At 40.0% G+C, this 72,089-nt stretch overlaps 2 protein-coding genes across 2 annotated transcripts; one reads left to right on the top strand and one right to left on the bottom strand.

The window, feature by feature from the left end:
* Positions 1–41,914: 41,914 nt before the first annotated feature.
* LOC138885509 (uncharacterized) lies at positions 41,915–42,289 on the bottom strand. The gene has a single exon (XM_070166462.1). It carries the CDS (start codon positions 42,287–42,289, stop codon positions 41,915–41,917), a length of 375 nt encoding a protein of 124 aa, XP_070022563.1.
* A 12,728-nt stretch (positions 42,290–55,017) lies between these two features.
* LOC104230945 (cytochrome P450 89A2-like) lies at positions 55,018–56,816 on the top strand. Its single transcript, XM_009783863.2, has one exon. It carries the CDS (start codon positions 55,101–55,103, stop codon positions 56,652–56,654), a length of 1,554 nt encoding a protein of 517 aa, XP_009782165.1. The 5' UTR covers positions 55,018–55,100; the 3' UTR covers positions 56,655–56,816.
* The last annotated feature ends 15,273 nt before the right edge of the window (positions 56,817–72,089 follow it).

Below are 72,089 nucleotides of genomic sequence, written 5' to 3'. Positions count from 1 at the left end.
CACTTCAAAATCAGAGCAGTCAAAGAGAATCAGCCTAGGATTTGAATCATAGAACCCATGTTCTTAGCCAAGAAGAAAGTTTTACAAAACCCTTTTTGTATTCTGAAATTTTAGGTGCAAATATGCTGATTAATATGTGTGAGAATGAGTGAATGGATTTCTTTTTATAGTGTGCACAAAGATGGCATAAAAAATGGAATATTCTAACCTAAATTCTGAAATGTCAGGATAGTACAGCATCTTTGATAGTTGTATGTCTTTTTTTCAGCCCAATTCCAACATTTTCATGCTAAGAATGGGGACAGCTGCGCAAGACCTAGAACCTTATGATTTTTACCTAATTTTAACCCTTTAATTACTGATTATTTCAATTCTAACCTATATTCTGACCTCATTTTTATTCCATAAATCCTTTTAGGACCTTCTAGAAATAGCTAAATGATTAGTTATTTTCTAAACTTGCTTCAACTTATAGCCTTGGGGTATTTACCTTTCATTTTTGAGATTAACTTAAGGTCTAAGGTACTAAGGATCTAATTTTAACCAATTAAACCTAAATGACAAATTCATCTAATTAAACTTGAATAAATACTGAGTTTTAAGCTTAGAGCCAAATAGTAGCTAAACAAATAAATGCCAATGCAAAGAAACCCAGAAATTAAACTAATTAAATGCAATCAGACAGAGTAATCAACTTAGAGCTAAGGTTTTCTAATGACTAGTCAGAGATTTGCCTAATAAATTGAATTCCTAAAACCATTTTGATCAATGAACATCCATCAAATGGATACAAGAAGGAAACAAAACACAAAAGAGAAAACAAAACAGTCAAGTTTTACCAAAACCCTAAAAATTAACTTAACTATCCTAACTTTAGGAAGTTGAAATTAAACTTCAAACAACTATGAAATTCATCATGCTTTAATTAACCTACTAAACAAAAATAACTAAACAGCTAAATAGTCGTGAACAAAGAAAAGAAAACCTAAAATTGTAAATCTAAAACATGCGGCTAGAAGAAACAATTAAACATGAAGAAAGACAACAACAAAAAGATAAAAATAAACAGATGGTGAAAGAAATTACCTAAGTTTGTTTTAAAACTGGACCAACTATGAATTTTACCAAACTTCAAAAGAGTAAAATAAACTTGAACTACCATTAATCGACTGTTCTCAACAAGAACAGTCGACTAATGGAAGTTTTGGGTTCAAACAACCAACAATTGATCGAAAAATCAAAAGAGGGGGAAAAAGTTAGGGTTTAGTGGATCTTAGATTTAAGATTCGAAGAATTTGGCGGGGATTTTTGGGGAATCAAGGGTAGGGTAGTGGTGAGGCAAGGTTGAGGGTCCTATGGTGTGAGTTCGATGTTTGGGAGATTTAGGGTTTTTAGGTTCAGATTTCATATCTGAAATTGGCGTATTTGGGTGGTGATTTTGGGGAAATTAGTAGTGGGATAGTGTTGGGAAGGGGCTCAGGATTACAAGGTGTTAATTTGGTGGAGTTTGGAGAAGCTCCGCCGCCGTGAGGCGATTTTCGAGTGACAGAGCAAAGCGAAGCCGATGTGAGATTTTTAAGGCGGCTAGGGTTTCCAGAGAGAGACAGAGATGAATGAGAGACGGGTCTATGGGGGTCTCTGATTTTCGGACACTTTTATATTAAACAAATGATCAATTCCCAGTCGTTAGATTTATGATGATCAATGTCTAGGATAAAAGGGGACAATACGGGGTCGTTTTGGGGCTGGGACATTGGACCGGGTATGGAAGGGTTTTGGACTTGGGTTTGGACCGATTTGGGTATAAGATATAGCCCAATTCCAAATTAATTCTTTCTTCCAATTTCTATTTCTTATTTTTCTTTTTTCCTTTGTTTCCTTTTTCTTTTCTTAAATTAAATCCTAAATTAATCTAATTTATAAAATTAAACTAATTACCTATTATAATCTTTACAAAAATTAGTTAATCCTAAAGTAACGAAGAGAAAAATACTATTCTAGCATTTATAGCTACAAATGTAAATGAATGATATTTTTTTATGATTTTCATTTTAATAAAGAAATTAATTAACTAATTAATCCTAAAATATTAACACAAAGTCTAATATGCAATGCATGATGTTTTTGACATTTTTGGAGCATTTTCATGATTTTAATAAAAATTAAACATGCACAAAAATGCAAACAATTAATAAAATCCTACAAAAATCCTATAAATTGGCAAATAATTGGGAAAATCTATTTCTTTAATTTTATAGGAGTAATTTGAATAGGAAAAAAATCACATGCTCACAGCTGGTGACATCGGGTGCTGATTCAGAAGATGTTCGTCCGTTTTGGATATAGCTGCCACTTGTCCTTGGTAGCTTAGGTTGTTGCTAATTTGTTTATGTAACCTTCAAATAGAACGTGTATTTACATGTCAATGTTGGAGTATGCAAGAAATGGCTTCGGGTTCCCAGGAAGTTCCCTCAGGGCGGTCACATCAGATTGAGTTACTTTTGGGTTGGCAGTCTGCGTGACTCTGTTGAGTTAGAGGCGATTGATTCTGATTACTCGATTATGTGTTACTGAGTTCTGAAGAACTTATCATGGTTATGACCACGATTGGAATTGATGTTTTCTATAGGTATAGGAGCTATATTGTTGATGGTTAAGAGTTGACTATGAGACGATCGTAGTGTTGCGAGTTAGTATGTTAGAGGAGATGCGCCGTGTGGGGTTGAAAAGTTTCATGTACAAGGTTGCAGTTAGTTTTGGAGGGAAGGATATGAGTTTTTGATGGCACGGACAATTTTAGGTGTTTAAGGTTTTGCTGGCACTATGTGTTTTCACCGGAGTGCCGGTTGGCAGGTATATTGTGTTTTGACTTGTGGTTGCATTTTTGTGAGATGGTGTAGTATGAGTTACGTGGCAGCCATCTGAGTAGCGGTGTTGAAAATAGGGATGAAGATTCTGATATTCGTGAGGTTCAGAGATTGGATGCTCTCATTGGCAGACTATTCCTTGATTGCCAACTGTGAAGAAATGTTACGGATTGGATGATTAATAGTAGGTATTATGGAAAGATTGATACGGACCTTTGGAGGGTTAATTACATGTTGGGGGATGATCAGAAATTGGTTTGGGGGTTGCTTTTGAGCGTAATGAGAATGTGTATTCTGTATTAGATCAGACTTGTTTATTTTTGCGCAGTTGTTATCGCATGTATATCATCGGGCAGAATGGATGTTATTCGTGCCTTGGTTTATGTTATATGTTTCTCTCTTATACTATGACGGGTTGTGAGGGTTACATGATTCTTCGCGCACATATTGTGATTTAGTTTAGGCCTCATGGCATTATGGGCGAGATAGCCTTTGTGATGTTGATTTGCTTATTACACCATAGTTAAGCTTGTCTTTCTCAGTATTGTTTGTTCATAATGATTTTCCCCACAGTTATATTTTGTGCATTCTGTTGTGCTTGATGTTGACGCACATATGATCATTGAGCCCGAGTATTATGGCTCGATGGGTACCCTATGTAGATCGATATGATGGGATCGGGTTGCACGCCGCAATGGTACCGTAATGAAATGTGACTCCTTATTCCTGTTTCGTGTATTTTGCTTTCACCTTGTTAGAACTAGTTCATAGTAAAGTGCAAAAAAAATCCCTACCTGTTTAGCTTATTTTGTTGTTTTCTTATTTAGTTTTCTTACTATTAACTGTCATGTCTAGATTATTACTTGTTACTGTACGGAACCAGGTTGTGAGGGACTCCATATGATTATTGTTCATATTTGTCAGTATGGCTGCTTGTGTTAGCTGAGATGAGGTTTCTAGACCTGAGATTTGTGCTATTGTATTGGGATGAGGAAGGTTTGGAAGAATAACACTATAGTTTGTTGAGGATTTGGACAATGGCCCTGGTCGAGCGAGTGAGTTTCTTGGCTTATTGATCAAATGAGTGGTTAAGCGGTTATATGTGTTTCTTTCATAATCAGTAGGGTATGAAGTTTTTGAACGAGGTAATCGATATGAGGTTTGCTACCAGCACCGAATTTGTTTTGGATTTGGTTTGGGTAGTAATAGTGGCCAACAGTTCCTACTGTGAGTGTCAAAGGGATGGGGTATATCATATGATTACAAAATTCCTTACTCGCGAGGGTGACACTTAGTGTAACTGGAACTTACTTTAGGAAGTGTCTTCTTGAATGACCATTCTCTGAATTTCTCATAAATCTTCTGTTGTCCATTCTATTATCGTCGGAACGCAATCTCTGAATTTCTCAGGATGCCGACTATTATCAAATCACTCAGTCCCTAGTTCATGTTTAGTTTATCTTATTCACCGGTCCATACTGATTTTTAGTATTCTGGGTCCAACGTTTCCTTCCGGTAGTTGCGTTGGAGTCACGAACTTATTTTTTGAAGTGAGGATATGACTTTATGGCATATACTCTTTTGTTGTCTCAAGGCATGTCACCTCTCGTTTTTCCTTTCACTTGATTATAGACTCTGTAATACTATCATTTTTTGATTTACCGTTGTCATCCATGTACCACATTTTACTCATATTTCTTTATTAACTCTCTTCTTATTTTCCTTCTAACATTTATGTCTATCACTTTATTCTAAAAACTCGAACAAAATATTCTTTTGCTTTTAGCCCCTCTTGCTCCATCCATTGGCTCATCAAATTGCCCAACTTCTCTTTCTATAGGGATGTGAGCTACACTAAGGTAATATTTATCCCTTCCAGGCTTCCAGTGCTTATCTTTGTAGTACTCATATCTAGCTGTACTATTTTATGGTGCATCATCGAGGTGTTTCACAAGGAGATCCATCACCACATTTGCACTATCCTTCGGAAATGTCAACTAATTCTACCAATCCATCCACTATTTTAGGTTACTCTATCCCCAGCCGGATCTTGATAACTCGTCCTTCTCTTAAACTATGTTTGTTAGCTCCCATAAGGCACAACTGTGATCGGTGTGGCCGATTGTACATACATCTGTCACTGTTGAAGGTAACTCAAAATTCTTATATCTCCCTTCCTGAATGGTAATTAATGATAATCTTTATTAATTGTGTACCTCGTACCCTTCTTCATCTTGCTTCTTTTACTTCTTGAAACTTGTATTTATCTTCTGAGTCTCTCATTGTCTTTCACCATAAAGGTGGATAAATATTCTTGCATTAAGTTTCCTTATCAAGAGGCTTACACGTATTGGTATACACATGATCTGTTGAATACCTCATATTTATCCATCATAAGCATGATGCAAAAATTGAGTTCCTCTGACTCAACTCTTTCACAACTATATCTCTTACCAACTGTCTTTCTGGATGTAGGCATCATTGTATTACGAATAAGATAGAGTTTAGGAAATTAAGTTCTTACAATTGAGCTCTACCACATGTCACACATACTTTTTACCTACTCCCGCAAGGGCATAAAGGGAGTTTTTCCAATTAAAGGACAATCAAAATGGGATTTTATTTAAAGATTCAGAGTCACCACTTGGGAGATTTATGGTGTCCCAAGTCACCGGTTGAATCCCGAATCGAGGAAAAAATTGACTCTGTATTACAGTCCGCGAACTAGAAATCCGGATAAAGAATTATGTTAACCCGAGAGAAGGTGTTAGGCATTCCCAAGTTCTGTGGTTCTAGCACGGTCGCTCAACTATCACATTCGGCTTATTTATCTGATTTTAACAATTATGAGCTTATATGCAAGTTTTAACTCTTTACCGATTTTATTATTATTATTATTATAATAACAGAGAATTGCAACGTTGTGAGAACGTATCTCGAACCACGTCACATCAATGTACTCGTGGTTATCGACACATTTCGACTCCGTTGAGATTTGGATTTGGGTCACATAAATGTGCACCCGAGTTCAAGAAAAGTAAATTATTAAAGGCGCGCCTAAAGCGACTAGCGTATTATTATTTTGGGTAAGGCCGTGAAATTTTGCTAAACGGCCCATCCCGAAGTCTAAGTAATTTTACCAACACGTATAGAGGGCCCCGCAGCTTGTGTATTTTTGTTTGTCGAGGCTCGTCTCATTCATTATTTTTAAAAGGAATTATTGCAACATCGTGGAAATGCATCTCGAACCACGTCACAATCAATGTACCCGTGGTCCTTGACACATTTTAGCATCGTTGAGATTTGAATTTGGGTCACATAAATGTGCACCCAAGCTTAAGGAAATTAATTTATCACAACTACGTCACGGGAACCGTACTCGCAGCTATGATAATTTTATTATAGTGTACCTAAAGCAAACTACGAAGGTTCATGAATTATTTTTTTAAACTACTTTGAGATTACGCGTGAAAGGCCTGTGATTATGGAGCACTTTTGCTAAAAAGAGATTTCATGCTCATATCTTTTTAACTTCCTCTTTTATTAGGCCGAGCCTGATACCTAAAGCATGTCGACAAATCAATTGCTAATGCGCTTCGGTTTCTCCCCACTCCCACGACCCAACAATCGGACAAAAATGTCAAACAAAAGCATCAAGAACACAAAAGAATGTAAGAAGGATGAAACTATTCTGCCGACTTTCGTAATTAACTTCCACCTTCCTGATTGCAACTTTAGCATAACCATTCAATTTTTCCTCAAACTAATTGGAATCTTGCCTGCGCACCCTAGAAGTAAAGATTAAACAGAAAGGTGAGGATTTCAGTAATGAAGTAGAATTCAGCAGTAACAGGTGACCAGCAAACCAATTTCAAACTCAGGAAATAGCATACAGTGGCCCAGAAATCAGTTTCCATCGGACAGCAAACCAGATTTAATCGACTCTCGATGAAATTGACTCAAAATCAAGGAGGCAATGAATAAAATGCAGAATATCTCTGTGTATATGAATTCAGTCTCTATATCTTACTCCTTATTCCTCTCCGTATTCTCTCTTGCAATCTCTTAGGATCCCCCCCCCCCTCTGCGTATGCATGTCCTGCCGTTTTAAACTTCAAAAAACTTTCCCTCTCCAGCCTTTCTCTTCTTTTTTTATCCCCTCCCATGTGCACTCCTTTAAACTTTTATCATTAGCCCATGTTGTTCCTGATTTCCATATCCTAAAAGCACTTAACTATTAAGAAAATATTTCTTCCCATCACCCCCTCTGATTTTCCCACCCAAAAAACCAAGACAGAAGTGTTAGTTACCCTATTACATCCCAATTTCATTATTTTATTCCCCTAGTTATGGGCAACATGGTTTTCTAAATTAAAAAGTGCCCTGACAGCCCATGCTGTCATGTTACCCTCAGTTCAACTTTTCAAATTAAAGCTCCCTTGAATCTCTACCTTAAGTTTCGATTGATTGTAACTCAATTCAAAAACGAATATGAATTAAAAACCTACTGATTCAGGTAGCAAAACTCAAAACTAACGATGAATCCCTAAAACTGAGAATATACGGATCACAAAATGATTCAATCGACATCAAATATCTTGACGAGGACTATTAAACTACAAACATGAACGGATTAATCGACGAAACTATTTATACCATATGTTAATCAACAGAAGAAAACTGGACCAAGAAAAAGGTCCGAAAGAGGAGGAAGAACTTCTTGACAAAAATGACGAATTAATCAGTCAAAATAAAACAACAACAAAAGAAAAAGGAAAACAAAAGAAATACCTCGAAATTTCAGACCAAACCCAATCCGTTTCAGTCGGCACTTCATCTTGAAATTTTAAAGCCAAAACGGACCTTAATCAAGTGTTCTCGACTGAGAACACTCGACTAAGGTCGATTAACAGCCTCAAAATTCTCCTAATTGTGGACAGGTTTCAGTCTTGGTCCTTTTAGGGTTTGTTAGTCGATTTAAGATCCGACTAGTTCTAATGGGATTCGAACAAAAGTAAGGGTGGTTTGGGAACGAGGGAGGTAAGGTGGGGCTGGGATGTGAACTTGGGACTGGTTGGGTAGGTTTAGGGTTTTGCTTGAATCTTCGATTGAAGATTCGAAACAAACCAGAATGATTCGAGGTTAAAGGGGTAAAGATTTGTGTTGAGGGTGGTTAGAAGGTTCAGGGGTATGAATTTCATGGTCACCGGAGCCGGAGCCGGCGCCGCCGAGTTTTCAGGCGAAGGGAATGAGGGCGGCTAGGGTTTGGGGGGTTGTCTCTGAAGGGTATGAGAGAGACGATAGGGCGAGGGGGGTTTGGTTTGGGGGTGGGGGTATGGTTTGAAGTATATATATGAAAGGGTGGGATGAATCCAGGTCGTTCGATCTGATGAGATCAATGGCTTGGATCCACTCATAAACGGAAACGACGTCGCTTCGTTTACCCTTGAGACCGGATCGGTCTTGGATGGGGATGGGTCGGGTATTGGAGGAGTTGATCTGGACCGTTGATCAGCTGAGATCAATGGCCCAGATTGAGCATTACTAAATGACGTCGTTTGGTTTGTCTCTGAGACGGACTGGATTGGGGCGGGTATTGGGCTGGTTTTTGGTATGGGGCTGGTCCGATTTCTTTTCCTTTTTTTTCATTTGTCCTCTTTTCTTTTATTTCCCCTTTTTTTTAATTTATTTTTCAAAACTAAAATCCTAACTTAAATTATAAACCAGATTAAACATACCAATTAAAATAAAACCACACAATTTGACATTAAACGCCAAAAAATGCAAAGTACATATTTTTGTGATTTTCATTCTCGCAAATCCAAATATTGTTTAATTAATTCCTAATTGTAAAATTAAATCTTAAATGCACATGCAACACATATTTTTGTATTTTTCTTAATTAAAGTAGAAATAAACATGCACAGACAAAAAATACAAATAAATCACAAACAACACAAAACCATTTTATTTTGAATTTTTGGGAGTAGTTCCCGTAGGGTAAAAATCACGTGCTCACACCACACGATCTAGAGTAAGAAGAAAGAGTGACAGTCCTAAATGCTCTATATCCTCCTGCTTATAAGTGTGGTGCACGACACACCCATAAACAAGACTCTACTAGATACGGCTTGTAGACTCCCTAGGACAAAACTACTCTGATACCACTTTTGTCACGACCCAAACCTATGGGCCGCAACGAGCTCCCGGTACCTTACTCAACCAAGTACCAACATAACATGTCTTTCTTATTGTACTTTCATTGGCAAATGGGCCAAACAGGCCGTCATGGACTAACCAGAATAAACATAGGGGAATACTCAATATAGGATGACCTAATTTGATAAAAAAACTTATACATGTGATATACGGGCTTATAAGGCCAACATGATTATTTGTAAACTCAAAACATATGCCGGCAAGGCCATATAAGCATTCGTATATATGACATCTGTCTACAAGCCTCTAAGAGTACACACTTAACATAAAGGTCTGGACAGGGCCCCGCCATACCAAACAATACGTGTCTAAATCATATTGACCAAACAAGCAACTCCGGAGTAAATGGAGCCCACCAACATCTTTCGCTGAGCTGATAGCCTACTTGGAGGACTCTCGACCTGTCTATCGGGACATGTGGGCATCATAGGCAGCGTTCCCATGCAAAAGGGACGTCAGTACGAATAATGTACCGAGTATGTAAGGCACATAATAAGTACATAATAGACATGGAAGAAATATAGAGTAAATGACTTAACCTATAAGTCTGGATAACTCTGTAAATCATGGAATAATTATAGTGTCATGCATATGCGTATGAATGTCATGATGTGCATAGGTACATATTTCATGACATCATCAGGCCTCTGAGGGCATCCCATCATATCATCTCGGCCACTATGGGCAAAATCATCAATGTATACCGGCAGATCAGGTGGTGGTGCGTATATAACATCATAAACTTTCGCATATCCCATATACATATATATACATATATATATATATATATATATATATATATATATATGTGTGTGTGTGTGTGTGTGTGTATAACGCCATCTGGTTATAGGTCAATGTGCATGTATAAATGCATGAAATGCATATGAAATACGTTAATAAAATCTCTCGATACGTCATAAGATCATTATGCCTCGGATTAATATCATGAAATAAACTTTACCAACTTACGTATTTTGAGACCCATGAACAGATGATAGAATAATATGACACATGGGAAATCAAGATGTGACTTGTTTTAAAACGAAATTCTATGTTTTTAGGCCTTAAAAACATCTTTTAGCATTACCTCAATTTGCATGCGCAGTCCGGGCGCGTAGCCGGAAAGCCTAGATGTGAAGTCTATGAAAAATGATAAATTTTGGCTCTAAAATGAGCTAATTTGACTTCGGTCAATATTTTGGGTAAACGGACCCGGACTCGTGATTTTACGATCTCGGAGGGTCCGTAGGAAAATATGGGACTTGGGCGTATGCCGGAAATCGAATTCCGAGGTCCCAAGCGCGAGAAATGAATTTCCAAAGAAAATTATTTTCTTAAATTGTTTAAAGAAATTTGAAATGAAATTTGATTAGAACATGATGGATCGAGCCCTTATTTTGGTTCCGGCTCCTGGTACAAGTCTTATAAATGATTTAAGACATTTTTATAAAATTTGGTAAAAATGGATGTCATTTGACGTGATTCGGACCTAAATTGCTAAAGTTGATGTTTTAAGAAGTTTGAGAAAATTCTATGATTTTGAGGTTTAATTCGTTGTTATTGAGGTTATTTTGGTGATTTTATTACACGAATAAGTCCCTGGGATGTTTTTGAGGTTGTGTGTATATTTGGTTCGGAGCCCTGAGGGCTCGGGTGAGTTTCAGATAGGCAACGGGGTGCTTTTGGAACTTAGAAAATTGCAGAATTTTTGCTGGTATGATCAGGCCTGCAGAATTCGCATGGCTCGCAAATGTGAAGGATGGATCGCAAATGTGAAAAACATCCCAGGCCTTCCTTGCTCGTAAATGCGAGTATTCCTTCGCAAATGCAAAAATACCCGTCCAGCGTTAGGTCGCAAATGCGACCCATTCTTCGCAATTCCCCAATCGCAAATGCAACATTCTGTTCGCAAATGCGAAGGTCCAGCTTTCCTGAAGGGTTCGCATGTTTCACAATTCCTAATATTTAGCATAGGTCGGGGTTCGCAATTGCGAACCCTTGCTCGCATTTCCCATACTTGCGACCTGCAACTTTATAATTAGACGATTTTAAACCCATTTTTCACATCTTTTGAAAACACAAACTCCTTTGGGCGATTTTCCAAGAACAACTCTTCTTCCAAATCTATTGTAAGTTAATTTTAACTCATTTCCTTTAATCATTAACATGATTTCAACTTAAAATCAAAGATTTTCATGGGGGGAAGTTGGGAATTTTGGGTAGAACCTAGGTTTTTCAAAAATTGAGGATTTGGACCTCGATTTGGGGTCTGATTTCAAAACAAATTATATATTTTGGTTCGTGGGGGGAATGGATAATTGGGTTTTGGCTCGAACCTCGGGTTTTGACCACGTGGGCCCGAGGGGCGTTTTGGTTATTTTACATAATTTCACGTATTAGCTTAGAAATTAATTGTAGAATCAGTTACTTGAAGTGTTATATACATTATGCAATTGAATTGAATAGATTTGGGCCATTTGGCGTCGAGTACTCATGGCAAAGACGTGTTGTTGGGTTGATTTTGAGCCGGTTCAAGGTAAGTAACTTGTCTAACCTTGTGTGGGGAGCTTCCCCTTAGGATATGATATATTTGGTAATTAAAATGCCTTGTACGTGAGGTGACGAGCGCGTACTTGAGCTAATTGTTGAAAATCCGATTTTTCCTTAAGTATTTCAATTGAGTTCTTTTTCCTGTTTTATTCTACTTGTGAATTTAGCATGTTGCTAGTTTAGAGAAGCATGTTTAGTTGACCTAATTGCCTATCTGCTTAAACTGCCTTAATTGAATTATGTGGAGCATGTTAAGCTAGAATTAGTTGTTTACTTGGTACGAAATTTAGCTTAATTGGATATTCTTGTGTTGTTGTTGTGTGCTTTACTTTGGGACTACGGGACGGCATCCCGGGAGATCACCTGTACGTATTTATGATCTGGTTGCTGAGGAGCGGGATACCAAGATATCCCTGGCACGTATATTGAGGATACCAAGAGATCCTCGGGATACCAAGAGATCCCTAGCATACATTGAGGATACCGAGAGATCCCTAGCATTTATTAAGGATACCTAGAGATCCTTGGGATACCAAGAGATCCTCGGGATACCAAGAGATCCCTACCATATATATTGAGGATACCAAGAGATCCTCGGGATACCAAAAGATCCCTAGCATACATTTAGGATACTAAGAGATCTCTGGCATATACGGAGGGTAATAAGAGATCCTCGGGATACTGAGAGATCCCCAGTTGTCATCCTTGTTATGAGTGGTACTTCCTGGTGTTTGCCATTATTTCTGTTTTTGTTAATGTACTCCTTACTATCCTGTGTAGATTATTACTGTAGTTTTTCAACTGTACTGCTTATCTTATACTGTCATGTCTCATATTCTCTATATTTATTTAATCTCAGTTGGGCCATGACCTTCCTCTTCACTACCCAACCGAGGTTAGGCTTGGCACTTACTGAATACCGTTGTGGTGTACTCATGCCTCTTTTGTGCATGTTTTTCATGTGCAAATCCAGGTACTTCTACTCAGGCCTACCATCTTGAGGGGTGCGACTACTTAGAGACTTCGAGATACATCTACCGCGTTCGCATATCGAGGAGTCCCTTTTTATTCCTGCCTTTTAGTATTTCAGTCTTTTTGTATTTTCTGTTCTTATTAGACAAATTATGGAGTTAGAGCTATGTAGTATTTACTTATCTTAGCTTGTGATTCGTGGGATTCCGGGTCTTAGATTTGGATATTGGTTTCGATATTTATATATGGTGTATGACGAGCGGCACATTTAAACACTGTTATTACCTTATTTCTATTTTTAACCTATTTACTTCCGCAAGTTTTGGTTATCTTCCGCAATTTAGGCTTACCTAGTCGTAGAGACTAGGTGCCGTCACGATGGTTCACGGAGGGCAAACCAGGGTCGTGACAAGTTGGTATCAGAGCTCTAGGTTCATAGGAGTCATGGATCACAAGTCGGTTTATTAGAGTCTCGCTGATTGGTACGGAGACATCTGTACTTATCTACGAGAGGCTATGTAACAGTTAGGAAAATTCCACTTCATTTGATTTCCCTATCGTGCGATATTTTTGACATAACAATCCTAAACTTCTGTCTTCTATTCTCTCAAAGATGGTGAGGACACGTGTTACCCGAGTTGATCAAGCACATGTGTCCCCTACCGTAGTCGTCAGAGGCTGGGGTCGGGGTAGAGGCCGAGGATGTGCATGTGGTGCAGCCAGACCACCCGCGCGAGCTGCCACTAAAGAATCACCAATAGTTCCAGTCAGAGCCCAGGCATCGGATACGCCTACTGCTACTACTACTCTAGCACTTCAGGAGTCATTAACACAACTCCTGAGCATGTTTGGTACATTAGTTCAGGAGAGGTTAATTCAGGTTGTACCAACTACTTCACAGATCGAGGGAGGGACCCAGAATTCTGCCGCCCCCGGTCCAGTGCAGAGAGTTCACATTAGTCAGGTTCCAGGTGTCATAGCAACACAGCCTGTGGTCCTAGTTCGGCAAGTGGTGAGGACCCCTCACCGAGTAGAGGACAGGTGGGCCCAGGAGAGAGAGGGCAGACGAGGTCAGGAGGGAGAGTATAGGGGAGTGAGTAGACCTCGTAGACCGGGGATACCCACTGGTCCTTATTTTGGAGGAAGAGTATGGCATGGTAGAGGTTTTGTGGCTCAGACAGCTTAGTTTGCATCTCAGATTTTACACAGTGTTTCAGGTGTTTAGAGGTCTTGGACTACCTGTACCGCACGGTTCCCATTGCCACATTAGTTGTGAGGTTGCTTCGAGTGTGGTGATATATGCCATGTGGTGAGGTATTGTCCTCGACTTGGGAGGAGAGCACCTCCACATACTTCTCAGCCACAGTGTACCCCGCAGAGTTCATAGGCTATGATTACAGCTCCAGTTACTACCTCACCTGCTCAGCCAGCTAGAGTTGGAGGTCGGGGAGGTAGAGGTCGCCCTAGAGGGGGAGGCCGGGCCAGTTACTATGCCCTTCCTGTCTGTACTGGGGTTATTGCCTCCGATTCTTTCATCACAGGTATTATACTGGTTTGTCATAGAGATGCATCAGTTTTATTCGATCCAGGCTCTACTTACTCTTATGTGTCTTCTTATTTTGCTCCGCATTTGGGTGTACCTCGGGATTCTTTGAGTTCCCATGTTTATGTGGGAGATTCTCTCATTGTGGACCGCGTTTATCGATCGTGTTTGGTTGCTTTTAGTGGTTTTGAGACCAGAGCTGATTTATTGTTACTCAGTATGGTTGATTTTGATATTATCTTGGGCATGGACTGGTTGTTTCCCCATTATTCTATTCTTGATTGTCATGCCAAAATCGTGACGCTGGTAATGCCAGGTGTACCACGTGTTGAGTGGAGAGGTACCTTAGATTACACCCCTAGTAGAGTTATTTCTTTTCTTAAAGCTCAACGTATGGTTGAGAATGGGTGTGATGCGTATTTAGCTTATGTGAGAGATGTCAGTATTGATACCCCTTCTGTTGACTCAGTCCCTATAGTACGGGATTATCCCGATGTGTTTCCAGTTGATCTTCCAGGCGATGCCTGATAGAGATATTGATTTTGGCATTGATTTGTTGCTGGGCACTCAGCCTATTTCTATTCCTCTATATCGTATGGCTCCTCTTGAGTTAAAGGAGTTGAAGGATCAGTTACAGGAATTGCTTGATAAGGGTTTTATTTGGCCCAGTGTATCACCTTGGGGTGATCCTATCTTGTTTGTGAAGAAAAAGGGAGGTCTTATGTGTATGTGTATTTATTATCGCTAGTTGAACAAGGTTACAGTGAAGAACCATTATCCTTTACCTCGTATTGATGATCCGTTTGACCAGCTTCAGGGCGCACGGGTGTTTTCTAAGATTGACATGCGCTCAGGTTACCATTATTTGAAGATTCGGGAGCCAGATATCCCGAAGACCGCTTTCAGGACTCAGTATGGTCATTACGAGTTCCTTGTTATGTCATTTGGGCTGACCAATGCCCCAGAAGCCTTTATACATTTGATACACAGTGTGTTCTGGCCGTATCTTGACTCGTTCGTCATTGTCTTTATTGATGATATTCTGGTGTATTCCCAAAATCGGGAAGATCATGAGCAGCACTTGAGGACTGTGCTTAAGACTCTGGAGAGAAGAAGTAATATGTTAAATTCTCAAAATGTGAGTTTTGGTTGGATTTAGTGGCATTTTTAGGCCACGTGGTATCGAGTGAGGGTATTTAGGTAGATCTGAAGAAGATAGAGGTCGTGCACAGTTGGCCTAGACCATCCTCAGCTACAGAGATCCGTAGTTTCCTTGGTTTGGCGAGTTACTACCATCGTTTTGTGGATGGGTTTTCGTCGATTGCAGCCCCCATGACCAGGTTGACCCAAACAGGTGCCCATTCCAGTGGACGGAGGAGTGTAAGGCGAGCTTTCAGAAGCTCAATACAGCTTTGACCACAACCCCAATTTTGATACTACCTACAGGTTTGGGGTCTTATACGGTCTATTGTGATGCCTCGAGGGTTGGCCTCGAAGCGGTGTTGATACAAGACGGTAGGGTGATTGCCTACGCATCCAGATAGTTGAAGATACATGAGAAGAACTACCATGTTCATGACCTTGAGTTAGCTGCCATTGTTCACGCCCTAAAGATTTGGCGCCATTATTTATATGGGGTTCCCTGTGAGATTTATACTAATCATCGGAGCTTGCAGCATTTGTTCAAGTAAAAGGATCTAAATTTGCACCAGAGGAGATGGTTGGAGTTGCTAAAGGACTATGATATCACTATTTTGTATCACCCAGACAATGCTAATGTGGTGGCTGATGCTTTGAGTCGTCGCGCAGAGAGTTTGGGGAGTTTGGCTTATTTACCAGCATCGGAGAGGCCTATGGCGAGGGATGTTCAAGCCTTAGCCAGCCAGTTTGTGAGATTGGATCTTTCGGAGCCCAGTCTGGTTCTATCTTGCATGGTTTCTCGGTCTTTCTTATTTGATCGTATCAGGGAGTAGCAGTATGATGACCCCCATTTGCTTGTCCTCAAGGACAAGGTTCAGCGCGGTGATGCTAGGGATGTGACTATTGGTGATGATAGGGTATTAAGGATGAAGGGTCGAATTTGTGTACCTAATGTTGAGGGGCTTCGGGAGTTGATTCTGGAGGAGGCACATAGCTCGCGGTATTCCATTCATCCGGGTGCCGCAAAGATGTATCAAGATTTGAGGCAGCACTATTGGTGGAGGCGGATGAAGAAAGACATAGTTAGATTCGTAGCTCGGTGTTTCAACTGTCAGTAGGTAAAGCATGATCACCAGAGACCTGGTGGGTTGTTTCAGCAGATAGAGATTCCGGAGTGGAAGTGGGAGCGGATCACCATGGACTTTGTAGTTGGGCTCCCACGGACTTTGAAGAAGTTTGGCGCTTTTTGGGTAATTGTGGATCGGCTGACCAAGTCCGCTCATTTTATTCCCGTGTGTACTACTTATTCTTCAGAGCGGTTGGCAGAGATTTATATCAAGGAGATTGTTCGCCTACATGGTATTCCAGTTTCCATCATTTCAGATAGAGGTACCCAGTTCACATCACGGTTCTGAAGAGCCGTTCAGCATGAGTTAGGTACTCGGGTAGAGTTGAGTATAGCATTTCACCCTCAGATGGACGGACACTCCGAGCGCACTATTCAGATTCTTGAGGATATGCTTCGTGCGTGTGTGATTGAGTTTGGAGGGTCTTGGGATCAGTTATTGGCATTGGTGGAGTTTACTTACAACAACAGATATCAGTCCGGCATTCAGATGGCACCATATGAGGCCTTATATGAAAGGCGGTGTAGGTCCCTGGTGGGTTGGTTCGAGTCAGGCAAGGCCAGATTATTGGGCACAGACTTAGTTCAGGATGCCTTGGAGAAGGTTAAGGTGATTCAGGATAGACTCCGTACAGCCCAATCCAAACAGAAGAGTTACGCAGACCGGAGGGTTCGTTATGTTTCCTATATAGTGTGAGAGCGGGTTCTGCTTCGGGTTTTGCCTATGAAAGCTGTCATGAGATTCGGGAAGAAAGGAAAGTTGAGTCCGAGATTTATTGGCCCTTTTGAGATATTGAGGCGTGTTGGGGAGGTTGCTTATGAGCTTGCCTTACCTCCCAGCTTGGCCGGAGTTCACCCGGTATTCCATGTTTCGACGATCTAGAGGTATCACGGGGATCCATCCCACATGTTAGATTTCAGCACTGTCCAATTGGACAAGGACTTTTCTAATGAGGAGGAGCTGGTAGCTATTCTAGACCGGTAGGTTCGCCAGTTGAGATCGAAGAGTTTTCCTTCTGTTTGTGTTCAGTGGAGAGGTCAGCCTCCCGAGGCATCGACCTAGGAGTCCGAGTCCGATATACGGAGCCGTTATCCTCATCTTTTCCCCGACTCAGGTATTTCTTTCTTCTGTCCGTTCGAGGATGAACGGTTGTTTTAGAGGTGGGGGATGTGATGACCCAAAAGGTCATCACTTGTTTTAAAATAAAATTCTATGTTCTGAGGCCTTAAAACCCTCTTTTAGCATCACTTCGATTTGCGTGCGCAGTCCGGGCGCATAACCGGAAAGCCTAGATGTGAAAGTCTATGAAAAATGATAAATTTTGGCTGTAAAATGAGCTAATTGGACTTCGGTCAACATTTTGGGTAAACGAACCCGGACTCATGATTTGACGATCCCGGAGGGTCCGTATGAAAATATGGGACTTGGGCGTATGCCCGGAATCGAATTCCGAGGTCTCAAGCCCGAGAAATGAATTTTCAAAGAAAATTGTTTTCTGAAATTTTTTAAAGAAATTTAAAATGAAATTTGATTAGAACATGATGGTATCGGGCCCGTATTTTGGTTCCGACTCCCGGTACAGGTCTTATATATGATTTAAGACATTTCTGTAAAATTTGGTGAAAAACGGATGTCATTTGACGTTATTCGGACCTAAATTGCTAAAGTTGATGTTTTAAGAAGTTTGAGAAAATTCTATGATTTTGAGGTTTAATTCGTTGTTATTGAGGTTATTTTGGTGATTTTATTACACGAATAAGTCTGTGGGATGTTTTTGTGGTTGTGTGTATATTTGGTTTCGAGCCCCGAGGGGTCGAGTGAGTTTTGTATAAGCCACGGTGTGCTTTTGTAACTTAGAAAATTGCAGAATTTTTGCTGGTATGATCAGGCCTGCAGGCATCGCATTTGCGAAGCCTGACTTGCAAATGCGAAGGATGGATCGCAAATGCGAAAAACATCCCAGGCATTCCTTGCTCGCAAATGCGAGTATTCCTTCGCAAATGCGAAAATATCCGTCCAGCCTTGGGTAGCAAATGTGACCCATTCTTCACAATTCCCCAATCGCAAATGCGACATTCTGTTCGCAAATGCGAAGGTCCAGCTTTCCTGAAGGGTTCGCAAATGCAAACCCTGTTTTGCAATTCCCAAGATTTAGCAAAGGTCGGGGTTCACAATTGCGAACCCCTGTTCGCATTTCCCATGCCTGCGACCTGCAACTTTATACTTAGACGATTTTAAACCCATTTTTCATATCTTTTCAAAACACAAACTCCTTTGGGCGATTTTCCAAGAAAAACTCTTCTTCCAAATCGATTGTAAGTTAATTTTAACTCATTTCCTGCAATCATTAACATCTTTTAACATGACTTCAACTTAAAATCAAAGATTTTTATGGGGGGAAGTTGGGAATTTTGGGTAGAACCTAGGTGTTTCAAAAATTGAGGATTTGGACCTCGATTTGGGGTTCGATTTCAAAACAAATTATATATTTGGGTTCGCGGGGGGGATGGGTAATCGGATTTTGGTTTGAACCTCGGGTTTTGACCACATGGGACCGAGGGGCATTTTGGTCATTTTACATAATTTCGCGTATCAGCTAAGAAATTAATTGTAGAATCAATTACTTGAAGTGTTATTTACATTATATAATTGAATTGAATAGATTTGGGCTATTTAGAGTTGAGTACTCGTGGCAGAGACGTGTTGTTGGGTTGATTTTGAGTCGGTTCGAGGTAAGTAGCTTGTATAACCTTGTGTGGAGGACCTTCCCCTTAGGATATGATATATTTTGTAATTGAAATGCCTTGTACATGTGGTGACGAGCACGTACTTGAGTTAATTGTTGAAAATCTGATTTTTCCTTAAGTATTTCAATTGAGTTCTTTTTCCTATTTTATTCTACTTGTGAATTTAGTCTGTTGCTAGTTTAGAGAAGCATGTTTAGTTGACCTAATTGCCTATCTGCTTAAACTGCCTTAATTGCATTATGTGGAGCATGTTAGGCTAGAATTAATTGTTTACTTGGTACGAATTTTAGTATAATTGTGTATTCTTGTGTTGCTGCTGTGTGCTTTACTTTGGGACTACGGGACGGCATCCCGGGAGATCCCATGTATGTATTTATGATCTGGTTGTTGAGATGTGGGATACCAAGAGATCCCTGGCACGTATATTGAGGATACCAAGAGATCCCTAGCATATATTGAGGGTACCAAGAGATCCCTAGCATTTATTGAGGATACCAAGAGATCCCTAGCATTTATTGAGGATATCATGAGATCCTTGGGACACCAAGAGATCCCTAGCATTTATTGAGGATACAAGAGATCCTTGAGATACCAAGAGATCCCTAGCATATATATTGAGGATACCAAGAGATCCCTAGCATACATTGAGGATACCGAGAGATCCTCGGTATACCAAGAGATCCCTGGCATATACGGAGGGTACTAAGAGATCCTCGGGATACTGAGAGATCCCTAGTTATCATCCTTGTTATGAGTGGTACTTCCTGGTGTTTGCCATTATTATTGTTTTCGTTATTGTACTCCTTACTATCCTATGTAGATTCTTATTGTAGTTTTTCAACGGTACTGCTTATCTTATACTGTCATGTCTCATATTCTCTATATTTATTTAATCTCAGTAGGGCCCTGACCTTCCTCGTCACTACCCAACCGAGGTTAGGCATGGCACTTACTGAGTACCATTGTGACGACCCGGCCAGTCATCTCATGAGTTACCGCTATGTCCCCCCCCCCATTTCTGCTTCTTTATGCTTCGTTATCCGTATTTTATGTGGTCGAGTTGATTGGTTTGCGTTTGGCGTGGTTTTGGTAAGAAATGAGACACTTAGTCTCTTTTAAGAAGGCTTAAGTTGGAAAAGTCAACCGAATATTGACTTATGAGTTAGAGGGCTCGGATGTGAGTTTCGATGTTTCGGTTAGCTTCGGGAGGTGATTTGTGACTTAGGAGTGTGATCGGAAGTGGTTTTGGAGGTCCGGTGTAGCATTAGGCTTGAATTGGCGAAGTTAGTATTTTGGCAATTTTCGGTTGATAGGTGAGATTTCGATCCGAGTGTCAGAATGGAATTCCGAGAGTTGATGTAGCTTCTTTATATCATTTGTGATGTGTGTACAAAATTTCAGGCCATTCGGACGTGGTTTGGTTGGGTTTTTTATCGAAAGTGTACTTTGGAAGTTTTTAGAAAACTTAGGCTTGAATTCGATGCGAATTGATGGATTTGATGTTGTTTGAAGTGTTTGATGAGTGGAACAAGTTTGAATAAGGTATTGGGTCATGTTCGTGCCTTTGGTTGAGGTTTTGGGGGCCTCGGGGTGATTTCAGATGGCTAACGGGAAAGTTTTGGAACTTGGGTGATAGCAGATTTTCTGCTCCTTCTGGTATTTTCGCACCTGCGGTTTGTGACCGCAGGTGCGGTATCGCAGATGCGTGATTTGGGTCGCAGAAGCGGAAAGGCTGGGGAATGCCTGGAACCGCAGATGCGGAAGGGGGACCTCACCTGCAAAGCCGTAGAAGCAGCAAGAGGACCGCAGATGCGGTGATGGCCCTGTAAGTGAAATTCCGCAGATGCGGAAAAATAACCGCAGAAGCGGTACCGCAGATGCGGTTATGTCTGGGTAGTGAGTTTATTAAACATTTCATCCGTGATTTTGAGCATTTTTCCACCATAGCTGAGTATTTTGAGAGCTCTCTGAGGGAAATTAAAGAGGGAATCGATGAGAAGTGATTGGAGGTCAGATTTATGAGCATAAAACGTGATTCTATTATGAAATTGACCTAGAAATTCATAGAAATTTAGCTAAAAATGGAAGAACTAGGGCTTGGGATTTTGAGATTTTAAATTGGGATTTGAAAGGCCATTTGAGGTCGGATTTGAGAACTCTTGACATGTATGAACTCGTGGGGTGATAAGGAATCTAATGATGTGAAAATTTCCGAGTTTCAAGAAGTGGGTCTGGGGCTCGAGTTTTGCTAATTTCGAGATTTTTGATATTTTTCGATTGTTTTTGCTTGGGTTATGTTCCTTAGCATATTGTGACGTATTAGTTCTGGTTTTGGTCAGATTCGACGCGCGAGGAGGCCGATTTGAGAGGGAAAGGCGTAGCGAGCTAGCGTTTTTGCCGGTTCAAGGTGAGTAATGAATGTAAATGATGTCCTGAGGGTTTGAAACCCCAGATTTGCACATCGTAGCGCTATATTGAGGTGAGACACGCGCTTTATGATGAGCGTGGGGTCATCTACTATTGGGGATTGTGACTTGGTCCATCCCGGGTGATGCTTTTACCGCGTATTTGATTAAAGCTTATTTGTTATCATCATTATTTGGACTGATTGCCATATTTGGGTTTCGTGCCAACTATTTGAACCCTTCGGGGAGTTTTATCACTATTTTGACTTACTACTTGAACTCAGTCGTACCATTTTCCACTGTTTTACAACTCAGCCACTTTTACTCGGTTTTGAAACTAAAATGATATATTAATTGATGTTTTGGGCTGAGAACTACTGTTTTACTAATGCCCAAGGGGCTTATATTATTTCTGGACTGAGTATGGCCAAGGGCCAGATGCGAGGATACTATGGGATCGGGCTACGCGTCGCATCAGTGTTATACTGATATTGATATGAGGTTGAGGGCCTGGATTTGATGGCATGAGATGGCTTGATATTGTGCTTGGGCCGTAAGGGGGCCCTCCCCGAGTCTGCACACCCCCAGTGAGTATGACGCAGCAGGTACTATAGGGTACCGTTCTATGTGTTGATTTTCTTTATATGTCTGTCACTTAACTGCTTATTTGTTGTAGAATTACCATATTTCGTTTCCATTGGTTTATTGCTTTCATATTACTTGTTTAAAACTGCTGCATTATAGATTACTATGTGTTTTCCGTGATTTCTTATTCTCGGTCATTATTTATGCTTATTACTCACTGGCCCGGAGCACTCATATTACTCCCTGCACCTTGCGTGTATATCTAGGTGTTCTAGAGGATGAGTAAGGAGTTTTAGTCGATCAGTTCAAATCTGGGAGCATCAAGGTAGTTGCACGACGTCCGCAGCCCGGATCTCTCCCTTCTATCCTTTCGTTTTATCCGTATTTCCTAGACTGATTATGTATTAGGCTGTTAAACTTGTACTAGAGACTCGAGACTTGTGACACTGGATCTGTATGTGCTATGTAGTAGTATTATCATCTGAATTTTCGCATATTTAACTCGTTGTCTTAAACTCTTATTAGGGTAATTTAGCAATTTAACTGTGTTAGCTGATAATGATTTTTATAAGAAAATGGATTGAGGTTGTTAGTTGGTCAGGCTTCCTAGTAGTGTGTTGGGCGCCATCACGACTGGGGCTGGGGTCGTGACAACTTGGTATCAGAGCCTAGGTTACATAGGTCTCGCAAGTCAAGAGTCAGTTTAGTAGAGTCTCGCAGATCGGTACGGAGATGTCTGTATTTATACGCGAGAGGCTGCAGAACCTTAAGGAAAAACTTCACATTCTTTAAATTCTTGTCGTGCGACTTTGTTGATCCTAGAACTAAACTTCTGTTATTCTAATCTCTCACAGATGGTAAGAACGCAAGCTACCACACCAGCTGAGACCACCAGAGGTCGTAGGAGTGGTCGTGGTCGTGGCAAAGGCAGAGCAGCGAGGGCAGCACCTACAGATCCACCAGCTGCCCTAGCTCCGGATCGGGCTCCAGGTACGGATGCTCCAGCAGCACCAGTTCAGATGCCAGTTGTACCCATCATAATTCCGGGTCTTCAGGAGGCCTTGGCACAAATCTTATCAGTTTGCACTGGCCTGGCTCAGGTAGTTTTAGCCACTACCGCAGCAGCTACTTCACAGGCAGGGGGAGGCAATCAGACCTCCACTGCTCGCATACCTAAGCAGGTAGTGCAGGGACTACAGATGTCGGGGGCACCTCTAGCTCAGTCAGTTATGCCAGTTTAGGAGTTTATAGTACCAACCATGCTGGATGATGAGCAGCGTTGTCTTGAGAGGTTTGGTAGGCTCCAGCATCCATCATTCAGTGGTGCTGAGGGCGAGGATGCCCAGGGTTTTCTTGACAAGTGTCAGCAGATGCTCCGTACAGAAGGGATTCTTGAGTCTAGTGGTGTGGCATTTACCACCTTTCAGTTCTCGGGGGATGCCTTTACTTGGTGGGAGGATTTTGAGAGGCGTAGGCCTGTCGGTGCAGCAACCCTTTCTTGGCAGCAGTTCTTCGCTCTCTTCTTGGAGAAGTATGTACCGTTTTCTCTTAGAGAGGAGTTGCGTAGGCAGTTTGAGTGGTTGACGCATGGGGGTATGATCGTGACCCAGTATGAGATGAGGTTTTTTGAGTTGGCTCGTCATGCCATTTGGATGATTCCATCAGATCGTGAGAGTATCAGGACATTTGTGGATGGCCTTAACTACCATACCCGTATTCTGATGACTAGAGAGAGAGTATTAGGTGCTACATTCGAGGAGGTGGTTGATATCGCTCGTGAGATTGAGACGGTTCGCCGTCGGGAGTGAGAGGGGAGGGAAGCCAAGAGGCCTCGAGGATCGGGCAGTTATAGTGGTGCTCCTTTGAGGGGCCAGTTCCAGCATGGTAGAGGTCATTCTTTCAGGCCTACTCAGTCGGCCCGTCAAAAGTATCGTAGGGCATCTTCAGGTCATGGTCATCATGGGTCTCAGCAGGGCCAGCCTTCATTCAGCACCCTCCCAGCTTAGAGTTCATCTCATGCCCCATCAGCTCAAGGTTCTTCTGCGCCGAGTGCATCTACTAGTCACTCTGGTGTGAGGGTTTCCCTTCAGTCCCCATCTCCAGCACTGAGTAGTTGCTATGAGTGCGGAGAGTTCGGATATATGAGGAGGTAGTGCCCTCGACTTCGTGATGGTCAGTTTCAACAGAAGGGTTAGCCCTCGACTTCTGCTCCAGTTACTTCACCACCCGCCTAGCCAGTTAGGGGTGGAGGTCAGGTAGCCAGGGGTCGCCCCAGAGGGAGAGGTCGATCAGGCGGTGGCCAGGCTTATTTCTATGCTATTCCAGGCAGGACAGATGTTATTGCTTCAGTGTTGTAATTACAGGTATTGTTTCAGTCTGCCACAAAGATTCCTCTGTATTATTTGATCTCGGTTCCACCTATTCTTATGTGTCCTCATATTTTGCTCATTAATTGGGTACGCCCCGGGATTTTCTTGCTTTACCTGTTCATGTGTCTACCTCGGTGGGCGATACTGTTGTTGTGGACCATGTGTATCGGTCATGTGTTGTGACTATTGGGGGTCTAGAGACCCGAGTTGATCAATTGCTATTGAGCATGGTGGACTTTGATGTTATTTTGGGCATGGATTGGTTATCTCCGTGTCATGCTATTCTAGACTGTCATGCTAAGATAGTCACTTTGGCTATGTCGGGTGTACCGCGGATCGAGTGGTGTGGCGTGACTGATTATGTTCCTAGTAGAGTGATCTCTTTCTTGAAGGCCTAGCGTATGGTTGGGAAGGGTTGTCTGTCATATATAGCGTTTGTGAGGGATGTTGGATCTGAGACTCCTAGCATTGATTTTGTTCCAATTGTGAGGGACTTTCCCGATGTTTTTCCTGCAGACCTGCCGGGCATACTACCGGACAAGGATATTGATTTTTGTATTGACCTGGTGCTAGGCACTCAGACCATTTCTATTCCGTTGTATCGTATGGCATCAGTAGAGTTGAAGTAATTGAAGGAGCAGCATCAGGAACTCCTAGATAAGGGGTTCATTCGGCCTAGTATGTCACTATGGGGTGCGACGGTTCTGTTTGTGAAGAAGAAGGATGGCACAATGAGAATGTGCATTGATTACAGGTAATTGGATAAGGTAACAATTAAGAACAAGTATCTTTTGCCTCGCATTGATGATTTATTTGACCAGCTTCAGGGAGAGAGGGTGTTCTCTAAGATTGATCTCCATTCAGGCTATCACCAATTGAAGATCTGGGATTCAGATATTCTTAAGACTGCTTTCAGGACTAGATATGGTCACTATGAGTTTCCTGTCATGTCTTTCGGGCTGACCAATGCCCCAGCAGCGTTCATGCATTTGATGAACAGTGTATTTCGGCCTTACCTGGATTCGTTCGTTATTGTATTCATTGATGATACTCTGGTGTACTCGCGTAGTCAGGAGGAGCACGCGAAGCATTTGCGAGTTGTATTGCAGAGATTGAGGGAGGAGAAGCTTTTTGCAAAGTTCTCCAAGTGTGAGTTTTGGCTCGGTTTAGTGGCTTTCTTGGGACACGTGGTGTCCAGCGAGGGTATTCAGGTTGATCCAAAGAAGATAGAGGCGGTTCAGAGTTGGCCTAGACCGTCCTCAGCCACAGAGATTCGTAGCTTTCTTGGGTGGCAGACTATTATCGCTGGTTTGTTCAGGGATTCTCATCTATTGCATCGCCCTTGACCAAGTTGACTCAGAAGGGTGCTCCATTTGTATGGTCGAACGAGTGTGAGGAGAGCTTTTGGAAGCTCAAGACAGCTTTGACCACAGCTCCAGTATTAGTTTTGCCATCAGCTTCAGGTTCATATACTGTATATTGTGATTCTTTGAGAGTTGGGATTAGTTGTGTATTGATGCAGGAGGGTAGAGTTATTACTTATGCTTCTCGTCAATTGAAGCCCCTTGAGAAGAACTACCCTGTTCATGATTTGGAGTTGGCTGCCATAGTTCATGCATTGAAGATTTGGAGGCATTACTTGTATGGCGTATCTTGTGAGGTATTCACCGATCATTGCAGTTTTCAGCATTTGTTCAAGCAAAAGGATCTTAATTTGAGGTAGCGGAGATGGCTAGAGTTGCTTAAGGATTATGATATTACTATTCTGTATCATCCAGGAAAGGTCAATGTAGTGGTCGATGCTTTGAGCTGAAAGGCAGTAGTATGGGGATTTTGGTGTACATTCTAGTTGGGGAGAGACCCCTTGCAGTTGATGTTCAGGCCTTGGCCAATCGGTTTGTGAGACTAGATATTTCGGAGCCCAGTCGGGTGTTAGCTTGTGTGGTTTCTCAATCTTCCTTATATGATCGCATCAGACCAGTATGATGATCCGCATTTGCTTGTCCTTAAGGACAGGGTTCAGCATGATGATGCCAGAGATGTGACCATCGATGATGATGGTGTGTTGAGGATGCAGGGCCGGATCTGTGTGCCCAATGTGGATGGGCTTGGAGAGTTGATTCTAGAGGAGGCCCATAGCTCGCGGTATTCTATTCATCCGGGTGCCGCGAAGATGTATCAGGACTTGAGGCAGTACTATTGGTGGAGAATAACGAAGAAAGATATTGTGGGATTTGTAGCTCGGTGTCTCATTTGTCAGCAGGTGAAATATGAGCATCAGAGGCCGGGTGGCTTGCTTCAGCAGATGGTCATTCCCGAGTGGAAGTGGGAGAGGGTCACTATGGACTTTGTGGTTGGACTTCCTCGGACTTTGAAGAAGTTTAATGTTATTTGGATGATTGTGGATCGGCTGACCAAGTCTGCACACTTCATTCCTGTGTGTACTACCTGTCGATGCCCCCCTTTTTCCTAAAGAGAGAAATCGGGTTTACGACATTATGGACAAAACAACTCTTATTCCCTTTCGAGGAATCGGGTTATGGAATTTGAAGAGCCGCCACCTAATGATTATAGTGCATTAGGACACTTTTAAAGAAGATAAGATTTTTTGAAAGATAAACCAGAGTTCGGGTAAGGGCTTGAGATTATCTTGAGGGGAAGGTGTTAGGCACCCCTCAAGATCCACTAGTATGGTTCCCGACCGTGCTTAATTATGACTTTAAGAAGAGTAGGAATAAACAAGCAAAGTTTGCATATAACAAGCTGAAAAATTTTGAAAGAAGAAAGACACAAGTGATTTTAAAAGGAGAAAGCTTAGTTGAAGAAACATTAATTTAAGAAAACATCAATAACTAAAGAAGGAAAAAGGAGTCCTAGGTTTAAATATAATATGGATCACTTCAATGCAATATCCAGCAATCACTCCTCAGAAGAGGGGTCGCACGTGATATTAGCGCATCGGTCATCATCTCCATATTCTACCCTTCCCACCCCGTCAAGGTATTAAACGCGATTAGTCTCGTTTTGCTTATTGCATGCTAGTACCCGTCCCGACCTATTAGTCTCAGGGTATTTGGACTTCTAATCCTAAAAGAAAGAAAGGGGTAGAGGCATATATGAAGTTTCAAAAGGATAAAATACTATGCGTCAATCAAAACAAATAGCAGATAAGTTGTAAATAAAACAAATACTCAAAAGGCTCATACAAACCCCATAAATCACATAGTAATTATTTTAGCATGTCTTACAATTACTGATTTGGTCTTAAGATTAAAACTGACAGTGGACAGATTAGTTTAACACACAGAGTTGGATAATAAGTCTACTTTGAGCCCCTCGGGTCCGGTTTGTTAGACATCAAAAGTATTTTAGGCGAATGATTTAGAAAATACTGATTTCAGAAGAGGTAATCAGATGCAGAAGAATTTTAAAGGAAAGTACAGATTTCGAAAGCATCAAACTGTTTGAGTGAAAAAGCAAAAGAGTTATGCAAGAATTTTGAAGGCAGGAATATTTTTGAGAAAAGGATTTGGTTGCAGAATTGTTTTAAAGGCAGTTTCAGGGATTGATTAAAATGCTTAGGCAGAACTATTTAAGAAAAAAACTGTTCATGGAAAAGAATGCAGATTTGTAGAGTTTGAAAGCACACATGGTTTACAAAAGAGTTTTGTTGAAAACATTACTTAAAAAAACGTTAAGAACCAATTGACAGACTGCTGTTACTTAAACGGATCAAGCGAGTTGCAATTAATCCTATAGGCATGACATCTACGTTTCGATTTTTAAAGTATTGGTAAAAGATGAGCGTAATTATCCTACAGTTTGCCTAATGTATATGTCGTTCCTATAGACATGATTTCTATCATGCTTGCAATACAAAATCCTATAAGCATGATTTCTGAATGGTATGCAATATTAAACCCTATAGGCATGGTTTCTAAGTGATTTGCAACGTTAAGGTCCTATAGGCATGATTTCTAGATGATTTGCAATATTGAAGTCCTATAGGCATGATTTCTACTCATTGACTGATGCAAACAACATAAACCCCTCCCATACCCTTTTACTAATATTCCCCAAGTTTTTTTTTACAAAGTTATTACAAAAGTGGAAGGGAAAGACTAAAAAAAATACATCAAAACTAAAACAGACCCGAGGAAGCCTAAAGCAACCTTAATGTCCAACACATGTATTTTACCAAATTCGGGCTCCAGATTCCAAGGCCTTCTCTTAGAGTGTTTCAAAGTTCCAAGGGCTTTCAGGAAGCCCAGGCAATGCTTACACCCTAAAGATTGAGTAGAATAGTGTAATGTGTGGAATTACCAGCCCTTAGGCATCCAAGTTCAGAGGGAACTCTAGGGTCCCAAAGCGTGGCTTACCATAGGGGGTAGGACTTAAAGAACTAAGAATAAGTGTAAAAGTGAGGGGATTAGAGGAGACCAAAGCAAAGGGTGGTCATACCTAGCCATGGATGGGACTGGCACACCCCTAATCCTTTACTTGGTTCAAGCAAATAAGAGAGCAAACTTTAGAAAGTCAGACTTAGGCCTGTATGGTGATTAGAACACCACCAGACTTGAGTCAAGCTCAACACATAACAGGGGTTAAGGGAACGGGACTGATTTGAGTATAGGTTTAGAGCAACCTGGTTCTAAACTAGGGATGGCAATAGGGTGCCACCCTAGTCTAAACAATACTCACATACAAAGGGGGTTCAGGGAAAGGGATGTACAGGAAAGTACTTATACAAGCATAACAGAATCAAAGACATGGGAATATAGGGTAGGGATGTAACATGCTGAAGTTTAACTGCATAATGTAAGAAAGTCGAACATAAACAGACATATGAAAAGGGTAAATAATCACGTAGTTTGGAGATGGTATTTAAATCATGGACATACCAGTTGCAAACTCAAACAGTAAAGCAAATAGGGCAGATAGAATCCTATAGCTTAGCCTTGACTTTCAGCCGGCTAAACCCAAGCAACAGAACAAGTAGCCGAGAAGAGCAGAGAAGAGAAGAAAGAATTTAGTGAGTGTGAACTTGCAATTGTTCCTCCTTGAAATAAAAGGGGTGGGGGTTTTTATAGTTTGAAAGTAAGCAGTAAGTAAGGCAAGAAAATAACTTAGTATCAAGTCATAATCAATTAGGGAAAGGTCTTCCTTTAATTAAGGACTCGAACTTAAGGTAATAAAACAGAGTTTCATTTATGGAAAGAAGAATCAAGAATAAATTGTAAAATAAAGGGTAAATACATATAAAGTTTTGAACGATACACGGTTTTAAGCAAATAAGGCAAGAATAGAATCACTAATCACATAGTAAATCAAGGAATTAGGGATTCGAGCTCAGTATTGAATTCAGTCAGAGAATAGGTCCAAATCAGTCAAAAAGAAAGAATCAAAATAGATTCATAGGAAATCAACCCCCAAAATTAGGGTAATTCTGAAAGGAAAATGTTTGACTATAAGAGATGCATAAACTTAAACATGCAGGGCTAAGATTAAACAAACAGTGTAGTCATGTGATCAAAATAGAAGAACATAGATATGCGAGAAATAAAAAGGTCTTGCAAAGCTTAGCAAGAATCAGAAACATGAGATGGGTTTGGAGAATTAGGGTTTTGAAATCAGGCAGGCAGCAAACAATCGCACACAAGTAGTTTGAAAAATTCTCCAAAATCTAGGGTTTCTTCCACAAGTCAAGTGTAGAGTCGAAAGCATATAAAATCAGGCAAAAAATAAACTCAGGAGGTCCAAAGAACACAAATATTCATGGAAACCTAAGTAAAGAAAAATACAGTAAAGAAATTACTCGGAAACCCTAGGAGGAATTACAATAAAGAAAAATACGCAGAAATCATAGTGAAAACATTTAGGAATTACAGCAAAGCCAAATAATGCAAAAAATCACAGTAGAACAAGTAGAAATCACAGAAACCCTAAGTTTTGAGAAGATGAACAGTTTTGAAAACAAAAAATCGAAAAGATGTGAAAAATACTTAAAAATCCTAGAAAATAGCACGGATCTGAAGTAGATCTTAGATAGAAACAAGGAAAACCTCGAAGGCTTAGGGTTTCAGAGAAAACCCTAGAAAAATGAGAAAGGCCTGGAACGGGCTGGTCCTGAGTCGGAGATGGACTCACGGGGCTAGGACTCGCCGGAGATGAGCCGGAAATGGCCATAGAAACTGAATCTGAGAGATTATGAGTCAAGGTCTTCAAGGTCGGACTCTGAAACCTCGAGCAAAAAGGAGTATAGAGGTATGTGGGGGTAGATATAGGTTACACAGGGCCTGGGAAGCCATGATTTCCGGTGGAACGAGGTCGGAGATCAGTGGAGAGGGCTAGGGTTTCAGAGGGTGGTTGAGAGCGTTTTGAGAGATGAGGGGATACAAGGGCGGCTCATTTGTGTAAATGATTTAGGGTTAGGGGTCTTGTGGGTTTAATTAAGGAAGGGGCTAACGTGGACCGTTGATCTAAATAATCAACGGCCACGATTTAAAATGGGGATCCGAGCGGGTTATATTAATAGGGTGTGGGTCAGGATTGGGTTGGATTGGGTTTGAAATTGAGGGTGCAATTTGGGCTACAATTGAAATAAAAAGGGACTGCAATTTAAATAGGCAATTTTCCCCGTTTTGATTTTATAAAAATAGTAAATAGTATTTAAAAAACAAATTAAAAAATACCTAGTTAATAAGAAATGTATAAGTATTAATTTAAAAATATTAGAAATGATTTTGTGATTACGAATGCTATTAAATCGAGAAATAGGCTAAAATTGCAATTTCATGCAATTTTAGTTTAAAAATACCAAATGGACTTGTAAAATTATGCAAAAATCATGTAAATTATATTTTGTGTAAATGCGAGAATAAAATAAATTATTCTCCAAAATGACAAGTTTTGGGAATAGTTATTGGTTTTTATAGTGCAAAATAGGCCATAAATTGATTTTAAAAATCTTTAAAAATTTGGGAAAATACCAAAGCCTTTGGGCGTGCTTGTATATGCATACATATGCTATTTTGATAGTATTTTGAGTATAAAAATACATAGGAAAAATTGGGTATCAACACTACCTATTCTTCAGAGCGGTTGGCAGGGATTTATATCCGGGAGATTGTTCGGTTGCATGGTGTTCCGGTTTCCATTATCTCAGATAGAGGTACTCAGTTTACTTTGCAGTTTTGGAGAGCCGTGCAGAGAAAGTTGGGTACTCATGTGGAGTTAAGCACAGCATTTCATCCTCAGACGAACGGACAGTCCGAGCGTACTATTCAGATATTGGAGGATATGTTGCGTGCTTGTGTTATCAACTTTGGAGGTTCATGGGATGAGTTTTTTCCGCTTGCAAAGTTTGCCTACAACAACAGCTACTAGTCGAGTATTCAGATGGCTCCGTATGAGGCTTTGTATGGGAGGCGGTGTAGATCTGCAGTTGGATGGTTCGAGCTCGGCGAGGCTAGGCTATTGGGGACAGATTTGGTTAAGGATGCCTTAGAGAAGGTGAAAGTGATTCAGGATAGACTCCGTATAGCGCAGTCACGTCAGAAGAGTTATACAGACCGGAAGGTTCAAGATGTATCCTACATGGTTGGTGAGAAGGTCTTGCTGAAGGTTTCGCGCATGAAGGGTGTTATGAGATTTGGAAAGAAAGGAAAGTTGAGTCCTCGGTTCATTGGGCCTTTTGAGGTGCTTCGGAAGATTGGGGAGGTGGCTTATGAGCTTGTGTTGCCACCCAGCTTGTCGAGTGTGCATCTGGTATTTCATGTTTCTATGCTCCGGAAGTATATTGGAGATCTGTCTCATATGTTGGACTTCAGCACGGTTCAGTTAGATGATGATTTGACCTTTGATGTGGAGCCAGTAGCTATTTTGGGTTGCCAGGTTTGGAAATTGAGGTCAAAATATATAGCTTCAGTGAAAGTGCAGTGGAGAGGTCAGCCCATGGAGGAGGCTACTTGGGAGACCAAACGGGAGATGCGGAGCAGATATCCTCACCTGTTTGAGGCTTCAGGTATGTTTCTTGACTCGTTCGAGGACGAACGTTTATTTAAGTTGGAGAGGATGTGATGACCCGGCCAGTCATCTCTGAGTTACCCCTTCATTACCCCCCTCCCATTTCTGCTTCTTTATGCTTCGTTATCCGTGTTTTATGTGGTCGAGTTGATTGGTTTGTGTTTGACGTGGTTTTGGTAAGAAATGAGACACTTAGTCTCTTTTAAGAAGGTTTAAGTTGGAAAAGTCAACCGGATGTTGACTTATGAGTTAAAGGGATCGGATATGAGTTCTGATGGTTCGATTAGCTTCGGGAGGTTATTTGTGACTTAGGAGTGTGATCGGAAGTTGTTTTGGAGGTCCGATAAAGAATTAGGCTTGAATTGGCGAAGTTAGTATTTTGGTGATTTCCGGTTGATAGGTGAGATTTCGATCCGAGGGTCGGAATGGAATTTCGAGAGCTGTTATAGATTTGTTATGTCATTTTTGATGTGTGTGCAAAATTTCAGGTCATTCGGACGTGGTTTGGTTGGGTTTTTTATCGAAAGCGTACTTGAGAAGTTTTTAGAAAACTTAGGCTTGAATTCGATGCGAATTGATGGATTTGATGTTGTTTGAAGTGTTTTGATGAGTGGAACAAGTTTGAATAAGGTATTGGGTCATGTTCGTGCCTTTAGTTGAGATCCCGGGGGCCTTGGGGTGATTTCGGATGGCTAACGGAAAAGTTTTGGAACTTGGGTGATAGCAGATTTTCTGCTGCTTCTGGTATTTTCTCACCTGCGGTTTGGGCGGTATCGCAGATGCGTGATTTGGGTCGTAGAAGCGGAAAGGCTGGGGAATGCCTGGAATCGCAGATGCGGAAGGGGGACCGCACCTGCGGAGCCGCAGAAGCGGCGAGAGGACCGCAGATGCGGTGATGGCCCTGTAAGTGAAATTCCGCAAATACGGAAAAATGACCGCAGAAGCGGTACCGCATATGCGGTTATGTATAGGTAGTGAGTTTATTAAACATTTCATCCGTGATTTTGAGCCATTTTTCCACTATAGATGAGTATTTTGAGAGCTCTCTGAGGGAAATTGAAGAGGGATTCGAGGAGAAGTGATTGGAGGTAAGATTTATGAGCATAAAACGTGATTCTATTGGGAAATTGACCTACAAATTCATAGAAATTTAGCGAAAAATGGAAGAACTAGGGCTTGGCATTTTGAGATTTTAAATTGGGACTTGAAGGGTCATTTGAGGTCGGATTTGAGAACTCTTGACATGTATGAACTCGTGGGGTGATAAGGAATCTAATGATGTGAAAATTTCCGAATTTTGAGAAGTGGGTCCGGGGCTCGAGTTTTGTTAATTTCGAGATTTTTGATATTTTTCAATTGTTTTTACTTGGGTTATGTTCCCTTAGCATACTGTGACGTATTCATTCTGGTTTTGGTTAGATTCGACGCGCGAGGAGGTCTATTTGAGAGGGAAAGGTATAGCGAGCTAGCATTTCTTTCGGTTCGAGGTGAGTAATGAATGTAAATGATGTCCTAAGGGTTTGAAACCCCGGATTTGCACATCGTAGTGATATATTGAGGTGAGACACGCGTTTGATGATGAGCGTGGGGTCGTCTACTATTGGGGATTGTGACTTGGTCCGTCCCGGGTGATGCTTTTACCGCGTATTTGATTAAAGCTTATTTGTTATCATCATTATTTGGATTGATTGCCATATTTGGGTTTCGTGCCAACTATTTGAACCCTTTGGGGAGTTTTATCACTCTTTCCTCACTGTTTTGACTTACTACTTGAACTCGGTCGTACCGTTCTCCACTATTTTACAACTCAGTCACTTTTACTCGGTTTTGAAACTAAAATGATATATTAATTGATGTTTTGGGCTGAGAACTACTATTTTACTAATGTCCGAGGGGCTTATATAATTTCTGGACTGAGTATGGCCACGGGCCAAATATGAGGATACTATGGGATCGGGTTGCGCGCCGCAGCAGTGTTATACTGATATTGATATGAGGTCGAGGTCCTGGATTTGATGCCACAAGATGGCTTGATATTGTACTTGGACCGTAAGGGGCCCCTCCCGGAGTCTGCACACCCCCAGTGATAGTCTTTTAAACTGTTTAAAACACTTTGTTGTTATTACTTTATTTCTGTATTTAAACTGTTTACTTCCGCAAGTTTTGGTTATCTTCCGCAATTTAGGCTTACCTAGCCTTAGAGACCAGGTGTCATCACGATGGTTCACGGAGGGCGAACTGGAGTCGTGACACAAGAACATAAGCATCTCTAGTATTTCTATGAATAGAGTCATTTATGGAAGGTGTACATTTGCTTGTTTCGTTCGTGTCGTATAGATCATGCCAAAAAGAAAGAAGGGATAGCCTTAACATACCTGAACCGATTCTCTTTTGCGAAAACACATAATGGAGGATCGAAGTAAGGAAGAATTCATATGATATTCTTGAGAAAGATTATACCGTACTCCATTAAAATCGCAAAATCCCATTGCTACAACATTACGTAGTCCCGTATGATCTTTGTAGCAAAATCATGTTGCTAATATTTTGAGTAAGTTGCTGAATCTTTCCTTTGAATTTGATCACAATATTGTGTTTGCCTTTTGTTGAAGTTTCATCCGTATGCTTGTTCTAATTTCACAAAGTCATAAGACTTTCTTACTTTGTGAATTAAGAAAGGACTCCTTAATAGCATTTTTCCAACCAAAATGAGATATGGATGTAAGTAATGACACCACCTCCTTAGGCAAGATATTGTTGGCAATTTTCTACCACAATTCTACAATCCCACGTGGAAATAGTGTCCCTAATGATTATCCAAAATGTCACTTAATTAATTATCCATAAAATTCAATTTACGAGTTAATCTCCCACTTAAAAATCTATAATTACCCAATTATCCACATAATTAAAAATTATATAAAATTACTTAAAATGCTATTCACTTTTAATGCACTTTATACATCTTACTATCATGGTCATCTGGTACCTTGTATGGTACTAGTCCATAAATAAGGAGTATTATAGCTTGGACCGTATTTTATCCCAAAATGCCAAATTTCGACGAAACTCATTTTCTTCGATTCGCTTACCTTCTCACCTTCACGAATTTATTTATCACTTGTTATAAATAGCATAAATGCTTATAATCTCAAAATAAACTCATTCCCGAGCTTACGTCGATTAACTTACGATAAAACTTTAACGTACGGAAATACGGGATGTAACATCTCATTTTCGAGCTTTCATAAATTTACTTATGGCGTACTTCCATGTACGAAAACATTGGGTGTAACATATAGGATCTGGGGGTATGCCCGGAATCGAATTCCAAGGTCCCTAGCTTGAGTTATGAATTTTTATTGAAAATTAAAAGTCTGAAAAATCTAATATTTTTAAAAATTGATTGAATGTTTGATATTATTGATACCGGGTCCGTATTTTAGTTTCAGAGATCGGTACAGGTCCAATATAATATTTTTGACTTATATGTGAAATTTGGTGGGAAATGGAGTCAGTTTGACATGATTCGAAGGTTTGGTGGTAAAAATAGAGATTTCAAATCTTTCTTGAAAATTTCATTAGATTTGGTGTTCAATTCGTAATTCTAGGTGTTATTTTGGCAATTTGATCGTGCAGCAAGTTTGTATAATATTTTTAGACTGGTGTGCACGTTTTGGAGTCCCGAAGGGCTTGTGTGTATTTTTGGATCATTGGTTGAGAGACTAGTAAAGTTAAGAAATTTGGGAGTTTGACGATGGTCAATATCGGGCTAAGATGACCTCGTTTCAGTATTTTGAGTGCACAAAAAGGTCTGTCGCATGTTTTATGATTGAAATTCATATATGGTTTGTGTCCGGAAGGTTCTGAAAGAGTTTCGGGGTGGTTTCGGATCATTTCGGAGAAGTTTGGGTTTTGCTGGTTTCTGGTGCGACATTGTTCATTCGCAATTGCGAACCTTTTTCGCAATTATGTTCATCCGCAATTGCAAACCTTTTATGGTAATTGCGAAAATACTGTTCATCCACAATTGCGAACCATTTATGGCAATTGCAAAAACATTGTTCATTCGCAAATGCGAAGTTTTGTTCGCAAATGCGATACCTGCAGCTGAACAAAAGATGACTTAGATGGAATTTTTGATTCATTTCCAAAATTTTCAAAACCTAAGCCACAAGAGGCGATTTTCCAAAGAACTTTTCTTCCCCAAATTATTGGTAAGTGGTCTTAAACTAATTTCTTTCAATCTTTTACTACTTTTTCCTAAGATTCAACCAAAAATCTAAGGTCTTCATGGTGAAATTAGAAGTTTTTTGGTAGAAACTAGGGATTTTGATAAATTGTGGATTTAGACCTCAAATTGAGGTCGGATTCCAAAACCAATTATAAATTCGGGCTCAAGGATGAATGGGTAATCGGGTTTTGGTTCGAATTTCGGGTTTGGACCAAGCAGGCCCGGGTGTTGACTTTTGTTGACTTTTTCAAATATGACCTAAATTGAATTCTTTGCAATCGTGGGTAATTTCTAAGGCTTAAATTGAATCGTTTGGTTGGTAATTTACTAGATTCTATTGGTCCGGAGGATTTTGCAAAGGGATTTTCATACCAAATCATTGGATTGAGTCGAGCGGATGCGAATTTGTAGAGGAAAATGCTAAGTTGAGTGTTGGGTTAGCCGAATCGAGGTAAGTGTTTTGCCTAACTTTGTTGAGGAAATTTTTCCTCCTATTTGTCATTGTTTGCTACATGAGGGGGTGATACATATGTGAGGTGACGAGCGTATATGTATGTGTCAGGGTTAATCATGCTCGGGGTGGATTATATTAAATTTATGCTTGTAGAATTTTGTGATCTCCTGCTTCATGCCTTACTTGACTCTTAGAAGCTAAGAATATAATCTTAAATGATAAGAATCAAGACCTAGCTTATTATAACATGATCAAACTTGACGGAAATTCTGAGAATACATTGATGTGTCTAATTCGATCATCTCTAATATTACATTACTACGACCCATGTTCATGAGATACTAGACTTTATGCTTGTGTTATGGATCATTGTGAGAATTGTGGAAGTATTTGAATAATACGGTTCTAGAGGGTTGCTGAATCATTATTGATTTGGAAATATGTGGTTGGGATTTGTTTGAAATATCTGTTAAAACACTCTCTTTGATGTTATTTGTGCTTCCTGCTTTATTTGTCATTGATACTCATATGCTTGGTAAGAAAGAGTGTAAAGCACGAAGGGTAATGTCGTGCTATTATTTATACATTATCTTGTGAAGGAGAGTGTAAAGCACGAAGGATAATGCCGTGCCATTATTTATACATTATCATGTGAGGGAGAGTGTAAAGCACGAAGGGTGATGTCGTGCCATATTATTGAGAGTAAAAGAACGAAGGGTGATGCTGTGCCACATCATTGAGAGTAAAAGCATGAAGGGTGATGCCGTGCCATATTATTGAGAGTAAAAGCGCGAAGGGTGATGTCGTGCCACATTATTGAGAGTAAAAGCATGAAGGATGATGTCGTGACATATCATTTGAGAGTAAAAGGGTGAAGGATGATTCCGTGCCATTTTATTTATATCGTTATGCTTGTATGTTATCGTGAGGTCATGGCACGATAGGTGTTTCCGTGTAGGCGAGGATGAGGGACATGCATTATGTTTGATATTAGTCTTCCGTGTATATGTTCTTGTCTTTATCTTGATTTGTTATTGTCATAATTATAGATCTGATGTGATTTGTTTCCATTGTTCTGTCATGATCTCCATCTCAATTGTTGTTGTGTTGTTCATACCTTCTACTTGCTTAACTTACAAATACCATGCATATTTCCTATTTTTATAATTATCTCATGTTGTATCTATTCTGTTTCACCTTAGTGTAAGCCTTCCACCATGCTAGTTATTCATGTCCTTACTTGTTAACTTGTAAAGATCATGTGTTTCCTTCTTGTTTGCTATATTTTTACTTAGGCCTCCACTATGCTAGTTAATTGAAGTTGATACACTTTGTTTTCCCATTGGTTGTTATTCCTCACATGCTTTCCCCCTATTCTTTTATTATTGCCCACATGTATATCATCGTCCATTGTTGTTACTTGCGTATTTTTTACTTTGTAATTCCTATTATCGTGTTTCTATCATATGGTTGGTTCTGTTATACGTTCATTTGGGAAGGATGAGTTGAACGCACGAAGGGTGTTGCCGTGCTAACTGATTTGTCACATAAATTTATTAATATATGGTGAGGATGAGATAGAAGCGCGAAGGGTGTTACCGTGCCATTTGACTTGATATCTTGGATAGACTTCTCATACCAGAAAACATTGTAAATCTTCTATTGTGATTCCTGCTAGTAATTTTTGACTATCTCGCAGAGTTGTATACGGTATTTTTATCTGTTATATTTTGAACTGTCACAACCCTAAACCCGGACCCAGTCGTGATAGCGCCTCTCGTGAAGACAATGCCAACCGACACTTCCCATTTTTCCAATTATTAACAATTTAGCATTTAGAAATAGTCTAAACATGAATAGATAATCCAAAGTAGTAGATAATATCATAAATACGCGGAAGAACAACCCAACACAGCTCGATACCGGGGTTTCACTAGTCATGAGCATCTATAAGTCATAATACAAATTCGCTAAGTCTATAAATTAGTACAACTGTCTGAAAGGAGATAGAGATGACAAAGATGGAGAAACACGGGACTGCGGACGTCAAGCAGCTACCTCGTGAACTCTGAATGTCCGCCAGAAGCTGGAAGGATCAGCACTCGGGAGCAAAACCAGCTATGCCTGAATCTGCACACAAGGTGCAGGGAGTAAAGTGAGTACTACAACTCAGTGAGTAACAAATGTAAATAAATACGGAAAGCAAGAAAACACGTAAGGCACAAAGAATTCTATAATGAATCAGTAAAACCATTTGAAAACAGCAAATCAATTAAAAGATAAGGAAAATCTGTTTTCAACAAGTAAGCAGATAGTGGACAGGCAATTAAGGAAAAATAAACACGTAAAGGTTCGCCCCTCGGGCACAGTATCAACGAATCCGCCCCTCGGGCAACATCTCATAACAGTACCAGCCTCTCGGGCTCAAATCTCAGATCACAATACCAGCCCCTCGGGCTCAATCTCACATCACAATGGGTACCCGCGCTCACTGGGGGTGTGCAGACTCCTGGAGGGGGCCCTTATGGCCCAAGTGCAATATTAAGCCATCTTGTGGCATCAACACTAGGCCCTCGGCCTCATATCAATCAAGCCACCTCATGGCGTACATATCTCAGGCCCTCGGCCTCAAATAAATATCAGTATTTCCTGACAACATAGTCCATCGGCCTTACTCAGTAAAAATCCTCATAAGCCCTTCGGGCAATAGTAAAACAGTGTTTCTCAACCTAAACATCATTCAAAATATCATTTAAGTAATAAAACTGAGTAAACATGGCTAAGTATGAAAACAGTGCGAAAATAGCATGACTGAGTTCAAATATAAAGTCAAACAATGAGGAAATATCAGTAAACATCCCCAAAGGGTTCAAACAGTTGGCATGAGGCCCAAATATGGCATGAGGCCCAAATAATGATGATAGCAAATAGTTTTCAATCAAATACGCGGTAAAATCATAAATTAGGACGAACCAAGTCACAATCCCCAATAGTGCACGACCCCACACTCGTCATCAAGTGCGTGCCTCACCTCAATATATTACTACGATGTGCAATCCGGGGTTTTAAACCCTTAGAACATCATTTACAATCATTACTCACCTCGAACCGGCTAAATCTCTAGCTCGCGATGCATTTTCCCCTCAAATCGGCCTCCACTCGCGTCGAATCTATCCAAAATCAGAACGAGGACGTCAGAATATGCTAAGGGAACGAAGCCCAAGCAAAAACGATCAACAAAGGGCACAAATCCCGAAATTACCAAAACCCAACCTCCGGGCCCACGTTTCGGAATTCAATAATTTTTACATCAATAGGTTCCTTATCTCCCCACGAGTTCATACACATCAAAAGTTCTCAAATTCGACCCCAAAAAGGTCCTTCAAATCCACAATTAAAGGCCTTGGTTTCCAAGTCCTAGTTTCCCCAATTATTACCGTTTGATTTACATAATTTCTAGCTCTAATCCATGAAATAATAGCATAGGAACGAGTTTTAGGTCCAAATCCCTTACCTCAATGAAGTTCTCTTGAAATCCCTCTCTCAAATCGCCCAAAAAGCTCCCAAGCCGAAGTCAAAAATAGTGAAATAACTCAAATTCGCGAAATGAAATAACTTATATGTTCTGCTCAGGCCTTTCCGCATCTGCGATCCTTCAACCGCATATGCGGTACTGCATTTGCGGTCATTATTTCGCTTCTGCGAAAATCACTTAACCGGCCACATCCACATCTGCGATCATCCGTCCGCATCTGCGACTCAGCGGATGCGGTCCTCTTAGCCGTTTCTGCGGTCCCTGACAAATCCCCATAAGCCGCTTCTGCGGCCACTCTCTCGCACATGCGGCGCCGCACCTGCGGTCCCCAAGCCGCAAGTGCGAAAACACCAGAAGCAGCAATTTCAGCAGCTGCAATAACATCTCAACTTCTCCGTTAACCACCCAAACCACCCCGAGGCCCCAGGGACCTCAACCAAAAGCACAAATATTTCCCAATACCTTATTCAAATTTGTTCCAGTCATCAAAACACCTCAAACAATATTAAATCACCCAAAACACATCGAATTCAAGCCAAACTTTCTAAAATCTTCCAAATTACGCTTTCAATCAAAAACCCAACCAAACCACGTCCAAATGACCTGAAATTTTGCACACACACCCCAAATGACACAATGGAACTATTGCAGCTCTCAGAATTTCATTCTGACTCCAATATCAAAATCTCGCCTATCAACCGAAAATTGTCAAAATATCAACTTCGCCAATTCAAGCCTAAATCTACTACGAACCTCCAAAATTCATTCTGATCACGCTCTTAAGCCACAAAGCATCTCCCGAAGCTAGCCGAACCATCAGAACTCAGATCCGAGCCCTTTAACACATATGTCAACATCCAGTTGACTTTTCCAAATTAAACTCACTCTAAAGAGACTAAGTGTCTCAAACCTTACCAAATCCTTTCCGGATTCAATCCGACCAGCCCGATCATATATAGAACCGATAGATAAAGCAATAAGAAGCAGAAATGGGGAAAACATAGTGGTAACTCATGAGACGACTGGTTGGGTCGTCACATCCTCCCCAGCTTAAACAAATGTTAGTCCGCGAACGAATCAAGAAACATACCTGAAGCCTCAAACAGGTGAGGATATCTACTCTGCATCTCCCGCTCGATCTCCTAGGTAACCTCCTCCATAGGTCGGCCTCTCTGCTGTGCTTTCACTAAATCTATATCCTTTGACCTCAACTTTCGAACATGACAACCCAAAATAGCTATTGGCTCCATATCATAGGTCAAATCATCATCTAACTGAACCGTGCTGACACCCAGAACATGAGACGGATCCACAATATACTTCTGAAGCATAGAAGCATGAAATATCAAATGCATGCTCGATAAGCTGGGTGGCAAGGTAAGCTCATAAGCCACCTCCCCAATCCTCCGAAGCACCTCAAAAGGCCCAATGAACCACGGACTCAGTTTCCCTTTCTTCCCAAATCTTATAACACCCTTCATGGGCAAAACCTTCAACAGGACCTTCTCACCAACCATGTAGGACACGTCTCAAACCTTCTTGTCAGCATAACTCTTTTGCCTTGACTGCGTTATACGAAGCCTCTCCTGAATCACCTTCACCTTCTCGAAAGAATCCTGCACCAAATCAGTCCCCAATAGCCTAGCCTCACCGGGATCGAACCAACCAACTGGAGATCTACACCGCCTCCCATACAAAGCCTCATATGGAGCCATCTGAATACTCGACTGGTAGCTGTTGTTATAAGCAAACTTTGTGTGAAGTCGAAACTGATCCCATAACCCTCCGAAATCAATGATACAAGCACGCAACATGTCCTCCAATATCTGAATAGTACTATCGGATTGCCCATCCGTCTGAGGATGAAAAGTTGTGCTTAACTCAACTTGAGTACCCAACTCTCGCTGCATAAACCTCCAAAACTACGATGTAAATTGAGTGCCCCTATCTGAAATGATAAAAACTGGGACATCGTGCAAATGAACAATCTCTCGGATATAGATCTCTGCCAACCGCTCTGAGGAATAAGTAGTACACACAAGAATGAAGTGCGCGGATTTGGTAAGCCGATCCACAATCACCCAAACAGCATCAAACTTCCTCAAAGTCTGTGGAAGTCCAACTACAAAGTCCATAGTGATCTTCTCTCACTTCCACTCTGGAATATCTATCCGCTAAAGCAAGTCACCCGGTCTTTGATGCTCATATTTCACCTGCTGACAATTGAGACACCGAGCTACAAATCCCACAATATCTTTCTTTATTCTTCTCCACCAGTAGTGCTGCCTCAAATCCTGATACATCTTCGCGGCACCTAGATGAATGAAATACCACGAGCTATGGACCTCCTCCAAAATCAACTCCCGAAGCCCATCCACATTGGGCACACAAATCCGGCCATGCATCCTCAACACCCTATCATCACCAATGGTCACATCTCTGCCATTATCGTGCTGAACTCTGTCCTTAAGGACAAGCAAATGCAGATTATAAGGAAGACTGATGCAATCATATAAGGAAGACTGAGAAACCACACAAGCCAATACCCGACTGGGCTCCGAAACATCTAATCTCACGAACCGATTGGCCAAGGTCTGAACATCAATTGCAAGAGGTCTCTCCCCAACTAGAATATATGCCAAACTCCCCATACTGACCGCCTTCCAGCTTAAGGCATCGGCCACCACATGGCCTTTCCCAGATGGTACAATATAGTGATATCATAATCCTTAAGAAACTCCAATCACCTCCGCTGCCTCAAATTGAGATCCTTCTGTTTGAACAAGTGCTGGAGGCTACGATGATCAGTAAACACCTCACAAGACACACCATACAAGTAGTGTCTCCAAATCTTCAACGCGTGAACTATGGCAGCCAACTCCAAATCATGAACAGGGCAGTTCTTCTCATGGGGATTTAACTGACGAGAAGCATATGCAATAACCCTACCTCTTGCATCAACACACAACCAATCCCAACTCTTGAAGCATCACAATATATGGTATATGAACCTAAAGTTGATGGCAGAACCAACACTGGAGCGGTGGTCAAAACTGTCTTGAGCTTCTGAAAACTCTCCTCACACTCGTCCGTCCATACAAATGAAGCACCCTTCTGAGTCAACTTGGTCAAAGGCGATGCGATAGATGAGAATCCCTAAACAAACCGACGATAATAGCTTGTCAAACCAAGAAAGTTGTGAATCTCTATGGCTAAGGACGGTCTAGGCCAACTCTAAATCGCATATATCTTCTTCGGATCAACCTGAATACCCTCACTGGACACCACGTGCCCCAAGAAAGCCACTGAACTAAACCAAAACTCACACTTGGAGAATTTTGCATAAAGCTTCTCCTCCCTCAATATCTGCAACACAACTTTCAAATGCTCCACGTGTTCCTCCTGACTACGCAAATACACCAGAATATCATCAATGAAGACTATGACAAACAAGTCGAGATAAGGCCGAAACACGCAGTTCATCAAATGCATGAACGTTGTTGGGGCATTTGTCAACCCAAAAGACATCACCAAGAACTCATAATGACCATATCGGGTCCTGAAAGTCGTCTTAAGAATATCCAAGTCCCTGATCTTCAACTGGTGATAACCTGAATGGAGATCAATCTTGGAGAACACTCTCGCTCCCAGAAGCTGGTCAAATAAATCATCAATACGAGGCAAAGGATACTTGTTCTTAATTGTTACCTTGTTCAATTGTATATAATCAATGTACATCCTCATTGTGTCATCCTTCTTCTTCATAAATAGGACCGGCGCACACCAAGGTGACACACTAGGTCGAATGAACCCCTTATCAAGGAGTTCCTGAAGCTACTCCTTTAACTCCTTCAACTCCGCTGGTGCCATACGATACGGCAGAATAGAAATGGGCTGAGTGTCCGGCACCATGTAAATACCAAAATCAATATCCCTGTCTGGCGGCATACCCGGCAGGTCTACAGGAAACACATCGGGAAAACCCCTCACAATAGGAACAGAATAAATATTGGGAGTCTCAACTCCGACGTCCCTCACAAACGCTAGATATGAAATACAACCCTTCCTAACCATACGTTGGGCCTTCAAGAAAGAGATCACTATACTAGGAATATAATCAGTCACACCTCGCCACTCGATCTGTGGCACACCCGGCATAGCCAATGTGACTGTCTTAGCATGATAGTCCAGAATAGCACGACATGGAGATAACCAATCCATGCCCAAAATGTCATCAAAATCCACCATGATCAATAGTAATAGATCAAGTCGGGTCTCCAGACCCTAATAGTCACCACACACGACCGGTACACACGATCTACAACAACAGTATCGCCCACTGGGGTAGATACATGAATATGTAAAGCAAGAAACTCACAGGGTGTACCCAAATAACGAGCAAAGTATGATGACACATAAGAAAGGGTGGAACCGGGATCAAATAGTACAGAGGCATCTCTATGGCAAACTGAAACAATACCTCTAATAACAGCATCTGAAGCAATAGCATCGGGGTCTGCCTGGAAGTGCATAGAAATGGGCCTGACCGCTCTCTGATTGACCTCCCCCTCTAGGGCGGCCTTTGGCTGGCTGACCCCAACCCTAGCTAGGTGGGTAGGTGGTGATGAAGCAGTTGGCGCTAAAGCCGATGACTTACCTCTCTACTGATATGAACTACTAAAACGATGAGGACACTGCCTCCACATATGACCCATCTCACCACACTCAAAACAACTCCCAGGTGCTGGAGAAGGGGACTAAAGGGAACCCCTCGCACCAGAGTGGCTAGCAGATGCACTCGGCATAGAAGAGCCCTGAACTGATGGAACATGTGTCAAACTCTGAGCTGGAAGGGCACTAAGTGATGACTGGCCCTGATGAGAACTATGAGAACCATGACCCAACGATGCCCCACGATAACCTGGGCGAGCTGGCTGAGCAGACCTGAATAGACGGCCTCTGCCGTGCTGAAACTGACCCCTCGAAGGAGCACCACTATAGCTACCAGATCCTCGAGGCCTCTTGGCCTCCCTCTCCTCTTGATCCTAGCAACGAATAGACTCAATCTCATAGGCGATATCCACAACCTCCTCGAAAGTAGCACCAATCACCCTCTCTCTGGTCATAATAATGTGAAGCTGATAAGTGAGGCCATCAACAAACCTCATAATCCTCTCCCTATCTGTCGGGACCAACCGGATGGCATAATGAGCCAACTTGGAGAACCTCAACTCATACTACGACATGGTCATCTCCCCCTGACGCAACCACTCAAACTGCCTATGCAGCTCCTCTCTGCGAGACTGCGGCACATACTTCTCCAAAAAAGAGAATGAAGAACTGTTGCTAGGAAACGGGTGCTACACCAAAAGGCCTGCGCCTCTCAAAATCCTCCCACCAAGTGAAAGCAGCTCTTGAAAACTGATAGGTGGTAAAAGCGACCCCGTTGGTTTCTAGAATACCCGTTGTACGAAGCATCCTCTAACACTTGTCCAAAAAGCCCTGGGCATCCTCGCCCTCTACATCACTGAAGGTTGGAGGCTGAAGTCTACCAAATATCTCCAACCTACGCTGCTCATCCTACAGCATGACAGGAACTACATAGTCCTGAGCAGCTGCAACCGGCTGGGCTGGATGCGCCCCCGACATCTGAAGTCCCTGCACGACCTGCTCAGGTGTGCGAGCGGTGGGAGTCTGATGGCCTCCCCCGGCCTGAGAAATAGCTACGGTTGTAGTGGCTAAACCGCCTGAGCTAGGCCAGTGCAAACTGATAAGATCTGAGCCAAGGCCTCCTGAAGACCCGAAATCATAATAGGCACAGCTGGTGCCTGAGCTGGTGCTGCTGGAGCATCCGTAACTTGGAACTAATCCTGAACTGGAGCAGCTGGTGGATCTGCAGGTGCTGCTCTGCCCCTACCACGACTACGGCCGCATCCTTGGCCTCTAGTGGCCACATCTGGTGGTACTAGTGGTCGTCCACCCTGACCGGTAGCGCACACCCTCAACATCTGTGAGAGAATAGAATAACAAAAGTTTAGTACTCGGGTCAACAAATTCGCACGACAAGAATTTCAAGAATATGAAGTTTTTTCCTAAAGGTTCTGCAGCCTCTCGAGGACAAATACAGGCATCTCCGTACTGATCCGCGAGACTCTACTAAACCTGCTCATGACTCGTGAAACCTATATAACCTAGGCTCTGATACCAACTTGTCACGACCCTAAACCTGGACCCGGTCATGATGGCGCCTCTCGTGAAGACAAGGCCAGCCAACACTTCCCATTTTTCAATTATTAACAATTTAGCATTTAGAAACAGTCTAAACATGAATAGATAATCCAAAGTAGCAGATAATATCATAAATACGTGGAAGAACAACCCAACACAGTTCGATACCGGGGTGTCACTAGTCATGAGCATCTATAAGTCATAATACAAATCCGCTAAGTCTATAAATTAGTACAACTGTCTGAAAGGAGATAGAGATGATAAAGATAGAGAAACACAGGGCTGCGGACGTCAAGCAGCTACCTCGTGAACTCCGAATGTCCGCCTGAAGCTGGAAGGATCAGCACTCGGGAGCAGAACCAGCTACGCCTGAATCTGCACACAGGGTGCAGGGAGTAAAGTGAGTACTCCAACTTAGTGAGTAACAAATGTAAATAAAGACTGAAAGCAAGAAAACACGTAAGGCACAAAACATTCTATAATAAAGCAGTAAAACCATTTGAAAATAGAAAATCAGTTAAAAGAAAAGGAAAATCCTTTTTCAACAAGTAAGCAGATAGTGGACAGGCAATTAAGGAAAAATAAACACGTAAAGGTTTGTCCCTCGGGCACAGTATCAACGAATCCGCCCCTCGGGCAACATCTCAGAACACTACCAGCCCCTCAGGCTCACATCTCAGATCACAATACCAGCGCCTCGAGCTCAATCTCACATCACAATGGATACCCGCACTCACTGGGGGGTGTAGACTCCTGGAGGGGCCCCTTACGGCCCAAGCGCAATATCAAGCCATCTCGTGGCATCAATACTAGGACCTCAGCCTCATATCAATCAAGCCACCTCGTGGCGTATATATCTCAGGCCTTCGGCCTCAAATCAATATCAGTGTTTCCTCACAACATAGGCCCTCGGCCTTACACAATCAAAATCCTCACAAGCCCATCGGGCAATAGTAAAACAGTGTTTCTCAGCCCAAACATCATTTAAAATATCATTTAGGTAATAAAACTGAGTAAACATGGCTGAGTATGAAAACAGTGGGAAAATAGCATGACTGAGTTCAAATATAAAATCAAACAGTGAGGAAATATCAATAAAAAGCCTCGAAGGGTTCAAACAGTTGACAGGAAGCCCAAATATGGTATTCAGCCCAAATAATAATGATAGCAAACAGTTTTCAATCAAATACGTGGTAAAATCATCAATCGGAATGGACCAAGTCACAATCCCCAATAGTGCACGACCCCACGCTCGTCATCAAGCACATGTCTCACCTCAATATAGCACTACGATGTGCAATCCGGGGTTTCAAACCCTCAGAACATCATTTACAATCATTACTCACCTCAAACCGGCTAAATCTCTAACTCGCAATGCCTTTGCCCCTCGAATCGGCCTCCACTCGCGTCGAATCTATCTAAAATCAGAACGAGGACGCCATAATATGCTAAAGGAACGAAGCCCAAGAGAAAACAATCAATAAAGGGCACAAATCCCGAAATTACCAAAACTCGAACCCCGGGCCCATTTCGGAATTCAATAATTTTCACATCAATAGGTTTTTTATCTCCCCACGAGTACATACATATCAAAAGTTCTCAAATCCGACCCCAAATGGTCATTCAAATTCACAATTAAAGGCCTATGTTTTCAAGCCCTAGTTTCCCCAATTTTTAACCTTTGATTTCCATAATTTCTAGCTTTAATCCATGAAATAATAGCATAGGAACGAGTTTTAGGTCCAAATTCCTTACCTCAATGAAGTTTTCTTGAAATCCCTCTTTCAAATCGCCCAAAAAGCTCACAAGTTGAAGTCAAAAATGGTGAAATAACTTAAATTCGCGAAATGAAATAACTTATATGTTCTGCCCAGGCCTTTCCGCATCTGCGGTCCTTCAACCGCATCTGCGGTGCCGCATCTGCGGTCATTATTCCGCTGCTGCGGAAATCACTTAATCGACCACATCCGCATCTGCGATCATCCATCTGCATCTGCGACTCCGCAGATGCGGTCTTCTTAGCCGCTTCTGCGATCCCTAACAAATCCCCATAAGCCGCTTCTGCGGCCACTCTCTCGCACCTGCGGTCCCCAAGCCGCCGGTACGAAAACACCAGAAGCAGCAATTTCAGCAGTTGCAATAACTTCTCAACTTCTCCGTTAACCACCCGAAACCACCCCAAGGCCCCCAGGACCTCAACCAAAAGCACAAACATATCCCAATACTTTATTCAAACTTGTTCCAATCATCAAAATACCTCAAACAACATTAAATCACCCAAAATACATCGGATTCAAGCCAAACTTTCTAAAATCTTCCAAATTACGCTTTCGATCAAAAACCCAACCAAACCACGCCCGAATGACCTGAAATTTTGCACACACATCTCAAATGACACAGCGGAACTACTGCAGCTCTCGAAATTCCATTTCGACCCCTATATCAAAATCTCGCCTATCAACCGGAAATCGCTAAAATATTAACTTCGCAAATTCAAGCCTAAATCTACTACGAACCTCCAAAATTTATTTCAATCATGCTCCTAAGCCACAAACTACCTCCCAAATCTAGTCGAACCATCGGAACTCTCATCCGAGCCCTCTAACATATAAGTCAACATATGGTTGACTTTTCCAACTTAAACTTATTCTAAAGAGACTAAGTGTCTCAAATCTTGCCAAATCCTTTCCGGATTCGATCCGACCAACCCGATAACATATAGAACCGATAGATAAAGCAATAAGAAGCAGAAATGAGGAAAACGGAGCGGTAACTCATGAGACGACTGGCCGGGTCGTCACATGAACTGCCTATATTGTTAGTCTAATGTACATGTTATAACAATAAGCATCTTTCAACTAAAAGCTTCGTCACTACCTCGACGAGGTTAGACAAAATACTTACCAGTACATGGGGTCGGTTGTACTGATACTACACTTTTGTACGATGTGTATAAATTTTTGAAGCAGAGCTGCTGGTGATGTCGAGTGCTGATTCGGAAGATGTTCGTGCGTTTTGGATATAGCTGCCACTTGTCCTTAGTAGCTTAGGTTGTTGCTAATCTGTTTATGTAACCTTCAAACAGAACGTGTATTTATTTTGTATTAGTTTTGAAATTTCAAGTCTTAGAAGCTCATGATTCGTACTACCACGTCTTGGGTAAATTTGTAAATGTTCAGTTATCTATTCTCTTATAATCTCAGTTGAGTTGTATTTTCTGTTAGTTGGCTTACCTAGCGGGTTGAGTTAAGTATCATCACGACTTGTGATTTTTTTTGAGTCATGATCGATATCTTTAACTTTAAAAGAATGGTAAAAAAATTAGAAACAAAAATGAAAGAAAAAACTTAAATTAGTAAGGGATAATTTGAAAAATATAAATTTATGGTGAGGATAATTTTGTCTTGAATAAATTAATTTTTCACTTCTGCTTCTGCTTCTTTCCAAAAGCAGGAAAACTGATTCTGCTGCTGGCCAAAAATACTTTTATGTTATTGGTCAAACATTTTAAATTTTTTAAAAAGTACTTCGTTTGAGGAAAAAAGTATTTTTGGCCTCCCAAACACTTGGCCAAACAGGCTCTAAGAGACTGTTGTCATCCCTGCTTGCTGACGAGGCAGTTTGTTCTACTACAATGCTTCTGTTCTAGCCAAAATTCCTGTTGTGCCCCTATGGTTGTTGATTTGTGTTATTCAGAGAAAGACTAACTTGGTAATTTTGCGTTCCACCTACACTACCAACGCTTAATTGATTAATTTTTGTTCTACTTTGTTTATTGTTCGAAATTTGTTATCTTTATTTTGTGAAACTCAAAAAAAATTGCTTGAAAAAATATTGGGGTTTCCGAAGGTTTTATCATTTTTCAAATTGGGAAATTTCAGAATAGATGAGCCTATAACTTTCTTGGATTTAAGCAACAATTCTAATGTGCTTCTGATTATTTCAGTTTGTTGATTTATTTGATTTTATTCTTGTGAGTTTGCATGAAAAAGATGAGTTAGTTCTTTGGAGCATGTCAAAGTGCATAAGAACTTAAGTCGAAATTCTTATTGACCTTTGGGCATGGAAGGTTCATTGCATTAGAACTTCGTCAGACTTATGCACTTCGTAATATTATAATATTATGAATTAAAGTGTTTATTGCTTTAATTTTCAGATATTCTGGAAGTACATCAAGGTCAAATTCAAGGATAAAAGGTAGCTTTCTACTCTGTTGTTAGAAGCCTCTTTTTCTCCACCATTGATATAAAACAGTGTTTAGTCTATATCATACATGAATCAGTTTACAATATGTATTATGAACTGTTATTGTTCTTTATTTTGGTTAATTAGAACAACAGATATACACATTGTTCTTTTTACATGTAAAAGCAGTGTTTTAAAAGGCAAAGGCGTGAATCAAATCGTTTTACTTAATACGTGAAAAGGTGAAAACCTCGAGACATGAGGTGTAAGTCTCACAAATTTTTAATGTTTGAAATTTATGAATTAATAATATAGCATTATAACACAGAAAAATATATAAGATACATTAAAAATTCAAGAAAAATAAAAACAATTAAAGAAACTCGTATAAAATAAAATATCTAGTATATTTGTCAAGTATAAATAATGTAATTTTAAATACAACGTCTTAACTTTCAAACAATTAAAAATCATAATTTTTAAAAATATTATCAAACTGCATATTTTACCTTCTTAAAAAGAAATACTAAATAAATTTTATCAAGACTGTAATTTAAAATATTATTCATTCATAAGTAAATATAAAATTATTTTTAAATAGTAAATAATAAATGTATGATAATTTTGAGAGTTATAGAACTAAAACATGAAGCTCTATCAAGTAAAGATATAAATTTGGGTTATCTATTTTTAGAAGAAATATTCAAATGGTATTTACCCTCTCGATGTTCTGAATTAGTAAAAATAAAATACTATGGTTCGTTATTTGAGTTATTCATAATTTTTATATTCCTATAATAAAAAGAACTTTAATCATACATTTGTTAAAGAATTTTGAGAGTTACTAGTGTTAATTAGTGAATCTAACACATGATTTGCATAGGAATTATTAGGCGAGTCCCAAGCGTTGAGCGTTAGGCGTGCTTTGTTGGACTTTAAGCCATTGGGCTTTAAAGTAGAAGAAGTGTGAATTGGAAATGGAGGGAAATAAAATGGAGGAAAATGAAAATTTGAAGAAGTGAACTTTTGTCTTGCACTTTGTCCCTCATTGGTGAGGAACAATCACATTTGTGTGCTTATATATAGACTCACTTCTTAAAGCTCTTAAAAGGAGTTGAAGAGAATGAACCCTCGCGACGTCGTCGTCGCTCGCTCGGCTTCGGCTTCGGATCTGAAAGTTCAGAGGGCCCCGCTAGCCGCGGTTCTGCTGAAAATATTTTTGATTCTTTACTATTTATACATTTCTTTATTCTAACAGTTTTCTGATTTATGTTTTAACACAGTAACGCTTACAAGCTTAAGGAATTTTATTACTAACGTTTCTGTGTTGATTATTAAACTGTTTTCTTTATACTTTGTTGGAGACTAAAGCCTTGTTGCTTTCTACTCCTATAATTGTTTCTGTCCGGTTTAAAGTACATAAAAACTTTGCGGAAGATGATAAATCTAGAAGTATTGCCAAAATTTGATTGCATTAATTCCAAATGTCAAATATGTGTGGAATCAAAGTATGCTAAGCATCCTTATAAGTCCGTTGAAAGGAATTCAAGTCCTTTAGACTTAATTCACACAGATATTTGCGACATGAAGTCAACACCATCTCGCGGTGGGAAAAAGTATTTTATTACTTTTATTGACGATAGCACGAGATACTGCTATGTTTATTTACTTAATAGTAAAGATGAGGCAATTGATGCTTTCAAGCAATACAAGAGTGAAGTTGAAACGCAACTAAACAAAAAGATCAAAATGATAAGAAGTGATAGGGGTGGCGAATATGAATCTCCTTTTGAAGAAATTTGTTTGGAAAATGGCATTATTCACCAAACAACTGCCCCTTACTCTCCACAATCTAATGGAATTGCGGAGAGGAAGAATCGAACATTGAAGGAGATGATGAATGCATTGCTAATAAGTTCTGGCTTACCACCGAACTTGTGGGGGGAAGCTATACTTACAGCTAACCGGATAATCAATCGTGTACCTCATAGTAAAACACAGTCCATTCCTTATGAAAAGTGGAAAGGAAGGAAGCCTAGCTTGAAATACTTCAAAGTGTGGGGGTGTTTAGCTAAGGTACAAGTTCCTAAACCTAAAAGGGTTAAGATAGGTCCAAAAACGGTTGATTGTGTGTTTATTGGATATGTAACCAATAGCAAGGCATATCGTTTTCTGGTTCATAAATCAGAAAATCCTGAGATTCACATTAATACGATAATAGAATCAGATAATGCTGAATTCTTTGAAACTATTTATCCGTATAAAAAGGAAAGTGAAGTGACCTGCCAAAAGTCAAAACGACCTCGGGAGGAAATAACAGATGGTATGCCTAATGAAGAAAATCCAAGAAGAAGTAAACGTCAAAGGATATCTACGTCAAAGGAAATAACAGATTGTATGCCAAAAGTCAAAACGACCTCGGGAGGAAATAACAGATTGTATGCCTAATGAGGAAATAACAGATTGAAATACTGCATCCTAATTCGCAGTCTCTCTCTCTCTCAAATTCGTAAGTGTGATTTTGCTCCGTTCTTTGAGTTCGTTGGTATCCTGCAGTTTGTATTGCCACTGTTGCAGGAAGGTTTATTCCGTTTTATCCTGGGAGGATTTAATCCATTACCTTGGCAACGTGTGAGGGGGTTAAAATTCCTTAAGGACGCACAAGAAAATTGTGGACTCGGAATATTTCTGATTCTTTACTATTTTATACATTTCTTTATTCTTCTAACAGTTTTTTGATTTTTGTTTTAACACAATAACGCTTACATGCTTAAGGCGCACAACCAAGCGTTTGGGGCGTAAGCCTCACAGAATTAAGCCTCGGACATGAGCCTCAAGCGTTTCGATAGTGCACCGCTCCGGTGCGAGCTCCGAGACGAGTCCCACAAAAGCCTTATAAAACACTGTGTAAAAGCCATCGTTGGTAGAATCTGTAAAGTTTATATGAACTCAAAAACCAATGGAATTAACTCTTCTTTGGATTTGCAGGAAATAAACCAAAGTGTGCTAGAAATCCATTAAAGAGTTGCCCAGAAGTATCCCTAAAGCTCACAGTATATTCTTTTTCCAATAATTAAGCTTTAAAGATTTTAATGTGCATTTATTTTTCCATTTTTTGCACGTGGATATCGACTGATTTTGTTGAGATGTAAGTACATATCTTAAGCTTGAATTAAGGACCTTAACTATTAAAGCTCATCAAAAGATCTGAAATTATTTAGAAGAAATATCTAAGTTTGGTGACTTACTTCTCAATTGATGTTGACTCCTAAAAGAATATGTCCCTCCTTCTCTTCGAGTTTTCTTTTCGTGACTTGTAATGAATTTTTGGTTCCCACTTTGAATGATTATTTTTCTAATTTTATATTTTTTATAAGAGATTTTTACTTTTTCACATAATAATTTTGATAAGAACATATAAAAATCTTTAAAGGGTCATTTTCTTCCATTCAAATTATAAATGACTAAAATCACCAATTTATTCACGGAGTGATGAGGATGAGTTTAATTTATATACTTAATAAAGTGTAAAGAAATTTACACACCTTAATTGTTAGGAATTTTACATTATCAAATTACTTTTACCTATTATAATATCTTACTTTTAAAATTAAAAATTTACTTTTAATAAATTTTTACGTATAAATATTTTTTAAATAGTCTAATAATGTAATATTTTTTTACATTATCCCTATATACCAGTTAAACCCAATGAGATTATAGTACTATATAACTTCTGCTTTAGCCCAAAAAAGATACGTTCAAAAAAGAAATTCCACAAAAATCGCGTGTGACTATCGTTGCATCACGACATATGGCATTAGATTATTCTTTCCGTCTCTTCATCTACATAGTAGTATATATATTTATGAGAGAGGGATAGAAGTACTGTAATTTCTGGAGAGTTACAAAATAATGGAAACGTGGTTTGTCATCGTCGTCACTCTCTGCATCTCTTTCATCCTCAAATCCCTCTTTAATCTTATCTCCAACAATTCCAAATCCAATCAGAAAAACAAGAAACTCCCGCCGGGACCCTACACTTTTCCGGTGATCGGAAGCTTATTATGGGCGAGAAGGTCCTTCGCCGACTTGGAACCAATCATTCGTAACCTCAAGGCTAAGTATGGTCCTCTCATCACCCTCAATATTGGGTCTCGTACCGCCATATTCGTATCCAGTCACTCCTTAGCTTACCAAGCTTTAGTCCAACAAGGCGCTGTTTTCTCCGACCGGCCAAGAGCTGTCCCCACCAGTGCAGTCGTCAGCAGTAACCAGCGTAACATCAGCTCCGCCCCTTACGGCCCTGTTTGGCGTCTTCTCCGGCGAAATCTGACGTCTGAAATTCTCCACCCTTCGCGCGTCAAGTCCTACTCCAAGGCCCGGTCTTGGGTGCTGGGTATCCTCCTTCAACAGCTCCTTCACGCCCGAGCCGATTATTCTATCAGGTTAATTGATCATTTTCAGTATGCTATGTTTTGTTTACTTGTGTTGATGTGCTTCGGGGACAAGCTCGACGAGGCTCAAATCAAACAAATTGAAGGTGTACAGCGCAGGCTTCTCCTGGGTTTCCGGCGATTCAATATACTCAATTTCTTTCCTAGAATTGGAAAAATAATCTTTAGGAATCGCTGGAAGGAACTGATTGAACTACGTCAAGAGCAAGAGAAGATCTTCATTCCTTTGATTGAAGCTCGAAGTAGTAGGGCCAAAGAACAAAAGCCTGACGAAGAAGTCGTGGCTTATGTGGATACGCTGTTGAATTTGGAATTGCCAGAGGAAAACAGGAACCTCAATTATGGAGAAATGGTTAGCCTCTGTAGTGAATTCCTAAGCGCCGGAACTGATACGACGTCCACCGCTTTACAGTGGGTTATGGCCAACTTGGTCAAAAACCCTTCCATTCAGGAAAAACTATATCAAGAAATTGCTAGTGTAGTGGGAGAGAAACAGAGCAAGTTGACAGAAGAGGTGGTGAATGAGGAAGATTTGCACAAAATGCCATACCTGAAAGCAGTGATCTTAGAAGGTCTTAGGCGACACCCGCCCGGTCACTTTGTGCTGCCACATACGGTGACAGAGGAAGCAGAACTGAACGGCTACGTCGTCCCAAAGAATGCCACCATCAATTTCATGGTTGCCGACATGGGTTTGGACCCAAAGGTGTGGGAGGATCCCTTGGAATTTAAGCCAGAGAGGTTCTTAATGGAGGGATCAGATAAGGAAGGGTTTGATATAACAGGAAGTAGAGAGATCAAGATGATGCCATTTGGAGCTGGTAGGAGAATATGTCCTGGCTATGCTTTGGCTATGCTTCATTTGGAATACTTTGTGGCTAATTTGGTTTGGCATTTTCGATGGGATGCTGTGGAGGGAGATGATGTTGATCTTTCAGAGAAGCTAGAATTCACCGTTGTGATGAAGAATCCTCTACGAGCTCGTATCTGCCCTAGAGTTAACTCTGTTTGAATTTGGTAATTACTAGTAGTTCTTTCTATTTGCATTGTTCCCGGTTGATGGACTTCCTCCATATAGTACTGGAAGGTAGAGGGAGAATGATTATTAATGCCTTGCTGCAATATTAGCTTAGTAGTTAGTAGTGAATATAATTGAAACTGGATATTTCTGTCTTATGTGTTGTACATTTGGTTCATTGCAGTTGTTCCTCTCCGTCGCATTAGTTAAGCTTTTGGTGCTTGTCCTGGTGTTCATTTTCCTTGTCATAATTAGATCGTCCAATGAAGAGATCAGTATAACTAGAAATTTGTTTATGCTCTTTTTGGTTATTTGCCTGTACTCTGGCAGGATGGAAAATTGTTTACCTTCCCAAAGAAATTGTTGTTTTGGTCTTTGAAGGAATATATGAATTCCATGTCAGTTGAAGTTGCTCACATTTACTTTTCTGATAATGCTATTAGGCAAAACAGAAAAATAAAATAAAAGTGGATAGAGAGAGATTATGACCTAACTATATTTTTTTGGTGAAAAGTTGTAATTGAAAGGTTATTAGGAGTATAAAAACTGGAGAGATGGCTACTTGCGTGCATAGGTGGCGTATAGGATCATTAATCAAGATACAGATTACTGCTAAACTTGCTGCAACACCTCCTGATGAGGATGTGGAAACTGCTTCCGCTCTGAGTTCACACGTTCAAGCCTAAAACTATCCTGAACACTTGAGATGTAGTTCTCAGCCTTTAGATCAACTCTTTCGTTGTCAAGCAGCTTGGCATAACTATAGGTGTACTACTACTACTACTACTGTTAGAGTTTTGATCAGTACTCTCTGCCGGTGGAATATAAAATGAAAAGTGCGGTAATGGTCACTTGCTCCTGATTCAGTGTGAAGTCTACTACAGTTGATGAGAAGGAGGATGTTGCAGTAGTACTATCTGGATTATAAGGAACCAGCTTGTGCTTTGGCTGATGATGTTGGTGATGATTAAGATGATGATAGTTGATGGACGGTCCAGCTGATTGACGACGAATCCCTCGGAGGGGTAATTAGGAACCCTGTTGAACTCAGATTGCATCGCCGATGAAGGATAAAGACTTCACCAGCTTCCCTTTGATGAACCCTCGGACCTTGCGGCTTGACTCCATTTCTCCTCTTATCTTTCACAAGAATGTACAGTAAATGTTCTTAAGTTACAGCTTGATAGATGTTTGATTGAGTACTTCTGCTTTGAGTAGAGCGATGGGAGAGATCTTTATATAGTACTCCATAGTAGAAATGAGTATGCATGAGCATGCAATTTGTGATTTGTCCAATAAAGAGTTCATAAGTTGAACTCTTTGTTTAATTACAACTAGAAATGAAGATAAAGATGAAGCAGTCATGAGCTACTATTCTTGTTAGCTATATCCTTTCTTCGCTCATTATACGCCTGGAATCTTGCATAAATTTATGGTGTCTAGGTATATGCGATGTTTATAATGCTGTGCGTGATTCTAATCTAGTTTCTGCATCATTTTAACTGGGCAGCCAATGTTTAATTCCCTGAGCTTGCTTAGCTAGAAAATCACATATAAATTAACGGATAAGAACTGTCTTTGTCAACAATTTCCAGCATCCACTGTGAGCACATTTTCCATCTAAGTTCAAAATTTAAACTTCATGTATTCGATCTTTAAGGTTTTTAACGCTAAATTTACTATTTAAAATTATGGGCTCAATTTTAGTGAATTTTCACATATATATTTATGCTTTGCATCCAAAATATTAGATTAGGATGAAACCGGTACCTAAGGACTGCATTCGCCCCTGTTTCCGAGCAAGCGTTGCTGCCTCTCATGCCATCCTTTTCATGGCATTCAATGTTGTAAAAGGCACGCTTTAAGTGCGCTTAAGCCCTGAAGTAAGGCACAAAACGTGTTGATCCCTTCGCCTCGCTTAGCTTTAGAGTCGTTGTCAAGGTTCTAAGGCTACTTTTCCTTTGCCAATGAGAGAAGAGGCGGTATAACCAATTGATATTTCACTTTATCATATTTTTTCAATTTTTTTGTCCATATATTTGTTATTTATGCTTATAATTATTAGCCTTGGAATACTTATACATATTTGTATTTTTTCTCCATTTGCGCATTTCTTCATTAAATCCTATCGCTTTGTTTGCGCTTTACCTTTAAAGCCCTAACAGACCTCAAAGCTCTTTTGTGCTTTAGCCTTTGATAACCCTGTGGCCACTACAAGAACAAACCTACTGTGTTCAGTGTTCAATATAATGCAAAGGAAGATGTTCATCTACCTTTTGCCTCTTGAATCGTTGCCTCGTCGTCGTACTTGCCAGTATATATTTTTGGTTGATTTTTCCATAACTTTTTTAATATGGTATTGGATGTCAATAACATGCTTAACAAATCTTTTTAATATGCTGCCGGATTGGACGTCATTACGTCAATAACATGGAGGGAACAAGGTCGGATAGAGGAACAGTTCTTTCTATTCTGTGGTTCCCTTGAGAAAAAGAAGTGCTAGAAGCCCCGCGTATAATTGCAATGAGTCAAATCACAAGTATTGTGTCCAATATCCACGACCAAATACAGAAATAACAGATTGATATATTGATATTGATAACAAAGGAATTACACTATAAAGTAATAATAACTAAGGATAGTAACAGAAAGAAGGGGGTTGGGAAGACAGAGCCACAAAGAGAAGTGTCGAGGGAGAGAGACCATAGAGGGGAAGTTTTTACCAAATTCAGCCTAACTCTAGAATGCAATGAACGTATTATTCATTTCCCGATTTTCTTGGTCTCTGTCACGCGCAGTACACATGCTCTATTTTCAGCCAGGGTCCCATATGTAATTTGCCAAAAGCCCAGATGTGGCATCACGGTTATTTTGATTCATAACATATTGCAAGAATATTCATATGTTTTTATTTCTCAAATCTCACAATATATCAAGATTTTGTGGCCAATTCGACGCCCTACACTGTCGCTGCATTAATTTTTTGTAAGTATACGTAGATTGGTCATGACTTACCGTTTTTAGAGAGGTTAATAAGGAAAAACACTGGAACGAGAAAGAAAGAGGATACAATTTGTAACTTAAAAGACATAGTAATTGTTAGGGAATCAAATGATGTGACAAGTTATTAGGGGCGGCTCAACATTTTGTGGCCTAAAGCCAAGAAAAGCCCCAAATTTTTATAAAATCTGTGGGATAATAAGACACAAAAAAAACTCATGTAATTTCGATCTAGTGGTAAAAGCATAACGCGTGATGTGTAAGTTAGACTCACATTACTTTTTCTAACTCTCCTGTATACAAAAGTATAATATTTAAGTGGAAAATAATAGAAGTGTGGGCTCATTATCCATCGAGTTCGAATCTTGCGCCATTGTCTTTGAGAATTTCTTAGTTAAAAAAGATAAGACACAAAATTAAAGAGCTTGCGTTCTAATGTATGGATCCATACTATGACAAAAAAATAGTTAATAAGAGAATTTGAGTTGAAATTAGATAGTGAAATCGGCAAAGAGAAGGTAAATATACTATTTAATTTAATAAGAGAAAATTCATTGTTATTTACTCTCTCAATCATACAATCTCAATCAGAATTTTAAAATATAAAAAATTAAGTCCTTAATATTTGGGGACCTAAGACAAGGGCTTTATCTGCTATAATAACCCAAAATATTTTTATATACTCATTAACTTTGAGAGTAGTGAATTAAATTAGTTTGTAGCTATCGAATCGAATATTAAGCAAGTGAGAGGTAATTAGTTATGATGATATATAAAATAGTGTATTAAATAAGTGGCTAGGATATAATATTTAATTTACTTATTTAGTTGGCTTAGGTTGGTTGTGCTAATTTATACTATATTAAAAGCACGAAGGTGTTTAGCGAAATGACGTTCGTTTTTTTACCCTTCAAAACTAAATTTTACATTAGACAAAATAGTAATTTAATTATCTTCCTAATATTTAGGGTCTAAAGTCAGCTAAAATTTTGTTTATCAAATATTAACTTATATGAATTAGGTAGAAACTTCCTAAAGGTGTTGGTTTATGTTTAGTCAATAATGGCATGTCAATTGGAAGAGTTGGTGGAAAGAGTTGGTGTGGATGCTAGGAGGAAGCTTCCTCCTTTGATGTCACCCATGACATCAAGAGGAGGTAGTTTGATGTCACCAATGACATCAAGAGGAGGTCTTTACCTCTATAAATAGATGCACTCCTTCATTTGTAGAAATCATCCCAAAAATAATACAACACATTGTAGTGAGTAGAGAGTTAAGAGAGAAATTCTCTTAAGTGTAATTGGGAACTCTCCCCTTCCTTTGTTAATATTAAAAAGTCAACTGTTCTCTGGTGGACGTAGGATTATTTTGATCCGAACTGTATTGGGAAAAAACTGAGTCTGTATATTGAAGATGACGTGTCATGACATGTGGACTGGTCAAAAGGTCAAAACGCAATAAATAGCCAAGAGGCACGGGCGACAACAGATATGGGGAGAAGAAAGCAACATAGGTGTGGACCGTTACTCAAATGGCACGAGTCTCGTACCTATTCGAGTCATTTAAAGACCGAAGATCAGAAGAAGTTGAAGATATGAATCTGATGACGTAAAAGAGTCTAAATACAGCATTAAATATCAAATACGTTAGAAAATTTGAATTAAATAGAAATGATTGTGTAACGTTTCTTTTAATATCATTTGCCTCATTAAGCCAAAGGCATTACACCTTCTCCTAGAATCAACTATAAAATGAGAAGGACTCAACATCTGTAAAAAAAAAAAATATTATTGAGATTACACTGAAATACAAAACTACTTATTACTTTATTATTCTCAGAAGTCTTCTATTATTTTCGTCTCCAGATTATCAGTAACCCGAATTTCTCTTATTTCTAGCTTTGACCAAAGACTCAGATTTTTGGTTAAACAAATTGGTTCTGTTACCGGGAATCTGATAATCTTTTCTTTTAAGCTACATTATATCCGTTGTTATCATCATGTCAAACAACAATAACAACAACAACAATAACAGTGAAAACACCTTGGGAAACCATGAAAATCAAATCCATCAAAATCAAGGAGATTTACAGAACATTGACGTGGTTCCCTCCCCTCAAAATTCACCACGTCAATCTCGTGAAGGCACTCCTGCTCCTGAATCTCGTGCTGATCAACAAGAGCAATCTGAACATTTTGAAGGGGCAGATGAAGCTTTACAAAAAGTAATTGATGCACGGGTTAGCAAAGCTCTTCAGGCTCTAGTTAGTCGATTACCTGTTGCACCACCCACACCTACACCTAATAATAATACATTGGAGAATCCTCGTTCTGGCCTTGTTAATTCTGGAAATGGAGGAACTCCCAGTGAACCACAGGAAGGAGAACCAGGTAATTCAAATAATTCTCATTTGCAAAATTTAGTACTAACTTTGTAGAAACAGCTTAAGGAACAGAATGAGCGCATCGAGCAAATCCCTGGAGTTCCCCCTGTAATTAAAGGAGTGGATGTGGATAAATACTCACAACAACCTTGGAAACCAAGTGTTGCTCCCCTTCCAATCCCTAAAAAGTTCAAAATGTCGGACATCTCGAAATATGATGGCACAACAGACCCACGTGATCACGTAACTGCATTTACAACAGGCGTGAAAGGCAATGACTTGACCAAACAAGAAATTGAATCAGTACTGGTCAAGAAATTTGGAGAAACACTCACCAAGGGCGCATTAACCTGGTATTCTCTTTTACCCGAAAATTCTATAAATTCTTTTGCTGAGCTTGCAGATTCTTTTATTAAAGCGCACTCGGGAGCTCAAAAGGTTGATAAAAAGAATGGAGTATATTTTCAAAATCAAGCAAGGGGACTCCGAGTTGCTCAGGGATTTTGTTGATAGATTCCAACATGAAAGAATGACTTTACCTCGTGTACCTGATAACTGGGCTGCAATAGCTTTTGCAAGCAACTTAAATGACAAAAGCTCAGAAGCCACGAGAAGACTTAAAGAAAGCCTTAGAGAGTTCCCTGCAACCACATGGAATGACGTTTATAACAGGTATAGTACGAAGTTGCGAATTGAGGAAGATACCGTACCTCAGTTTCGTCATGAAGAAAGGAGCAATTCCAGGAGATCAGAAACCGAAAAAAGATCAGGTAAAAACAGGTACGATCCATATATGAGACTTGCAGGGAAAGACTCACGGTCAAAGCAGGATAGTCAACGATATGATCAAAAATCAAGGAACAGGGAATTTGGTTCTTCATCAAGGTTCAGAAATGACCGAAACAGACAAGAATCACGAGATGATGACAGAAGTTTAAAGGCAAGGTTCGGCGGATATAACTTTAATGTCACTACCTCCGAGCTCGTAGCTGTTTTGAGGAGCATGGGAGATAAGGTACAATGGCCAAAAGAGATGCGGTCAAATCCAAATAGACGCAATCCAGACCATTGGTGCGAATTCCACAATGATCACGGGCATAAAACTTCAGAATGTAGATTCTTACAAAGTGAAGTGGATCATTCTATTGAAACAAGGGTATCTCACTGAGTTATTTAGTGAGAAAGGTAAGCAAGCCTATATGAAAAATAGGCAAGAGCCACCAAAGCCCCCTTCACCCAAGAGAACCGTGAATGTTATAAGTGGGGGAGAAGATATTCACGGTGTAACATATACGGCTTCCAACAAGGTTTCTAAAGTAACGATAACACACGGGAAACGGGTACGACAGGTTTTAGAAAACGAAAGTATTTCTTTCGATGATGCACATACCGAAGGAGTAATGACCCCACATAACGACGCACTGGTAATATCTTTACGTGTACATGATACTAATGTAAAACGAGTTTTGATTGATCCGGGAAGTTCGTAAATATTATACTATTAAGGGTATTACGTGAAATTCAAGCTGAAGACAAAATGATACCTAAGGCGTATACCTTGTCCGAGTTCGACAATTTAAGTGTGGTAACAAAAGGAGAGGTAATTCTAACAACTTTTACTGTAGGTGTTGTTAAAAAAACTAAATTCCAGGTAGTAGATATGGAAATGGCTTACAATATGATCATGGGGAGACCTTGGATCCATCATATGGATGTTGTCCCATCAACTCTACATCAAGTTATTAAATTCCCATCACCGTGGGAAATTTGCCAAATTTGTGGGGATCAGCAGACATCTAGGAGTATCAACGCTGTAACAGATATGAGCACCATAAATAAAGAAAAATAGCAATTACAGGAAACAGTTGAAGGTATCAAGGATCAAACCTCAACTGAACAAGAAAAGACAGATTTAGACTCGAGACCTGATACAATTCAAGAACCTGAAGAGAATGAAAATATCAAAACAACAATTGAAGAGCTCGAGGCTGTGATATTATTTGAGCAATGGCCTGAACGGAAGGTTTATGTTGGAGCCAATTTAAGCTCAGACATGCGAGGTATGTTGATTGAATTTTTAAAAGCTAACGTGGACTGTTTTGCTTGGTCTCATGCTGATATGACAGGGATACCACCGGATGTGATGACTCACAAACTAAATGAAGACCCATCCTTCACACCAGTAAAGCAAAAGAAAAGAAAGCAAGGAGCTTTCAAAAATCAGGTGATTCAAGATGAGGTCCAAAAGCTATTGAAAATTGGGTCAATCCGCGAGGTAAAGTATCCTAATTGGTTAGCAAACACAGTTGTTGTACCTAAGAAAAACGGTAAGTGGCGGGTTTGCGTGGATTATACAGATCTTAACAAAGCCTACCCAAAAGATTCTTTCCCTTTACCGCATATAGATCAGTTAATTGATGCAACTGCAGGACATGAACTTTTGAGTTTTTTAGATGCATATTCGGGGTACAACCAAATTAAAATGGACCCCAGTGATGAAGAAAAAACTTCTTTCATCACAGACAGAGGGACTTACTGTTATAAAGTAATGCTCTTTGGTCTCAAAAATGCTGGAGCAACCTATCAAAGGTTGGTCACCAAAATGTTCCAAGAACATTTAGGAAAAACCATTGAGGTATATATAGACGATATGCTCGTCAAAACTCAGCATTCTCATGATCATATTTCTCATTTATCTGTTACATTTGAAATTTTACGAAAATTTAATATGAAACTCAATCCAGAAAAATGTGCATTTGGGGTTGCCTTAGGCAAATTTTTGGGTTTTCTCGTTTCTAACCGTGGTATTGAGGTAAATCCTTCTCAGATCAAAGCAATAGAGGAGATCCCTGATATCCTTAAGAGTAAAAAAGAAGTCCAAAGGCTAACGGGAAGAATTGCAACCTTGGGGAGATTTATTCCCAAATCTTCAGAAAAATGTTTTAATTTTTTCTCTACACTCAAAAAGCAAGATCATTTTGAATGGAATGAAGATTACCAACAAGCCCTTAGAAATTTAAAAGCTTACTTGTCAAATTCACCACTATTGGCAAAACCAAAGGAAGGAGAAAAGCTACTCATCTATTTGGTCGTGTCAGAAGTTGCGGTAAGTGTTGTCTTAGTCCGTGAGGACCAAGGTAAACAATCTCCTATCTATTATGTAAGAAAGTCTTTATTAGATGATGAAATACGATATCTACAATTAGAAAAATTAGCATTAGCTTTGATCATGGCATCTAGAAAATTAAGACCTTATTTTCAATGTCATCCCATTGTTGTAGTTACTGCTTTTCCATTACGAAACATTTTGCATAAACATGAATTGTCAGGGAGGTTAGCAAAATGGGCTATAGAATTAAGTGAATACGAAATCATTTATCAACCTAGGACTGCTATAAAATCTCAAGTATTAGCCGATTTCGTAGCTGATTTTAGCCAGGGGATGCATTTAGAAACAGAAAAAGAATTACAAGTTTTTAATGGTGCAAACCCGGGGACTTGGATTTTATTCACTGATGGTTCGTTTAATGTAAAAGGAGTAGGCCTAGGGATAGTTCTCATACCACCTACGGGTGAGACTATTAGACAGGCTATAAAATGTCATTCTATAACTAACAATGAAGCAGAGTATGAGGCTGTAATTGCAGGTCTAGAATTGGCACGAGAACTCGGCATAACACAGATTATAATCAAGAGTGATTCTCAACTCGTGGTCAATCAAATGCTGGGGACTTATACAACCAGGGAGACACGAATGCAAGAATATCTCGAAAAGGTACGGGAACTAATAAAGCAATTCCAAACTTGGAAGGTAATGCAGATCCCAAGAGATGAGAATGTGGAGGCAGATGCTTTAGCTAATCTCGAATATGCAGCAAACGTAGCAACCGACGCAAATGCTTCAGTCGTACATCTATTTCATTCCGTTCTCGAACCTGATAAGAACGAGGTAAATTTTAATCATTTAACATAGGATTGGAGAAACGAAATTATTGCTTTTTTACAGCACGGAACCGTGCCTGATGACAAAAGAAAAGCTTATGCACTTCGCAAAAAAACTGCTCGTTATTGTTTAAATCAAGGAAATATTTATCGAAAGATGTTTGGTGGACTATTAGCAAGGTGTCTCGGACCTTCCCAAACAGAATATGTGATGAGGAAAGTACATGAAGGACATTGTGGAAATCACGCAGGAGGAAGGTCGCTGGTAAAAATGCTGATTCGAGCAGGGTATTATTGGCCTAAAATGGAAGAAGAAGCAAACGGTTTCATGTCCAAGTGTGATAAATGTCAAAGATACGGAAATAATATGCATAGACCAGCTGAGCTACTGCATCCTGTCATAGCTTTGTGGCCCTTCATGAAATGGGGAATGGATATCGTAGGTCCATTACCACAAGCAAAAGGTCAGGTAAAGTTTCTACTTATACTTACTGATTATTTCACTAAATGGGTAGAAGCAGGAGCATTTAAACAGGTATGAGAGAAAGAAGTTAAAAACTTCATTTGGAGGAATATAATATGCCGCTTTGGAGTACCAAAGGAAATCATGTGTGATAATGGTCCGCAATTCATAGGAGCTCAAATCACAAAAAAATTTCAAAGTTGGCAAATTAAAAGGATAACATCTACACCATACCATCCAGTGGGTAATGGACAAGCGTAATCCACAAACAAGGTCATTATCAACAACTTGAAGAAAAGGTTACAGGATTCAAAAGGTAATTGGCCTGAGGTATTACCTGGAGTATTATGGGCTTATCGTACAATGACAAAACAAGCACGGGAGAAACACCATTTTCAATGGTTTATGGTGAAGAGGCCTTAATTCCAGTTGAAATAGGAGAACCAAGCACACGGTACGTTCAAGCAACGGAGAAATCAAATGATGAAGAGATGCGGGTGAACCTTGATTTGCTCGAAGGAAGAAGAGAAGCTGCATTAATAAGGATGGCAACACAAAAGCAAGTAATTGAACGGTATTATAACAGGAAAGCACGCCTCAGATTCTTTAAAATTGGGGACTTCGTGCTTAAAAAGGTGTTCCAATCTACAAAAGCTGCTAATTCAGGAAAGCTAAGTCCAACATGGGAAGGACCCTACAGAGTTCGTGACATTGCGGGAAAAGGAGCATACGAGTTGGAGACAATGGATGGCAAGGTTCTACCCTCACATTGGAATATTTTTCACCTAAAGAGATATTATTTCTGAGAAAGTACCTACAATCAGGTATCGCTATATTAGAATTTTTCTTTGAATTGTTAAAATTTTACTAACGATTTTAGATGCTAGGCAAAAACCCTAACTCGTGCCAAATGATGAGTCACGGCCTGCATGACAAAATGGAATATTCTAAAATTCCCAGCCCAGGGTTACAAATTAATCTGATGGAAATATACACGGGTTAGGCAGTCTTCATCTCTAATCGCACCTTCGAGTCCCGTATATTTTTCTGTTTCAGGAAAAGGACCAAAATTGAGAGAAACAAACAAGTGCTCGAGGCTTCATACTTCACCGCTCAAACACTTGGGGGAATACATATACACAGATACATGCAAAAAAAAAGATACGAAAATCGAATAAGATTGAGCAAGATTTAAGAGAAAAATCAAGCTACCAAGTGACAAGTGTTGAGCAAAAGTTATGGAGTTTTCAGCATTCATCATAGTGTTCTTTCCCATTAGAACAAAGGGAGATTTATATCATCATAGTGTTTTTTCCCATGAGAACAACAGAATCACCTCTCAAACTCATGAGAACAACGGAGTCACCTCTCAAACCCTTCTTAATACATGAAGATAGGGTCATGACTATGTACTGAAACGGGTTATGAGGAAAAACCTTGTTTATTTTATATTTATTTTGTAAAAATCTGTTACAAGAAAAATAGTTACGAGAAAGTTATAAATGTATTTTAATACATGTAATATTCAAAATTTTGTCCAAGTTCATGAATAAAAACTTGTCAAAGTTGTTTCAAACAAAACATGTGTATTCCTATTTCTTTCATCGTATTGTAACACCATTATGAAGTTGAGACGTCTTCTTCATTAAGTGTCGATATATATAAAAGGGCCCTCTTTTATAAACCTCATGTTAATAAGTCATGAGAAGAATCATGAAGCATTTTCAAAGGATAAAAATGCTAAACTATTCTATAAGTCCTAAATAGATAAGGAAAAGGCAAGAATAGAGCACATTGAAGTACTAACAAACTTCTTGATATAATTAAAAAGACTAAGTAGAAACTTAGTCAACAAAAAGTTTATACAAGTGCCCCATTATGATAACTGGAGACTTTCACCAAAAAATCCTTTAAAAAATAACTAAGGGATAAAACCATCATCCAACAAAGAAAGTAAAAACAAATTCTGGAAATTTAACTGGTCACTGAAGGGGTTGGCACATCAGAAGTTGTAATATTAATTTCACCTTCAGAAACAGCCACAAGCACGGTGGCAACTTCTGAAGAAGCAACAACAGGAGCGATTTCAGTTGGGCTTGAAATGTTAGGTTCAACGAGGGGAGCAAGAGTCACGGAAGTTTCAGCTTCCATAGACTGAGTCGTAGAAATTTCACCCTCGGGAGCTGGAATTGCAACATCTTCAACTTCAACTGCCACAACAACGGCTTCATCATTTACAGGTTCCTTAGCCACGGGAGCTTCAATTGCCGGAGAAGGAAAGTTAAGTGGTTGTTGGGTTCTTTCAATGGTTTCTAAAACTTTGGCTAACTCTGAGTTTAAGTCAAAGTTTTCTTGACTAGCCTCCATTAAAGCATCACGACGAGAGTTTAAGAAAGCCCAACTCACCTCTAAATCAAACTTCTCCTCAAGAAGTTCATACTCCCTTTCCCACATAGCAAGATCATTCTTTAACACTTGATGTTCAGCTAAATGAGAATCAAGGGAAGCTTCAAGGGAGGCATGAGAACTCTCTAAGGCACGTACTTTGTCAAAGGAGATCCTTAAATCAGCTTGAACTTGAGTCAAGTTCTGCACTAATTCTCCTGCATATTCTTCTTTCTTGTCCAAGAGTGCCTTAAGTTCTCTGATTTCTTCACTTGACTTTGATAACTGTTCTGAAAAGCAACATTCAAGGCGCTCCTTGTCTTTTTCAAATTGACTTGAAGAAGCTTTGACAACTGCTAACTCAGAAGCCAGACTTCGCTTTTGCTGCTCCAGGAGATTTCTACACTCTAGCAATTCTTCTATAGTTCCCTGAGCATTCTCAAACTGTTCTTTCCAATTAGCTGCTTCTAGTTGGGCTCCCTTGGCTATTTCCTCAGCCTCGTGGATAGACTTTTCAGACTCACGGGCTTTCTTTTCCAGAAGGGAAATTCTTCCCATCAATTCTGTACCAATGAGGTTAGCCTACAGTGACAACTCATAGAAATAAGAATTTGGAGATAAAAAAAACTTGTTAGTAAGTAAAGGAAGAATACCTTCAAAGTAGAATGAATTATGTCATTCATTAGAGTTAAGCAACTGTGACTGCTCATCTTCTTCTTCTCAATATCTCCAATCAAAGGCCCAAGCCAGGCATCCGCTCCACCAGACTTCCTTAAAAGACTGTTATTAGCAGGAACTTCAAGTGTAACGCTCCTCATAGCCAAGCTTCTGCTACTGGAACCCTTCTATGTATGTTGAACAGAGGAAGGGGGACCTATAGAAGGAGGAGCGGTAGAAGAAGTGAAAATAACAGGAGTCACAGGACTCGAAATAGGTAAGGGAGCAGGAACAGATAGAATGGGCAAGGAAGCACTTGAAACCAACAGAGGAATAGGAGTATGGGAACAGAGAAAGAAAGAGGAACTTCATCTAAAACTGGACCTAGTTCTCCACTTTCAAAACCACCAACGAAGAGACGTTGAATAGATTCATTGGTGTCCCTCGGAGTGGTTTCATCATCAGAAGGAATATGAACAGGTTCGGTAAGAGAGGCACAATCAGGGGTAACTTCAGCTTCATCCTTGGAAACGATGCGTCTTCTGGCTCTTGGTTTAGTTATCAAAGAGGTGTCTTCATCTTCATCATCCTCAGAATCCTCTTCTACAACTTTCCTCTTTGATAGCGTAGCTTAAATTCTCTCCAAAGAGAGTGAAGTACCAGAAGAGGCTCGAAGGGTAATAGCTACTTCAGTTGTCATTCCTCGAATAGCAAATCCTGACAAAAATAAGGATGAAAAAGTTAGAAACAAGAAAGGACTTAACATACGAAAAAGCATAAAGAGATGCATACCGTGAGTTTTCACTTTCCAACCATGTAAATTGGAAATGGATTTTCAAGTTCTCGCCTCCATAGACACGACTTTCAAGATTGAATTTACCTAACCACGGAAATTAGGAACGGGTTCCACATCTCTCATAGTTTCTACAGAAAAGCAAAAAGAGATGAAATTAGAAAAGAAATTGAAATTCTTAAAGATAGGTACGGTAAGTAAAAAAAACTTACGTGCAAAGTTCCACTTCTCAGAGAAGGGGATATTTGTTTCACCCATCAAATCAACTGTGCGTACCGCAACATAACGAGTGTACCACCCACGATCCTTGTCATCTTCAGGGCTTACCAAGACCCTTTTACTTCTTGCAGTTAAAGTGAAAACTCCATTGCGGAATAGCTTGGGGTGGTAAAGATGAATAAGGTGGGGAAAGGAAAAGTCAACATTAGCTTTGACAGATAAATACCTCAAACAAGCAACTGCTCTCCATACAAGGGGGCCAATTTATCCCAAACAAATTTTGAAAAAGCGACAGAAATCAAGTATAACTAGGTCAGTAGCAGGAATAAATCCCAAAGTAAAGGGGTAAGTATAAACAAAAGAAAATCCAATCCTAAAAGAAGATATTCTCTGGTTTGGATTAGGGATCACTATACGAAGATCACTTCTCCAGTTGCAATCTTTTCGAACAATAGAAACCAAAGGTTCAGTGATTAGAGAAGGAAAAGTGTCAGCTTTCTCTAAATTAACAACTTGTTCACAAAGAGATTTTCTATCATTCTCAAAGGATAAGTCATTGGGTACTATTTCCTCAACTAAAGGCTCTTGAAGAAGCTCAGAAAGTTCTTTACCTTTAGAAGAGGATTTCTTAGTGATAGAACCTCTAGAAATAGTGCCAGAACTAGAAGAAGGAGTGATGGAACCAGAGGAACCACCACGAACGGATCCTAGGCTACGAAGTCTGCTACCTCTATCCCTTCTATGTCTTACAGGGGCGTTGGGGAAGCTATCAAGAATTGGAATTCTCTTAGGGTTAGGATTCGGAGATGCCATTGCAGAGAAAAGATGAACTAAAGGAGAAAGGAACAAAAGTAAAAGTATCTGTTAAGGGTTTATGAAGAAGAAGACAAAGGAAAAAAGGTTAAATATGTATATAATAGCAGCCGTCAAACAAAGAAGCGTAATGATGGAAAGCCTATAATAAAGGCAACTATCACTTCGTAAATAGAGGGGATGAAGAAGCCTTGGAAAAAGGCTGCAGAATTACAAAGCCAATCAGAAGGTGACACGTGTGCAGAGCATTAAATAGAAAAAGACAACTGAAGCGTTAGTATTGTCATAGCATTGATTATGGCAAAAATTCCTTTTTTGTGAAGATCCACTTCCCAAATATTTAATTGATAAATAAATGAAAAGTGGGGGGACTATCTGTATTGGGAAAAACTGAGTCTGTATATTGAAGATGACGTGTCATGACATGTGGACTGGTCAAAACACAATAAATAGCCAAGAGGCACGGGCGACAACAGATATGGGGAGAAGAAAGCAACATAGGTGTGGACCGTTGCTCAAATGGCACGAGTCTCGTACATATTCGAGTCATTTAAAGACCGAAGATCGGAAGAAGTTGAAGATACGAATGACGTAAAAGAGTCTAAATACAGCATTAAATATCAAATACGTTAGAAAATTTGAATTAAATAGAAATGATTGTGTAACGTTTCTTTTAATGTCATTTATTGCTCATAATTGTCTCATTAAGACAAAGGCATTACACATTCTCCTAGAATCAACTATAAAAGGAGAAGGACTCAACATCTGTAAAAA

The sequence above is a fragment of the Nicotiana sylvestris genome, chromosome 2 (assembly GCF_000393655.2).
Source record: "Nicotiana sylvestris chromosome 2, ASM39365v2, whole genome shotgun sequence".
NCBI lineage: Eukaryota > Viridiplantae > Streptophyta > Magnoliopsida > Solanales > Solanaceae > Nicotiana > Nicotiana sylvestris.
The sequence above is the reverse complement of the archived record's forward strand: the minus strand, read 5'-3'. Positions and strand labels throughout refer to the sequence as shown.

What these genes read in the sequence shown, in the direction of transcription:
- LOC138885509 (XM_070166462.1), bottom strand. Translation starts at nt 42,289, where the DNA reads ATGGTTGGTGAGAAGGTCCTGTTGAAGGTTTTGCCCATGAAGGGTGTT.
- LOC104230945 (XM_009783863.2), top strand. Translation starts at nt 55,101, where the DNA reads ATGGAAACGTGGTTTGTCATCGTCGTCACTCTCTGCATCTCTTTCATC.